The 60,948-nt window shown below is 43.1% G+C and overlaps 1 protein-coding gene across 4 annotated transcripts; it reads right to left on the bottom strand.

The window, feature by feature from the left end:
* Window positions 1-1,948: 1,948 nt before the first annotated feature.
* Window positions 1,949-52,098, bottom strand: acsbg2 (acyl-CoA synthetase bubblegum family member 2). 4 transcript variants are annotated; one of them, XM_070859822.1, is made up of 15 exons: window positions 51,972-52,098; window positions 47,669-47,807; window positions 37,013-37,137; window positions 33,236-33,501; window positions 26,186-26,274; window positions 22,687-22,807; window positions 21,479-21,559; window positions 20,529-20,678; window positions 18,558-18,734; window positions 14,397-14,578; window positions 12,324-12,557; window positions 8,690-8,907; window positions 6,620-6,759; window positions 3,413-3,659; window positions 1,949-2,167 (listed from the first exon to the last, which is right to left on the bottom strand). In XM_070859822.1, the coding sequence occupies exons 1-15, from the start codon at window positions 51,985-51,987 to the stop codon at window positions 2,049-2,051; spliced, it is 2,304 nt and encodes a 767-aa protein (XP_070715923.1). In that variant the 5' UTR covers window positions 51,988-52,098; the 3' UTR covers window positions 1,949-2,048. The 4 variants fall into 4 exon arrangements, with proteins under 4 accessions (XP_070715923.1, XP_070715925.1, XP_070715924.1 ...); XM_070859824.1 differs by lacking the exon at window positions 51,972-52,098 and adding an exon at window positions 50,698-50,743; XM_070859823.1 differs by lacking the exon at window positions 51,972-52,098 and adding an exon at window positions 48,899-49,615.
* Window positions 52,099-60,948: the final 8,850 nt, after the last annotated feature.

Genomic DNA, 60,948 nt, shown 5'->3' with positions numbered 1-60,948 from the left:
TTGAGAAAAAGCGAATATTCACTTAGACACAGGTTAATCAAAGGCAGCCAGCAGTGCTTGTAAAAGGCAGGCATACCTAGCAAATTGAAGAGTTCTTTTCAGAAATAATTGGAGTAATTGATATATATTTCCTTTTATGGATTTTCCAAAAGCATTTCACAAGTTGCTGCTTTGAAAGCTTGCTGTTAAAAATTAAGGCACACGCTATTAAACGTAATGTGGCAGTATGGATAGGAACCTGGCAAATGGACAAGAAAACTAGCGGTGATTAATGGATGCTTTTTCTCCACAGAGCGGACGGGTATGTGTGGTGGCATTTTCAAGGCGGTTCGGATCATTGCTCTTAAAAATATATCAGTGATCTGGACTCTGGTGCAGAGGGTGCAACAATATAAAACTAGGGAATGTGATTAACAATAAAAATTATTGCAGTTTCAGGAGGACAGGGATAAAGTACTGGATTGGGCAGATATATGCCAGATGTAATTTAACGAGACATTATTGTGGTTACACATTTTGGGAGAAAGAATAAAGAGAAGACAGACACACTAAATGGAAGAATAGATTAAGTTGCACAAATCTTTCAAAGTAGAACAAGTTGATAAAGCTGGAAAAACCCTAGGATCTCAGGTTTCATAACATAGGATCAGAGTTCCAAAAGCAGAGGTGATGCAAGAGCTATGCAAATCATTGGTTACACAACAGTTAGAACACTCTGTGCTGTTCTGGGCACCTTGTTTCCAAGCAGTTAATAAAGTGAAATGTTTTAGGTCAGAGCAGAACCTGGTTCTTCAGACTGGAACAGAAAAGGCTAAAGGAAAATCAAGGTTAGATGGGTTCTGATCAGGCAAGTAGGGAAAAATTATCTCCAATGGGTGACGAGAGGGTATACATTTAAACGGGGAGAGATGAGGAGAATCTTTTTTTTATTATTATGCAGAGTTGTAAGGACAGAGAATGCCCAACAGTAGTGAAAGCAGAATGCACAATAGGTTTTAGAAGGGAAGTGGATGATTATTTAAAAAAGAAAAATAGACTGGGGAATAAATCAAAATAGATGGCATTTCCAGAGAGGCGCTTGGCCAAATAGTCCTGTGCTGTGAAAGTTTATGGCCTGGTATCAGACGGGGCCACCCGTTACACACAGTGCCTGCTATTCGGTTCCATTGCAGTCAATAAAATGGGAGTTTCGGGGGCAGAGGGTCAATCCGATACCGCCCGTTATACACTACTGCCCCCGACCATTCTCTACGCCTATGGTTCTATGATTTTACAAACTTTAAAGCACTTTCATGTATAAAATTGAAACACATTGTTGTTTTTCTATTTGGCTTGTCCAAATGGGGATGTACAGAGTTTGTACAAAATGTATATTTAAACAGAAAAATATATTTCATGACAATTTTACTCAAGAACGATAAATAGCCACAAAAACAAAAATAGTTTGATAAGTTTAAATAAATTTTTGGGCTGTACACAAACTAAAAATGCAAATACGAGAATAATTATTCTTTATAGACAAGTGGTTGCTCAATAGGTAAAATATCACATCATACTTCTTTGGAGACTGTAATCATGTAGAACAGAATATCTGCCATTGATCATGGATTTTGTAAACGACATTTTGCTCTGTATTAAAGAGTCATCGCGAAAGACAGAATGTTTGCTGCCCAGCCTTCATATTTACTAGAGTTTAAGACAAAACAGTTTGACATATTGCCACAGTAAGTAAGTTTCCTCACCTGTACATATACATTTAAATATGGTAACAGAACTTTTCAAGCCAGCATGTTTGCAATACTGACAATGCCTGCACCAAGCTGTTACAGCACAAAGTCTTGGTTCCCACTTAGTTTAACAACCCCAATCCCTGAAAAGTACAGATGCAATACAATTAGTTCCTTCATTGTGGTAACATCTGTGACACATGACAATAAGTTCGGCATTTTTCCCCCCCCCCCCCCCAAATTGAACTTTACAACTAATGTCAAACATGGTTAAAAATGCAAAATTAAAATATAAACCGTGTACAAATCCAGCTGTCCAGTCTATTTTGCTGTAAGTGGATTATCTGGCGTGGTCGGGGTTATTGCATCCTTGTAGAAGTCATCAATTTGGTCACTGTACATCTTCAATACAACAGGCCGTTTCAGTTTCATTGTTGGACCTAAGTAACAAAGGAGAATTGAGCTCGTCAAATGTAGCAAATATCACAAAGGTTTCTTTAAAAAAAAAGTTTTTTTAAACCTCATTTTTAATTGTTTTCTACATCCTTGCTCCTAGCAAACAATTCTCCTTTCTCCCAACTTTCAAAAGCAGCAACTTGCTTCTGCTTGCCACGACCCATCCTGAGGATAGGAAACTTACTGTGCATGTAATTACAAGTGGAGAAAAAGCACATGCTACATCAATACCAGAACTTGCTTGGCCACTGCTTCATTTTGTAGGTTTTGACTTGACCAGCTTTGAGACACCACCACTTGTGTTTTATATCTAAATTATTATTATTATTATTATTATTATTATTATTATTATTATTATTATTATTATTAATGACTTAGACTTGGGTGTACAGGGCATAATTTTAAAATTTGCAGATGACAAAACTTGAAAGTATAATGAACAGTGAGGAGGATAGTGATAGATTTCAAGAGGACTGGTGGAAGGGCAGACACGTGGCAGATTACATTTAAACAGAAAAATGCAAAGTGATATATTTTGGTAGGAAGAATGAAGGGAGGAAATATAAAGGGTACAATTCTAAAGTGGGTGCATGAACAGAGAGACTGGGGGTATATGTGCACAAATCATTGAAGGTGGCAGGGCTGGTTGAGAAAGTGCTTAAAAAAAGCAAAATAAAAAAAGGAAGTTATGAAGCACCTTTCTAAAACATTGATTCGGCCTCAACGGGAGTATTGTGGGCACTGCATTTTGGGAAGTATGTGAAGGCCTTAGAGAGGGTGCAGAAAAGATTTACAAGAATGGTTCCAGGGATGAGGGATTTCAGTTATGTGGATAGACTGGAGAAGCTGGGGTTATTCTTCCCAGCAGGAGGTTTAATCGAAGTGTTCAAAATCATGAGGGGTCTAGACAGAGTAGAGAGAGAAAATGTTCTCATTGGCGGAAGGGTTGAGAATCAGAGGACAAAGAATTAAGTTGATTGGCAGAAGCACCAAAGACGACAGGAGGAACAACTTTTTTTATGCAGCGAGTGGTTAGGATCTGGAATGCACTGTCTGAAAGGGTGGTGGAGGCAGATCTAATCGTGGTCCGAAGGAAAGAAATTTGTAGGGCTACAAAGAAAGGGCGGGGGAGTGGGACTAGCTGAAGTGCTCTTGGAGAGCCAGCACGGGCCCGATGGGCTGAATGGCCTCCTTCTGTGCTGTAACCGTTCCATGATTCTATCCCTTACCTAGTTCTCCACCTGGAATGGAGAAATCCTTTTCTAAAAGAAACCACTTCTGAATTCGTTGTGCGTTAGATGGAGCCTTTTCATTCACATGGTTGATGCCTTCCTGTATGGCACCAAACACGTCGGTATCTTTGCTGGCAAAGATTTCCGACACCTTTGTGGCTTTGCTACCTTTCTTTTGGCAGAACTGAATTGCTTCTTCGGTTAGGTCATCCTGTGGCTCACCAGTATCGAGGTTTACATTGCACTGGAACAAGAAAAAGCACAAGTTATTCAGCACGTTGTAATATACACAAACGTAATTCTAGAAGAGAAGCTGCTTTGATTCACTGGTAGCATTAAATTGCAACTTAATCCCACTGAAATTGTTCAATATTACAATCTATTATTGCTGCAGAGAGAAGAAACCATGATTATTCCAATAAATTAAAAATAAAACAAACCATTTTAGGTGGAGTTTAAATACTCAATGTTTCTTACCCATACAAGAGTTTCTTCTTCACTGGTTTTAAATATGAAGAAAAACTACCAACTGGAGTCTTCAGGAACATTCACAGCACCAAATGCCCAAAGAAAGACATTACTTAAGGAATGATCTCCCTTCAAGATATGTCAATATCATGACATCAACTAAGTAATCCTCAAGAACCTGAACTATGTGGTCAGTTCATTTGCTCAAACAGTACCAAGGAAGGAGAATCATCGGTGCACTCGTCTCAGGAAGAATTGAAGAGTTTCAGCAGTGTGTCAAGGATGCCTGCATACTTGAAGAATGAAGATAATCTTACAAGGTAGATAATCTTTCTTTTTCATTCCAGGCATCCTTCACACACCACTGATCAAGTAGTTAGGAAGAGAGAAGGGGGGGAGAGGGGGGAAGGTGTTGTTGCAGACATTCTAGATTGTGGGACAAACCTAAAGTTTAAAGAGTATTCTTTGGTGACAGTTGCTCCAGGGTGCTACTTTGTCCATGTAGGCATGCTCACGAAACAGATGTGGAATGGGGAGTACATGTTTTGTGACTGATGGTTTTGTATTGTAGATATGGAGGCTACACTGCATGAGCCATTTAACCAAATTGTGTTACTGAGAACTTTGGAAATAGAAGGTGACAAAAACGTGATGAATCTGAGAAAAAGAATGAGGAACACAGGAAAATAAAGACGCTGCAGAGGAGATTTTTTTCCCCTCTGGGGCCCCGGCTCAGGGCCTGACAATGTACAGAATACCCAAAGTGCACTGCGCCTGCGAGAGGGCAGGAACATGCAAATTTCCTGTCCTCGTCTATTAGCACGGCCTGGGCACAATCCTGGCGCAGTCCCAGCTCGTCAGGGTCTTTTTCTGGGATCAGGGGGACAGAAACAATCGCAAGCCTCCGACTCCTGAACACTAGCACCAGGACTCTGACAACTGCTGGAGGAGTGTTGTAGGAGAGGCGTTAAACAAAGTAATGCCCGTTGAAGATGAAGTTGAAACACAAGAGATGCTTTAATGACTTCATTCTGTGTTGTACTGTGTTCCCTGTGGTGATTGCTTTGGCTTGTGCAACTGTTAATGTAATTTGAACAGGATTATGCAAGACAGTCCGAAGACAAGCTAATTTTGGCATGTTATAAAGTGTGAATGGTAAATTCCAACCCAATTCTCTCATTTGTACACACAGAAAAGGGTGAAAGGATTCATCAGATTCCCATTGATTACCTATTGGGATTTCAGATCACATATTCCTGGCATATTTTACAGGATTTACTGTTCAATCAATCTTACAGCTTGAAGGAAATGTCCAACCTTTGATTAGGCAAAAAAGCAGGAGGATTACATAGTACCTGGCACTGGACATTAATATAATAAAATGTCAAAGGAAATTTGTCCTTTTCATGATTTTCTCAAGGTGCTGGCCCACTCCAACATTGTTTAGAGGGGCTGGAGTAAAGAATGACTACAGTTAAAAAGGTATTGAAATCTACTCATGTTTCTCCCAGCTCTATTCTACAATGTTGCACTGAAACAGATATGCAGAGATCGTTGTAATTACATTTAAAACCAAAGAAATAATAGCTGGCAACTGATGTAGGGGTAAATACACACATCATTTGTTGCATTTACCTGTAAACTTTCTTTCAATATTTTGCCAACTGTGAGGCAGTGAATATGAAATATAATGCTGATTGGTACAAGAAAGATGGACTGCATTTTAACAGGGTAGGAATAAGGTGATTAGCTAATAATATAGAGGACTAGATAAAGACTATTTTAAAGAAGATACAGAAAGCAGAGTTTGGGTGGTAGTGGGGGGGGGAAAAGAGAGAGAGAGATAAGATATAGCAGAAAATAAATTCAGGCATAGTAAATAAACTTAAAGGCTAAAAAAAAAGCAAGGACCACAATTTAGTGCCTTTACCTCAATACAAGAAATATTAGAAATTAAAATGCTGGAATTGGAAGCATAGAGAAGAGAAAAAAAAATAATGTCATAGCGAGTGTGAAAACATAGTTCACCCAAAAATGGGAGAATATTCACAGATGCAGGTTGTTCAGGAAAGACAGGAATAATCAGAGGAGATGAAGGGTAGCTTTATAAATATAAGACAAATTGGAACAACGTATGGAGGGGCAGGAAATGGATTTGTGTCCAATGGCAGACGACAACCGCCACACTGAAAGTGATGAGAAAGATGGACCACGCAAAATTGGTCCTCTTGCATCATCAGGACGCGACCGGCTCCACAAGGCAGTGCGCTGATCACGCAGGAGACAAATCGGCCAGTGACGACACTGGTACCGGAGCAACAGTGAGTCTGGGGAGGGGAGATCGGGTGGTAAGGCATGCAGTGATTAGAAGCAGCCCAGTTTTAATGCAATGTAATGAAAAAAAAATGGGTACTGCCAATAAATCAAGACGACATAATTTAAATGTGAAAAGTTAATTTAAATCAGATACTAGAAAAACTGCATTTATTCAAAAGGGAGATTAATAGTTAAAACAAACTGCCAGGTAAGGTTAGGGCAGTTTAAAGTGAAACTGGATGGTGGGCTGGGAACTGAAGAGATACAAGTGATGGGCTTTCCTCACTCGTCTTAAAAAAAAATTAAACTTAGTGCAATTATTTTAACCCCTGTAAGTTGCCCTTCCTCACATTGGAATACCTTGCGTTAAATAACTTCAAACATATCTATCCAGCCACTATGAATCAAAAAATCAAATACCTTCAGTGTTAACAACATAGCCAGGAATTTGCGTTTGTCTCCTATCAGCATGGCATTACTGATGATTGGTACACATTCCTTTACAGCATCTTCGATGGGAACAGGTGGTATGTTTTCCCCACCGGCAGTAATAATCAACTCTGCACAGAAAACATAGCGAATTAACAATGAAACCTGAATTCCACAATGAAGATGAATTTATATAGTGCCTTTCATGACCCCAGGATGCCCCAAAGCACTTTACTGCCAAATAAGTACTTTTTTGACATGGTCACTGTTGTAATGTGGCATCACTAAAGTACTATAAGCTAGTTAATATCATCTAGTTAATCCCCCAGGAATTAGAAGGGATGTTTTCCTGGGTCTGGGTTACCCGAGCACTTTGCAAGCATCAGAAAACAGGGTAGGTCACAGTGCACATCTGTAAAGGAAGCCGCCTGGCTTTTCTTTCATTTAAATTCAGTGCAGCTGGATCGCCTGGTTGTAGATCCAGGAAAATCTCCCACAGCATTACTAGAGGTTAGCTGTTGTACGAGGTCAACTGATGGAAAGGATGAGAATGGTCCTGTACAATCCTGTTCAGGAAAGTATCATTACATTGCAGATTGTCAGCAGGTCTCCTCCTGTATAAAGTCCCAGGACCTGCACCATTGCTTCAGTTTATTTGGAAGCAGATTATTAATTGACTTACAACCTTCTCACTCACAAACAACTATAGGGATAGATTCCACCATTTAGTCAATTGCATAGATAATCTAGTCCTATGCTAGAGGTTGCAGGGATGAATGGACCAGTGTGAAAAACCTGCAAATGGACCAGATGGCAATAGTTTGCACTGGGAGTAGTTTTCACCCTTGAATCATAACCTGCGGGACTTCCAATGACATTCCTGTCTGTCAGTCCCTTGGGCATACCAGCCGAGGTGATATGTAGTACTGTGACCATCCTGAGGTATTGAATGAACTACCTTTTTAGGGGATGTCTTGAAACTTATTTAGGGTGAATTCTCTGTTGCCCTAATGCCAGTACGTCTGATAAAAAAACCCCCACATACATTCAAGGCAGATCTCAAATTATCCAATCTAATTGCCCTGCAGAATCTTCGAGGTGTATTTCTGAAACGAAGGGAAGCTCCCACAATAGTCTGAAATCGTAAACATCGGCAGTGATTCCCCCACAAATTTCTGCATGCAGCTATCTATCTGGGACCCAAACGAGATGAAAGTACCTTCTGTGCACATCCCCAATCACTCCACCATTGGTTGTCGTGCCTTCAAGCTCTGCAATTCCCTCCCTAAACTTCTCCCCCTCTCTACCTCAATCTCCTCCAAGACACTCCTTAAAACCTGCCTCGTGACCCATCTGTCCTAATATTTCCTTATGTGGCTCGGTCAAATTTTGTTTAAGAACGCTGCTGTGAAGGACCCTGGGACGTTTTACTACATTAAAAGGCGCTATATAAATACAAGTTGTTATTGTTGGGTCATTCAAACATGATCTGGATCCCAGAGCATCAGGATATAGATACTGCTCTCACCCTAAGTTGATGGGACGGTCATGGGTCTGCTGGCCAGAAAACGAGTGGTATGACAAAAGGGCTGCTAATTTGGGTACTGTCACGGTATGCTGGTTGAGCACGGAGAGTTTTCAAAAGCAGATCACACCAAGTTCTGCCAGTGTTTTTAAAAGGATTCAAAAAAGGCAAACATTTTATGTTGGAGAAAAGACAATTCAGTGGCTAAAGTTGATCACGTTAGTGAAATATGTAAATTCCTTTTGTTTAAACCTTTATTTTAAAACATTGGAAATTTCAGTTACTCAGAAAAATTGGTGAATGAAAACATTTCCAAAAGCATTCCGAGCGATTTGTTGTGAAAAAATACAATGCTGCCAGATTTTGCAAATAGAGTGACGAGTTTACAGAGGCAGTCACCATTATAAATGCGGGCATAGAAAAATGGCACAAAAACATGACAAAAACAGAACTGGATGCAAGCTTTTGTAGACAGAAACTGCATACGACGCAAGATTTTCTTTTAATAAGCTGTAGACAGATATGAAAGTAGTTACCTTTAATTCTTCCTGTGATATACAGGAATCCATTCTTATCGTGTTTTCCCAGATCTCCTGAGTGTAACCAACCATCCTCATCAATTGCTTCTTCAGTCTTATCCTCCATGTTCAGATACCCCATGAACAGATGCCTGCCCCAAAAGCAGATCTCGCCACAACCATCCATGTCAGGATTGAAGATTTTTGTTTTACAGCCTGGCATCACCTTCCCACAGCTAGATGAAATAAATCAGAGAACAACGTAAAGCAAGAGCGTACATAAACTTGGGGGCTGAAATTCCGCTATGGGCGAACAAGTGGCGCTGGTGCGGCTGTGCACAGAGGACACTTCTCTGGGGCTTTTGCAGTCTCAATGGTAGCATCGTGGTTATGTTACTGGACTACTTATTCACAGGCCTGGACTTATAATCTGGAGAGGCAAGTTCTAATCCCACCATAGCAGCTGCGGGAATTTAAATTCTGGAAATTAAATAAATCTGGAACTAAAAATGTAATGGTGACCATGAAACTACTGGATTGTCGTAAAAGCTCATCTGGTTCACTAATGTCCTTTAGGGAAGGAAATATGCCGTCCTTACCCAGTCTGGCCTATATAGAAACATAGAAAATAGGTGCAGGAGTTGGCCATTCAGCTCGTCGAGCCTGCACCACCATTCAATATCATGGCTGGTAATTCACCTCAGTACCCCTTTCCTGCTTTCTCTCCATACCCCTTGATCCCTTTAGCCGTAAGGGCCATATGTGACTCCAGACCCACAGCAACGTGGTTGACCCTTAACTGCCCTCTGAAATTGCTAGCAAGCCACTCAGTTGTACCGCTGATGACAAAGTTAGCACTGTGGGAGTACCTTCACCACAAGCACTGCAGCAGTTCAAGGTGGCGGCTCACCACCACCTTCAAGGGCAATAAATGCTGGCCTGGCTGGCTACGCCCACATTCCATGAATGAATAACAAAAACAAAGAAGTTAAATGCTGCTGTTTCCTGCATAATTTGCAACATGCACCAGGAGTGCAGATATCAGGACTTCCTATACAGGAATGACAATGTTAAAGGCTTCGTAAAGTAGCAACATTTGAAATTTGGGCATTTTCTGCTGTTTATTGTGCGAGGAAGAGGTAGGACAACCAATGTCAGAAAGGGTTTTGAATGGCAGGGTCCAGTAAAACAGAATAAAATTCAATGCAAAAGGAACAAGGAAAGTTCCAGCTGAACAACAACGATTTCTGATTGCTGTACTCCTGCAGGAGTGAGTTATGCTGCAACTCTATAAAGGCACAGCAGTGGCCTTCCACCATGGAGTAACACATCAGAATTCCTGGGGCTGCCTTCAACAATGCTTTAATGAGGCTTGCATTATGAAGCAGCACGAACCCCCAGCGAGCCGAAATGGAATTTCAGCCCCTATGAGATTCCTTTTCCAAATGCAATATCTTTTGGGTTTTAGGAAATTTGCCCACTTTTCATCTCCAGCTTTGTTGCCACCACTTTTGAAGACTGACTCACTTTGAGGTACAATTTCACAGTTCAAGTATCTCGGCCACTAGATCATTCTTCATGTCGAAGTCTGGGCTGTGTCGGGGGCTAGCCATACTTCACAGTAATACTGAAGCAAGAACACCGATTATATTTATTTCTCAGCTCGAAGACACTACCCTGGCTGAATCAACGAACTAGCTTAGACCAAGGATTTAACCCAATAGGTTTCCAGTTCATATGGCTCGGTGGGATGATGAATCATCATCATAGGCGGTCCCTCGAAACGAGGATTGACTTGCTTCCACGCCAAAAAAGGATGAGTTCACAGGTGTTTCGAATGAACGACCTGAACTACATTATAAAAGGGCGGAAGATGCCTGTGTGCGGATTTTTTTTAAACGTGTGGTGACCATTGCACACCAGCCACCACTCGGGCTTGACAGAGCTAGGTCTTGGTCCAGTGGCAAGGGTTAACCAAGACGACTGGAGACCAGCTCTGCTGCACGGACCTAGTGCGCAGACTACAGTGCAACTGACACACCTACTGAGACAACAGAGGAGCATATTTCTGGAATCGCCCTCATGAGAAGGCGCTCCCTCACTGATTCGGTAGATATGTGCATGCAGACCAGAATGTCACAGCTACCACGGTCAGTCTGTGAATGAGTTGGTCTGAGCCGGGGTCTCGACCCCCTGCTCCCACCGCTCGGGAGGTGTGACTGAAGACAATCCAGGACTGCCCAGCCACTGTCCAGTGACCATGCTGGAAAGTGAGTGTCCAGCAAGTCTAAGGGAGTCGAGGGTTATGGGGAGCATGCAGGGAAGGGGAGTTTAGGCCATGATCAGATCAGCCATGATCTTAACAAGGGGCCAAATGGCCTACTCCCGCTTTTATTTCTTATGATATAAAAGCGGGATTTTTGGATATTAAGGAAACCAAGGGGATAGTGCAGGGAGATTAACTCATTGAGACTAGTTAAATGTTGTAACATCTGAAATAGTTCAGTCTCCAAGGATTTCCCCCTTCCCCCTCTTTGTGAAGTCCTGCTAAGACACGGGTTGTCGTGGCACTGCTCGGTCTGCAGGAATGAACCGAGACGGTGAGTGTCGGCAGAGTATTCGACCATGGAGTGTATCACAGCTGAGCCCATGCTACACAGCAGCCAGTCCCACAACGGTTTTCCTTCCCCTGCCAACCCGAGGCAGCTGACCTCACAATACAGTCAGGAGCCAGCCATGAAAACTTAAATGGGACAAACACCAGAATATCCACCAGGATCAGCACACAGGGGAACAGGGGGCAGCAAAGCCTCACGGCACCACTCATCTGGCGAGATTCCTGTCAGATCAGAAAATCTGGACCATGCAGTCCAACACCCCAAATCTGAATGGCTTTACTCTCAACCCCCTCCCTCCTACTGACTTTATGTAAGCATTGCACAAATAGCAGATTAGTTAGAAATTTTACAATGGTTATAGAAAAGAGCACACCAGCTTCCTCCAAATTAGTTCCTTCAATACATAATGGAAATGCCGTACATATTTTTGAGCATACTAAATAGATACTTATCTACACAAGATTGTTAATCTTAACAAATCACTGATGGTCTCGATTCCAACCATTTCTGATTTGCAACCTTGTCTAAAAAGATTGCTATAGTTTTTGTTCTTCACAGGTCTGGCTGAGACACACAACTGTTTACATTATTTCTGCACATGATTTTTTAAAAAACTGCCCAATTTAGTTAACCCCTGTATCATCAAACCAAGTTATACTTGATGTTTCAGGGTAAATATCACCACTCTTCCTATGCTTTAAGCTCTGTACTGTAGGAGTTTCAGACGTTGAAAGGTAACCTAGAAGCTTTGAGATCAGTGTCTTCTTGCTATCAGACAAATGCTTCCAAGGTTTCCTGTTTGGTTTTCTAAGTTCTTCCACAAAGACTGCAGCAAGAGCATTGATGCCCGAAGAGGTTGTACTCAGAATGCAGAATTAATTTATCTATCACATCAGGGGCGTGCAGACCAAACACCTTTAATGGATTACATCCTACTAAAATCTATGGCATTTGGAGCAGAAGAAAATGGCTGTTAAACATGCATATTGCTTGATCTGGTGACTCAAGTACAGAATTGAAGAAAGTGATACTACCTTGAAAGTCTGAAGGAATTAGGCACAGAAATGGTGTGCGGTCCCGAGCTTTCACTCATTCCATATAACTCGTATACTGGGATATTGAGACTAAGGAAAAACTCCAGCGTGTCTTTGGTTATTGGAGCTGCTCCAGTGTAACATTTTGCGCAACGATTCAATCCTAATGCATTCCGAACCTTTTTAAACACCAACTTGTTGGCCACGCAGAAGTTTAAGGAGACCTCTGGGTTTCTGAAAAAAAAAAGAGCACTAATATTAATTGCAAGTTTTTAAAAAATGAAAGCTTTTCATTACTGTAAACATGTTGGTGGTTTATCATTTAACATGTATTCGGTTTATTTTTTGGTGGTTGGAGGTGGAACAATGTTTAAATGAATTGTTGGAGACTTCAGGAGCCAACATGATGTTCAGAGATATGCATTAGATATCATCACTGAGCCCCTACTCTGCACCGCACTTGCCCCAACGTGGCCAGCCAGCACAAAGCATGCTGGAAGCCTGCCTGCAAACTGTGAAGGCGGCTGGTTAGGAGCCTGAAATTTATTGAAATGAGGCCTCACGAAATGAGTGCAACTGGAGTGCCTGAACAGTGCTGTAGGCGCTCATTATAATTGGGCACCACAAAGGAGGACCGCAGAACTTTAAAAAAAAAAAGTTTTTTCCTGGATGGCCATGACCGGCTGCTGGAGCCACCCAGCTTATCCACACAGCAGGGCCTTTGGGCCAGATTTCACTTGGCACTCCCTATTTTCTCCCCACACATTTCCTTTGGCGGTGCCAAGCTGTGGCGCAGAGAATCGCACCCCAGTGTGTCAGGAGCAATATATTTGGAGCAACATTTAAATATTGAAGTGAGTGGACCTCAAATTATTGTGGCTGTGTGCAGGGACTACATTAAATTGGTCCTACAGTGCAAGAGTACAGCTCCTTACACCGAGTGATGGATACTTGGCATCAGCTCACTAGGTAGAACCTTGTAAAGAACTCGATACTTTGATTAAAACATTTCTGGGCTGGAAAATATTTGTACGTGGTACACTGTTCTATTATCCGATGTTATAAAAGGTACGGAAGCAGCCTGAGGCAACGTCCTCATTATATTCCTTTCCTCCCACTGGAAAATTGCAATGCCTACTCTTGGTTAACCCCTTAGCTAACAGATCGCGGGGTCAGGCCAGCGATTGCAGGAGTCGGCAGGAAGGAAGGACTTCAATTTGTTCACGTCAGAGTTCTGCGCATGTGCCACCTGGTGGCCGGGGTTAGTTCCGGACGAGAGGTGGTGCCGAATTAAGGAGGTTCAACCAGTATTTGCTGAAGCAGCAAAAATAACAATGCATTGCATGGAACTTATTTAGGCAGCCTTACTTGTGAAGTTATGATAAAAAAGGGAAACAACTGGGTTAAACTGAGCTGGATTATAGAGATAACGAGGGCCTGTAATTTGCGGCACCTAGCACGTACACGCCCGTCAGGGCCGCGCAATTTCCGGGATTTCCCCGCGCGAAGTGCATGCGCGAAGAACCGGAACTTGCAATCTGTCTAGAATTTTCTGGACAGATCCAATGCATCCCCGGGAAAAGGGCATCCGTGAGCAGAGAGTTGGGCTGTTTGCCCAGCGAATGCTCATGAAATTCTTCAACGTATTTACATTTATTTTTCAAAAATTACATGTGTTTTAAATATTTCATTAATTGCCATTTTAATTATGTAATGTTTATTTATTTGATCTGTTCATGTATTTTTTTTGGAGTATTTCCATTCATGATTATGGCGTTTCCAAACATACGGAACTCTCATAAGCATGAATGGGGATCCCCTTCTTTCATTGGCTGGGCCGGCCCACCGGATCTCAGGGTAGCTTGCAAACTGCCTGCGACGGATACGTAGATCTTTATCCTGCGGGTAACCTGGAGAGGCCCAGGACCGCGAATCTCCGTACCTCCCGGACTAAGAGGTACACGGGCATTTTATTTGCGGATCGGAGGCATTTCCCTGTGGCAAGGCTCAGGCCACAAATTCAGGGCATAGAATTCACAAAATGAGACTAGAATACTCTACTTCTACACGTACCCATTCATGCGATTCAGATTGGTTTTTAAACCAACATCTTTTGCCCAGGAAGCCACTTTTCTCCTCACAGTTGAGGATTTTGCACCAACAGTCTTTATTTTCTCTTGCATCTTCTCCCAGACACGAGGTACTCCCATAAATGCTGTGGGACGCACCTCTTTCATTGTGTTCACCAAAGAGCCCTGAAGTAAATCAGAATTATAACCCCAAAAAGTTAATTTATTGTGCAACCCAGGTCACTCTCAGTAAGGCGTACAGGTACAACGTCCGAAATCCGGAATCCTCGGGACTGAATCCATTCTGGTTTTTGTTTTTCCTGGATTTCAGACAAGAAAATCAATAGTCTAAAATCCAGAATCCTCAACTGAATCAGTGCCGGGTTTTGCCTCAAAACTGTCCAGTTTTCGGACAACATTTCTGAATTCCGGACGGCTCAATCAGCTATGTGCAACACGTCCGGTTTTCGGAGTTCCAGATTCAGGACATTGCACCTGTACCAAGAAACATACAATCCATCAAGAAGTTAGTTATAAAGGGTCTCTGAATCACAGCATCCCCATCACAGGCTTACTTTTTAAACTGTTGCTTAATTTTTTAAAAAGCAGGACACACATTTTATACAATTACATTAAACAGAGTACATAGTAAGCTAATTCTGATCCACTCAGTATTCTGCACTCCATAATTAGATTTATAACATCAAAAGATTTTACAGCACAGAGGGAGGCCATTTAGTTTACCTTTTCTGTATTTGGTCTCTGAAACAGGTCTCCATTTTATTCCATTCCCCTGTCTTTTCCTTACATCCTTTTATATCTCAAAAATGTATCTATTTGCATCTTAAATGATCCACTTGCATTGCTATTATATAGATTCTTCTGCTTCCACCAGTTACTGGCAGGCCACTTCATGCCCCAACAGTACACTGTGCAACAAACAAAACAAGTAAATTCTCCTAACCTCTCCTTTAGTTCATTTGATGGTCCAGAAACACTCCAGTTATTGCTTAACTTTAAAAAAAAAAGTTCATTCACAGGACATGGGCATCGCTGGCAAGGCCGGAATTCATTGCCCATCCCCAATAGCCCTCGAGAAGGTGGTGGTGAGTCACCTTCACTAACCACCGCAGTCCGTGTGGTGAAGGTACTCCCAGTGCTGTTGGGGAGGGAGTTCCAGGATTTTGACGCAGCAACGATGAAGGAACGGCGATATATTTCCAAGTCAGGGTGGTACGTTGACTTGGATGTGGTCCCATGCGCCTGCTGCCCTTGTCCTTCTAGGACAAAGGTTGAAAGGTGCTGTTGAAGAAGCCTTGGCGAGTTGCTGCAGTGTATCTTGTAGATGGTACGCACTGCAACCACGGTGCGCCGGTGGTGGAGGGAGTGAATGTTTAAGGTGATGGATGGGGTGCCAATCAAGCGGGCTGCTTTGTCTGTTGAACTTCTTGAGTGTTGTTGGAGCTACCACTCATCCAGGCAAGTGGAGAGTATGCCATCACACTCCTGACTTGTGCATTGTAGATGGTGGAAAGGTGTTGGAGTCAGGAGGCGAGTCACTCACCACAGAATACCCAGCCTTTGACCTGCTCCTGTAGTCATTATTTATGTGGCTGCTCCAGTTAAAGTGTCTGGTCCATGGTGACCCACAGGATATTAATGGTAATGCCACTGAATGTCAAGGAGAGGTGGTTAGACTCTCTTTTTGGAGATGGTCATTGCCTGGCACTTGTGTGGTGCAAATGTTACTTGCCACTTATCAGCCCAAGCCTGGATGTTGTCTAGATCTTGCTGCATGCAGGCACAGACTGCTTTATTATCGGAGGAGTTACAAATGAACTGAACGTAATGCAATCATCCCCACTTTTGAACTTATAATGGAGGGATGGTCATTGATGAAGCAGCTGAAGATGGTTGGGCCTAGGACACTGCTGCAGAAATGTCCTGGGGTAAAGATAATTGGCCTCCAACAACCACATTCTTTTGTGCTGGGTATGACTCCAGCCCGTACAGTATTTCACCCGCCCCCTCTGATTTCCATTGACTACTATTTTAATAGGACTCCTTGATACCACTCAGTCAAGGACAGTCACACTCCTCTGACCTCTGGAATTTATCTCTTGTCCATGTCAGAACCAAGGCTGTAATAAGGTCTGGAGCAACCCAAAGTGAGCATCGGTGAGCAGTTTATTGGTGAGTAAGTGCTGCTTGTTAGCACTGTCGATGATAGTGACAAGGTAGAGAAAAACTATTTCCACTTATCAGAACTGCTCATAATTTTGAACACCTCCATCAACCTGCCTCTTAATATCTGAAATCCTACTTCAAGATCCCTTTATTATGATCAATGATGACCAGGTTAGCTGCACTTTGTATCTGCACTCAGCTGCTGCTTGCAGCTGGCACCAAAGGGTCGTTAATTATGCTAGCTCCCTGAGGAGCCATCCTTGCAGTCTGCAGTTGCCTGCAAATGATTACAGTAGAATGGAGATTGTTGCCTTAGAAGCAAGCACTGACCTGCACAACCTAGTGTTAAAGTCATCAATAAACCAGTTACAGAATGATGGAGTGGATTCTCTTCCAGGTTATGTAGAGACAAGGCACTGGTCTGGAAATTCCTGGGCCTGGGACAGCATTGTAGTAACGCAAGCTGGGAGGGGACTAGAATTTGTGGAGACCCCCAGTTTCATTGGGGCTCTGCTCCTTTTATGTAACATTACAAAGTTCTGATATTGGGGGGGGGGGGGGGGTGGAAAGAGGTGCTTCCTGCGCCCCCTTGCACCATTAGAAAAGGAAGCAGGACTTACTGATCAACATCACCTGCCAGAAATTTCAACAGTACTAGGTCCTTTGCTCCAATGAACAATTTTCATTTATATAGTACCTTTAACACAAACCAATTCCAAGCCATAGACATACCTGTGTTGTCCAGACATCACCCTGGTGCAAGTGAGGCCTATTTTCTAATAACAATTGATCACATCTGAAAGTGGCGACTGTGAAATGGCTCTTTTTTCACCACCCCTCCCCCCCCCCGCAGAAAATAACCTATCTTCAGCTGAAATGCACCAAAAATCACTCCCTCCATCAGAGTGGCGAGGTGCCACTCCAACATTCCTCTTCCCACAGGATGAGTGCTGAAGTAGTGCAATAAATGGTGCAGGTACCTGCTCCCTTTATGCAAACAACTACATTCGCTGGGATTTGGAACAGGTTTAGTTCGGGGGCAGATTGGGAGCTGAAAGATCCCCCACAGTTCCAGCAACAGTGGGCCACCAGGAATTGGAAGCCCACTGTGTCCTGAGGTTTGGATAGACATGCGGTTACCATCACTGACCCCTACACAGGAAATGCTTTGAATTTCATAGAAACAACACAGGAACAGGTCATATGGCCCAATCAGTCCACGTTGGGGTTTATCCTTCATATGAGCGGTAGTGCTAATCTCTTTTATCCGCTTGGTTCCTATATCTCATTATTACCCATTCCTTGCACCGCCTATCTAACCAATTCTTAAATGTTTACACCATTTTCGCTTCAATCTGGAACTCCGGGTTTAAAAAAAAAGATTCCCCATCTCGGTAAATGCATTCAGCCCTACAACCCACCAAGAATTCTGCGTTCTGCCAACTCTGGCTTCTTATGCATCCCCCACTTCTTTTGCTCCACCATTGGTGGCTGTGCCTTCAGTTGTGTAAGCCCCGTGCTCGGACACTGCCTCCCTAACCTGCTCTGCCTCTCTTCCCTCCTTTAAAGACCCTCCTGAAAATCGAACACTCACGTTTTTACTCACCCCTTCCAATATTCCCTTCTTTGGCTTGGTGTCAATTTTTGTCTAATTATGCTCCTGTTAAACACCTTCGGATGTTTTCCTATGTTAAAGGCATTATATAAATGCAAGTTGTTGTTGATATGCCTGTTTAAATTGAGAGCGCTGCACTAGTTCACAACCTAGGCACGAGAGGCCTACAGAAAGTCCCATCCCACAAAGAGAAAACCATTTGCACTCTTCCTCCTGCTAAAAGAACTGCATTGCTTCCAATCACGGAGAAGTGAACTAATGCACACCTATCCATCCTCTTAGTGGTATGCAGCCTACAAAGTATAAAATGTAAAAAAACAGAATTAAAATAAACATTTCAAGTTGCATTTTGTTTTTTTTTACCTTCAGTGCATCAGGTTGTGCAAAATAAGTGGTTCCTCCAAACTTTATGGACAGCCAGATGTCGATCATTTGTGCAGCAATATGACTAAGTGGCAGGTAACTGATAATCGATTCCTGGCTCTCAGTAGCTGGTTGAAGTTTCACCATATTTCCTGCTGCATAAGCTGTCCACGTTAACTGTAGTTAAAAAAGAATTTTAAAGGTCTCATAACCAGAACTGTACTAAACATAATACACAGCTTTCATTTTACTCCCCCCACAAGATGTCCACAACGCTAGCATGGTTGCATTTAATAGCCATCCCGATTTGGTCGGAGGTGATGTGTGCCTCTTTTTTGAACGACTGCAGTCCTGGTATCCCCATGGTGGGAAGGAATAGATAACTAGCACTTTAAACAAGATTTTGATCCAGCTTTAAAAACTAATATGGACTTTCCCTTCATATTTGCAGAATCTGCTCAACCTGCACCCATGAAGGCAGTTCTTCTGATACGTAACTGTACCTGGGCCTGTAGAGATGGGTACGTTGGGAATGGTGTGTACAGGCAGCAACTTCTGGGGCATATTGCTACAAATGTACATTTACAAATAGGATAGAAAAATATTTTATTTAGCTCCTTCTCCAAAGTTATCAACTTTGTTTTGTATGTGTGTTAAAATATAATTCTTGGAAAAAAAGGGTATGTTTTTTATTTTTGTACTTGACCAAGAAGCTAAATGCTCAAATGGTTCACATTTTAATATAACTCTGGCCAAAGAATACAACACATCCTTCATCTCAAGGAGACAGGCTATGGCAGTACTGAAGGTAGAACAGAACCATACTAATGAGTGACATCAATTATAAGATAGACTGGGGTAAAAATAATGCAAGTGGTAAAGGGGGGAGGGACTGCTTCCGAGATCAGTATGTTTTTAGCCAAAGAAAGGAGACAATGCTGGATCTAATTCCATGAAATTAAGTGGGGTAAGTAGGCAATGCAAGAGTAGGGAACATCCAAGGAACAGTGACCATAACAGGATTAGATCTGATTTCATATAGCAAATACAGCAGATTCAGTACGGTGATACCAGGGATAAGAAACAAGAGCTTTTTATTCGAGCAAAGGTTAAAAGCAGGTCTGATAGAAGTGTTTTGCTAAAAATAAATAAGGACAAACTATTTCCACTGGTGGGTGAATGAGTAATTAGAGGGCATAAATACATTGATCAACAAAGGGTCAAGGGGAGAGGTTAAGGGAATGTTTCTTTCTAAACAGAGGGGGGGGGTTAGGTCACGGAGGGGAAATAATTTTCAACTGCTGCTCACACATTTTACGCCGGGCCGGGGAGGAACTTCGACCAACGCCAGCGGTGCCCAAGGCCCACCTGATGCAATTTTTGGGCAGGCAGTCTGCCTGCCTGTGTCCAGTGGAGGGCTATGTTTGCAATTTTTTGATACAAATGAATGGAATGTGTGCCACGCTGAGGGGCCTGACCCACGATCCTTAAAGTGACCGCTCAAGAAAAGGCCCCAAAAATTTATTTGGGAGGAAGAAAGAATTTGGTTCTTAAAGGGATGACTGCAGGCTGCTCAAAAACAGGCAAGTTGAGGAAAAGCATGAATTTTTGACCCAGCACCGATGAAGGAACAGCAATTATGTGTCTGTGTCAGGACAGTGTGTGACTTGGAGGTGATGGTGTTCCCATGCACCTGCTGCCCTAGTAGTGGCACAGCAACATCCAGTTAGGTGCCCTGAATCAGAATGAGATGCAGAAACTGGTAACTCACTCAGCCAAACAGACGAGGTTGAATGACAGGCAACCCTGGATTCAAACATCTGATCTTTTAGCCCAGAGTCAAGAACACAAGAGTTTAAAAAAATATATACTGGAACCCAACATTTTTTTTAAAAAAAGATACAAAACTGTGACATTAAGTCAAGTAAGTAGCATCAATAAGATGCAGTGTGTTAATAGGGTAACTCTTACATTATCATGGCTCAGCATGACTCCTTTTGGCTTTCCAGTAGTCCCCGAAGTATAGATGAGTGTACAACATTGATTTGGTTTCTGGGAGGCAATGATCTCGTCAAGTTGTGAATCTGAAGCATTCTTCCCAAGCTGCATGAACTCTGCCCACTTTGAGATAAAAAGAAATGACATATCAGAAACATCTCCAGAAGTCAAATTCAATTATGTTTGAGAATATTCTACCTCAAAAATGAACTCCAATGCATTGGTTAGGCAAAATGCATCCTACATAAATCCCAACTCCCTCTTACTATACCATACTTATCTAGGCACTTCATTCAGGATGTCTGCTAATACTTTACCCACAGCAGATCACAGACTCGGTGAAATTTCCTGGGCCACTCTTGTGCCCCTTTGTGAAGATTGGGGATATATTACCTACTTTCCAGCCCTCAGGCATAATTCTTTTTCTGATGATTCCTTAAAGATAGCGGCAAGAATGTGACCAATTTCATTGCCATTCCTTTAAGCCTGGTACCTTGGCATCCTTAAGCTTCCTCAGCCCATCAGTAACCACCTTATCGGAACTTTCTATTATCAATTCCTCCGATCCCACTACCCAAAGAAATTCAACTTCCACGCTGGGATTACTGCCCATAATCTCCTCTGTAAACACAGAAAATAATTACTTTATTCATCCCTCAATATTGGATATTGTATCATGTTTCCTTTGGAACCTTCCAATGGTCAGTTTGCGTTTTTACCTGCCTGTTGTGAATACATTTATAGAAATTCTTAATTAAAAAAATACATACACATTAGCTGCTATCCTAACCTTAAAATGTTTTTGCTTCATCAGGCCTGCTACGTAATGAGAACAAATTGCTTTGGTCAATTGGAATTCTACATTGCCAAATGTTTATCCAAATCCAAAAAGGTTTTGTAACCTGGCTCTCAGTTATACGTACAGTGTAAAGATTTGGTCTCTTCTCCTTCAGTTCATCCTTGTACTGTACAATTGCTTTTAGGTGCGGGAGCTGATCCTGAATCTGAAAATAACAGTTATGTATTACACACACATAAAAATGCAAATATAAACATATACACAGATTAATTGTGCAAGTGATGATATTCTATTAATATATTAAAGCTTAGAAATTACAGTGTGTAATATTAGAATGCAAAGCTTAATTGACATTTTAATAAATACAGGTTGAACCTCCCTTATCCGGAACACCTGAGACCTGGCCTGTTCTGGATAAGGGATTTTTCCAGATGAGGGCTGGTCACGTTAAATTGAATGGTACAGGTACTGAGCAAGGGGATGTCGGGGCTGGGAATGCAGCAGAGAGATCATTGGGGGCGGTGGATCACGGGGTCAGGCTGGCGATTGCGGGAGTCGGCAGCGAGGAAGGACTTCAACTTGTTCAGGTCGGAGTTCTGCACATGCGCCACCCGGTGGCCGGGAATGGTTCTGGACGAGGGGTGGTTCTGGATAAGGGAGTTCCAACTTGTAATTAAGACTGGAAGGTTTTAATAAGTTAAATCGTGATCATTCTCACGGTGAACAAGATGATAATGGGAGGGCACAAATGCAAAATAATAATAATAAATAATAATTAATTATTATAAGTTAAAAAGGAAGAAAATTCTTTACACAGATGGTGGTTAGAACATAGAATATTCTGCCACAAACTGTTGTTGAAGCAGATTCCTAAAATACTTTATAAAAAAAAAGATAATTTCTTAAAAAAGAGGAATAGTAAAGGATGTAATGAGCAAGCAGAAAAATGGGGTTGGACAAGTGGGGAAAATGCTGGCTTAGACCTGACTGTCCTATTCCTGTGTCATAATGTTCTATGAATGTAGGAAAACTCCATGAGCATACAGCAAGAACAGAAAATAAAGACACCAACTAAACACAACGAAGGAGCAACACAGTAGACAGTAGAGAGGGTACCCAAGAATGGTAGAGCACAAGTCTTCAAAACTTTCATTGCTTTCTCAAAGTACACAATGCATTGATCAGAATAAAATGTAATATCACTACCCCGATTTAAATACTGCACAATGCTATAGCCCTTACCTACGTATGAAACCATTGCTGACACAGAATTGTGTTTTTCTAAAACTGGACTCTGGATCCACGGAATGATTTGAAGAATAGCCAACAAACCTGCAAGATCTTCTGTAGTTGCTTGTTGTTCTCCACAACCAAGATATTCGCTTCACTATTATGGGCTACATGGTGACAGGCTTCAGGTGAGTTTGTAGTATAGATTCCGACAGCCAATCCACTATATGAAAAAAAACACAGTACTTGTAAAAAAAGTGTATAGACAACAGAGAGAGATTTTTGAAGGATAAGGGAGTAAAGAGTTATCGGGAGCAGGCAGGGAAGTGGAGCTGAGCCCATGATTTTTGACCCTGAAATGAGTTTCCAGCCACATATCCACGGCATAACTAAAACTGCCTTTTTCCACCTCCGTAACATTGCCCGCCTCCAGCCCTGCCTCAGCTCTTCTGCTGCTGAAACCCTCATTCATGACTTTGTTACCTCTAAACTTGACTACTCCAACTCACTGCTGGCCAGCCTTCCACATTCTACACTATGTAAACTTGTAGTCTTCCAAACACCAAGGCAAGATCACCCTGTGCTTTCTGACCTACATTGGCTCTCAGTTAAACAACGCCTCGATTCTTGTTTACAAATCACTCCATGGACTTGCCCCTCCCCATCTCTGCAATCTTTTTCAGCCTCACAATCCCACAAGATGTCTGCACTCCTCAAATTCTGGCCTCTTGAACATCCCTCCTTAAAACTGCTCAACCATCGGTGGACATGCCTTCAGCTGCCTGGGCCCCAAGCTCTGGAAATCTCTCCCTAAACTTCTCCGCCTCTCTATCCTCCTTTAAGATGCTTGTTAAAACCTTCTTCTAAACAAGCTTTTGATCATCTGTCTTAATTTCTACTGTGGCTCGGTGTCAAATGTATCTGTTTGTCTGTAACACTGTTGTGAAGCGTCTTGGGACGTTTTACTACGTTAAAGGCGCTATATAAATAAGTTATGATGATGATCAGATCAGCCATGATCTTATTGAATGGCGGAGCAGGCTCAAGGGGCCAATTGATCTATTCCTGCTCCTAGTTCTTATGTTCTTATGTATGGCTCCGAAAATCTGCAGCCGTTGCAGCGGACTACCGCCATAGGTCTGACAAGTTCACCGGAACAGCCATGGCAACGTTTACAGAATAGTCTGGTGGGGGCGGGGCTTCCCCTGCCAGGATGAGGTCATCAACATAAGGGGGGAGCAGAGTCGAGGAATAACTGGTTAGGGCGCTCCTGCACTTGGGGCCCCAGTTGGGACCTGGTGTACAAATGGAGCAGATATGTCTGGTCGCACCGCGCGTGACTGCGCTGCTGTAAAACTCCTGCTCTAAATTCAGAAGTCACTTTATCCAAAATATGCAGCACAGCAACCGGCCATTCAGCCCAACTAGCCAGAGCTGGTGTTTGTACGCCACACGAGTCGCCTCCCATTCCATTTACCTCATCTCAATTATCTTTCTATTTTAGTTTCTCTCATGTACTCATCTAGTTTCCTCTTGAAAGCATCCAAGCAATTTGCCTCAGCCACTTACTGCTGTAGCACGTTCCACATTCTAATCATTCTGAGTAAAGACATCTCATTTTCCTATTGGATTGATTAGTAATTATCTTTTATTTATGGCCCTTAGTTTTGAATTCTCCCACAAGTGGAAACATTCTCTCCACATCTACCCTATTCAACCCATTCATAATTTTAAAAGAGCTTTATCAGGCCACCTCTTTCCTAAAGAAAAAAATCCCCAACCTGTTCAATCTTTCCCAGCACCTGTAAAATCTCAATTTTGGTACCAACCTTCTAAATCGTTTTTGTACTTTCTCCAGTGCTTCAATGTCCTTTTATAGTAATGTGACCAGAACTGTGCCCAGTACTGCAATTGGGTCCCAACAGGGTCCTATACATAACTTCACTACTTTTGAATTCTACACCCCTAGAAATAAATTCCAGTGCTTCATTAGCATTTTATATTGTTTTGCTGACCTGCGGTGCTGTTTCTAATGATTTTTTCATCTGTATCCCTAAATCTCATTGCTCTTCTACCCCAGTTTTTTATTTTCTAAGGTGTAGGTGCTGTTTGTATTTTTCCTACCAAAGTGCATCATTTCATATTTATCTATGTTAAAGTTTCTTTTCCACTTCACTGTCCAGTCTGCAAATGTTCTAATGTCTTCTTGTATTATGTTGCCTTCTTCCTCAGTGTTAACTATATCTCCAGTTTGGTATCATTTGCAAATTTTGTGTGTTACTTATTCCCAAGTCCAGATGATGTAAATTTTGAACAACAATGGTCCCTGCACTGATCCTTGTGGATCATCACTTTCCCAATCTGAATAATCATCCTTTATTTCTACTCTCAGCTTTCTATTTTTTAGCCAATTTGCTATCCATTCAGCTATTTGTCCCGACTCCATATGCCCTAACCATCGTCGTGAGTCTATTGTGCAGTATCTTATCAAAGGCCTTTTGTAAATCCAAGTATATAGCATCTACTGCATTACCCTTGTCTAATCTTTGTTACCTCTTCAAAGAATTCTATATCAGGTTAGTTAAGCATGACATAGCCTTTCAGAATCCATGCAAATACGAGAGAGAGAGAGAGAGAGAGAGAGAGAGAGAGAGAGAGAGAGAGAGAGGTACCTTCCAGAATGAGATAATGACAAACTGGAATGAAAGGATTTCAATTCAAATCCAATTTTTGTATGCAAGTACCTGTACTGGTTCGAATATTGTTGTGCTTCATTATCCCCAGAGCTGTGGGAGTTTTGGCAACAACATACTTCACCAGCAACAAGTTGTGTTGGTTTAGGGCTTGTATATGATACACATCAGCAGACAGTGACTCACAGATGTATTGGGCTCATAATTGATAAGTACCTTGCCCTACCCAACATCTTGCGGTTTATTTTCTTAGATAAAAAGATCTTACTATTTTTAGGCTGTGTTGCAGTTATTGTTCTGTGTATCCACCATTTTCCTTTTAAATTTGGACTTTTGGCTATGATGCCTCAAAGGTTTCGTGTATCTCTTTACCACAATAAACAGTTCAATTTATGAGTTTTTCTATATAATTGCATGTTAAAAATATATGCAGCTATAAAGAGGGACCAAACATATGAGTCCAGAAATAGGAAGAGGGGTTTATATGTTGGGTTTTTCTTTGGATGATGAGAGCATAATAAAAACAAAAGTTGAAGATGAATGCGGTAACTGCATCAAATGAAATATGCAACTAAAGCCAAGATTCAAATTGGATTGCAACATTTACATTTTTTTTTTTTTTTAAAGTCACTTGACAGTCCTACTATCTGGAACGCGTGTTTGTATTAACTGCGAGGACAGACAGAATTGGGCTCAAAATGTCTGCCAACATTCACCATCAAGGGTCGCACATAAAGTATGGAGACTTGGACACAGTACCAGAGGGCTGCCAGTACCCCAACCCAACATGGCCTGGTGCCCTTAGGATAAAGCAGGAGCAAACTGGAGAAAAAATGCTCAATTTTCCACAATAACCAGCCTACTGCAATTTCTGCAATCACAATCTTAATCAATATTTTGAATCGTACCCTGCCAGGATTGCTCCGATATCTGCGATGAACCACTCTGCAGAATTGAAGCCAAGGATTCCAACACCATGGAAACGCTGGAGTCCAAGCTGCACATAAAAAAAGTTAAAGATAGTCTTTACAATGGTGTCCCAATACATTATAGCAAATGAAGTTGCTATCATCAAGTGAACAATTACAGCCCATAGAACACACAATGACAAGTTATTTTAGTTTTAAAGCAGCTACACTAACCAACACCTTTAATAATTGCAGCAGGTTGGAGTTGCTGTTATACTCAAAGAACAGGTATAATCAAACTGCTGACTTGGGCAGGAATGAGCTCTTGGTGTGGCTGATGGAATAGAAACATAGAAAATAGGTGCAGGAGCAGGCCATTCAGCCCTTCTAGCCTGCACCGCCATTCAATGAGTTCATGGCTGAACATGAAACTTCAGTACCCCATTCCTGCTTTCTCGCCATAACCCTTGATCCCCCGAGTAGTAAGGACTTCATCTAACTCCCTTTTGAATATATTTAGTGAATTGGCCTCAACTACTTTCTGTGGTAGAGAATTCCACAGGTTCACCACTCTCTGGGTGAAGAAGTTTCTCCTCATCTCGGTCCTAAATGGCTTACCCCTTATCCTTAGACTGTGACCTCTGGTTCTGGACTTCCCCAACATTGGGAACATTCTTCCTGCATCTAACCTGTCTAAACCCGTCAGAATTTTAAACGTTTCTATGAGGTCCACTCTCATTCTTCTGAACTCCAGTGAATACAAGCCCAGTTGATCCAGTCTTTCTTGATAGGTCAGTCCCGCATTCCGGGAATCGGTCTGGTGAATCTTCGCTGCACTCCCTCAATAGCAAGAATGTCCTTCCTCAAGTTAGGAGACCAAAACTGTACACAATACTCCAGGTGTGGCCTCACCAAGGCCCTGTACAACTGTAGCAACACCTCCCTGCCCCTGTATTCAAATCCCCTCGCTATGAAGGCCAACATGCCATTTGCTTTCTTAACCGCCTGCTGTACCTGCATGCTAACCTTCAATGACTGATGTACCATGACACCCAGGTCTCGTTGCACCTTCCCTTTTCCTAATCTGTCACCATTCAGATAATAGTCTGTCTCTCTGTTTTTACCACCAAAGTGGATAACCTCACATTTATCCACATTATACTTCATCTGCCATGCATTTGCCCACTCACCTAACCTATCCAAGTCACTCTGCAGCCTAATAGCATCCTCCTCGCAGCTCACACTGCCACCCAACTTAGTGTCATCCGCAAATTTGGAGATACTGCATTTAATCCCCTCGTCTAAATCATTAATGTACAATGTAAACAGCTGGGGCCCCAGCACAGAACCTTGCGGCACCTCACTAGTCACTGCCTGCCATTCTGAAAAGTACCCGTTTACTCCTACTCTTTGCTTCCTGTCTGACAACCAGTTCTCAATCCACGTCAGCACACTACCCCCAATCCCATGTGCTTTAACTTTGCACATTAATCTCTTGTGTGGGACCTTGTCGAAAGCCTTCTGAAAGTCCAAATATACCACATCAACTGGTTCTCCTTTGTCCACTTTATTGGAAACATCCTCAAAAAATTCCAGAAGATTTGTCAAGCATGATTTCCCTTTCACAAATCCATGCTGACTTGGACCCATCATGTCACCATTTTCCAGATGCACTGCTATGACATCCTTAATAATTGATTCCATCATTTTACCCACTACTGAGGTCAGACTGACCGGTCTATAATTCCCTGTTTTCTCTCTCCCTCCTTTTTTAAAAAGTGGGGTTACATTGGCTACCCTCCACTCCATAGGAACTGATCCAGAGTCAATGGAATGTTGGAAAATGACTGTCAATGCATCCGCTATTTCCAAGGCCACCTCCTTAAGTACTCTAGGATGCAGTCCATCAGGCCCTGGGGATTTATCGGCCTTCAATCCCATCAATTTCCCCAACACAATTTCCCGACTAATAAAGATTTCCCTCAGTTCCCCCTCCTTACTAGACCCTCTGACCCCTTTTATATCCGGAAGGTTGTTTGTATCCTCCTTAGTGAATACCGAACCAAAGTACTTGTTCAATTGGTCTGCCATTTCTTTGTTCCCCGTTATGACTTCCCCTGATTCTGACTGCAGGGGACCTACGTTTGTCTTTACTAACCTTTTTCTCTTTACATACCTATAGAAACTTTTGCAATCCACCTTAATGTTCCCTGCAAGCTTCTTCTCGTACTCCATTTTCCCTGCCCTAATCAAACCCTTTGTCCTCCTCTGCTGAGTTCTAAATTTCTCCCAGTCCCCAGGTTCGCTGCTATTTCTGGCCAATTTGTATGCCACTTCCTTGGCTTTAATACTATCCCTGATTTCCCTAGATAGCCACGGTTGAGCCACCTTCCCTTTTTTATTTTTACGCCAGACAGGAATGTACAATTGTTGTAATTCATCCATGCGGTCTCTAAATGTCTGCCATTGCCCATCCACAGTCAACCCCCTAAGTATAATTCGCCAATCTATCCTAGCCAATTCACGCCTCATACCTTCAAAGTTACCCTTCTTTAAGTTCTGGACCATGGTCTCTGAATTTACTGTTTCATTCTCCATCCTAATGCAGAAATCCACCATATTATGGTCACTCTTCCCCAAAGGGCCTCGCACAATGAGATTGCTAATTAATCCTCTCTCATTACACAACACCCAGTCTAAGATGGCCTCCCCCCTAGTTGGTTCCTCAACATATTGGTCTAGAAAACCATCCCTTATGCACTCCAGGAAATCCTCCTCCACCGTATTGCTTCCAGTTTGGCTAGCCCAATCTATGTGCATATTAAAGTCACCCATTATAACTGCTACACCTTTATTGCATGCACCCCTAATTTCCTGTTTGATGTCCTCCCCAACATCCCTATTACTGTTTGGAGGTCTGTACACAACTCCTACTAACGTTTTTTGCCCTTTGGTGTTCTGCAGCTCTACCCATATAGATTCCACATCATCCAAGCTAATGTCTTTCCTAACTATTGCATTAATCTCCTCTTTAACCAGCAATGCTACCCCACCTCCTTTTCCTTTTATTCTATCCTTCCTGAATGTTGAATACCCCTGAATGTTGAGTTCCCAGCCCTGATCATCCTGGAGCCACGTCTCCGTAATCCCAATCACATCATATTTATTAACATCTATTTGCACAATTAATTCATCCACCTTATTGCGGATACTCCTTGCATTAAGACACAAAGCCTTCAGGCTTGTTTTTTTAACACCCTTTGTCCTTTTAGAATTTTGCTGTACAGTGGCCCTTTTTGTTCTTTGCCTTGGGTTTCTCCGCCCTCCACTTTTCCTCATCTCCTTTCTGTCTTTTGCTTTTGCCTCCTTTTTGTTTCCCTCTGTCTCCCTGCATTGGTTCCCATCCCCCTGCCATATTAGTTTAAATCCTCCCCAACAGCACTAGCAAACACTCCCCCTAGGACATTGGTTCCGGTCCTGCCCAGGTGCAGACCGTCCGGTTTGTACTGGTCCCACCTCCCCCAGAACCGGTCCCAATGCCCCAGGAATTTGAATCCCTCCCTGCTGCACCACTGCTCAAGCCACGTATTCATCTGCGCTATCCTGCGATTCCTACTCTGACTATCACGTGGCACTGGTAGCAATCCCGAGATTACTACTTTTGAGGTCCTACTTTTTAATTTAGCTCCTAAAATTCGTTTCGTAGGACCTCATCCCTTCTTTTTACCTATGTCGTTGGTACCAATGTGCACCACGACAACTGGCTGTTCTCCCTCCCATTTCAGAATGTCCTGCACCCGCTCCGAGACATCCTTGACCCTTGCACCAGGGAGGCAACATACCATCCTGAAGCAGGTAGGAGCTTAATTAGTAAATTAGAATGGGAATGAGGTGGTGGGGGGGGGGGTCCGACACACTATTTCCTGGCAGTGGTGTGCAGAAAACCAATCACAACCTACATCCAGAAATCCTGCCTGCCAGAGACAGGCCATTCAGGCAGAGTTATGCTAAAGGGCTGACAATGGTAATGTAAATGTCATCCTCTAACCTGAATGTGACTAAGGTTGAACAGGTTCCCACTGGTTCTAAAGTTTAGTTCCACTCCAGCGGGGAGCTTGTTGAGCACGAGATGGAGCATTGCAGCGAGGAAGATCGAGAAGAGCGTTGGCAGTTTGATGCAGCCCTGCTTGACCACAGTCCGGACATGGATTGGGTCTGTGGTGGATCCATTGGTCAGGATCACTGCTTTTGGGCAGGCCACATCATCCACTAACCCAACACGAGACTCCCAAATCAAGCGCTCTATTTTGAACTCCTACACGGCAAGTGAGCCCCAGAGGAAACGTTTCAAGGACACCCTCAAAGCCTCCTTGATAAAGTGCAACATCCCCACAGGCACCTGGGAATCCTTGGCTCAAGACCACCCCAAGTGGAGGAAGAGCATCCGGGAGGGCGCTGAGCACCTCGAGTCTCGTCGCCGAGAGCATGCAGAAAACAAGTGCAGGAAGCGGAAGAAGTGTGCGACAAACCAGTCCCATCCATCCTTTCCTTCAACCACTGTCTATCCCACCTGTGACAGAGACTAATTCCTGTATTGGACTGTTGAGTCACCAGAGAACTTTTGAGTCTTCTTCAATTTCAAGGGACTGCCTATGATGATAAAATGTCATTCGGGAAAATCTCTAAAGGCACATATAAATTACAGGCATAAAATGGGAGCAATGATAACCAAATCAGAAGAGCAGAGACCTGTGCCTGATCTGCTAGGGTGTTCGGGCCAATGCCAAGAGAGTCGGGGTCTTTTATTAGGCAGCCCTGGCATCTGCCTAAAATGAGCACAGGTCTCATTTCAATACTGAAATGAGGCTCCTGCCTCTATTTCAGACCCTGACCTGTAAATTCAATTAGATGAGTATTGCGATGTGCAAGCTCTGACCTCTTGACCTTGATCTGCCCAATCTGCGGTCCTCAGAAGGCCCAATATAAGCCTCTCAAAACAAGGCCCCAAATCCTCAGGATGTGTTTTTATATGGAGTCAGAAAGAGCAAGAGTGCCCCTGACTCCACAAAACCATTGTGGTCTGCTGCTGGCCCGTCGTCACTCCCCTCAATATCACCCTTCCACCATCCCACCCACAGACCTACCCGTGCGCCTCAGTGCTGGCCAGAATTGGTTACGCCCCAACAAGCGAGCTGTGTCGAGTGCCTGACTGGCACCCACAACTCCCGACTGACGATGAGGAGGCGCGAAGACAAATTTACATGGCACTATTAGGTAGAATCATTTAACAGCTGTGTTCAAAAGTCTGGTTAAATTTAACACTTAATTTTTTGCACAAATGACAAAGCAGTGTAAATTAGCTGACAGGCAGTATAACAAACTGCAGAACAGCCAGTGTTTTGTACATAGAAACATAGAAAATAGGGGCAGGAGTAGGCCATTCGGCCCTTCGAGCCTGCACCGCCATTCAATGAGTTCATGGCTGAACATGCAACTTCAGTACCCCATTCCTGCTTTCTCGCAATACCCCTTGATCCCCCTAGTAGTAAGGACTACATCTAACTCCTTTTTGAATATATTTAGTGAATTGGCCTCAACAACTTTCTGTGGTAGAGAATTCCACAGGTTCACCACTCTCTGGGCGAAGAAGTTTCTCCTCATCTCGGTCCTAAATGGCTTACCCCTTATCCTTAGACTGTGACCCCTGGTTCTGGACTTCCCCAACATTGGGAACATTCTTCTTGCATCTAACCTGTCTAAACCTGTCAGAATTTTAAACATTTCTATGAGATCCCTTCTCATTCTTCTGAACTGCAGTGAATAAAAGCCCAGTTGATCCAGTCTTTCTTGATATGTCAGTCCGGTGAACTGACGGGAATCAGTCTGGTGAACCTTCGCTGCACTCCCTCAATAGCAAGAATGTCCTTCCTCAAGTTAGGAGACCAAAACTGTACACAATACTCCAGGTGTGGCCTCACCAAGGCCCTGTACAACTGTAGCAACATCTCCCTGCCCCTGTACTCAAATCCCCTCACTATGAAGGCCAACATGCCATGTGCTTTCTTAACCGCCTGCTGTACCTGCATGCCAACCTTCAATGACTGATGTACCATGACACCCAGGTCTCGTTGCACCTCCCCTTTTCCTAATCTGTCACCATTCAGATAATAGTCTGTCTCTCTGTTTTTACCACCAAAGTGGATAACCTCACACTTATCCACATTATACTTAATTTGCCCACTCACCTAACCTATCCAAGTCACTCTGCAGCCTCATAGCATCCTCCTCGCAGCTCACACTGCCACCCAACTTAGTGTCATCCGCAAATTTGGAGATACTACATTTAATCCCCTCGTCTAAATCATTAATGTACAATGTAAACAGCTGGGGCCCCAGCACAGAACCTTGCGGTACCCCACTAGTCACTGCCTGCCATTCTGAAACGTACCCATTTACTCCTATTCTTTGCTTCCTGTCTGCCAACCAGTTCTCAATCCACGTCAGCACACTACCCCCAATCCCATGTGCTTTAACTTTGCACATTAATCTCTTGTGTGGGACCTTGTTGAAAGCCTTCTGAAAGTCCAAATACACTACATCAACTGGTTCTCCCTTGTCCACTCTACTGGAAACATCCTCAAAAAATTCCAGAAGATTTGTCAAGCATGATTTCCCTTTCACAAATCCATGCTGACTTGGACCCATCATGTCACCTCTTTACAAATGCGCTGCTATAACATCCTTAATAATTGATTCCATCATTTTACCCACTACCAATGTCAGGCTGACCGGTCTATAATTCCCTGTTTTCTCTCTCCCTCTTTTTTAAAAAGTGGGGTTACATTGGCTACCCTCCACTCCATAGGAACTGATCCAGAGTCTATGGAATGTTGTAAAATGACTGTCAATGCATCCGCTATTTCCAAGGCCACCTCCTTAAGTACTCTGGGATGCATTCCATCAGGCCCTGGGGATTTATCGGCCTTCAATCCCATCAATTTCCCCAACACAATTTCCCGACTACATGCAGAAACAAGTATTTCCATTTACCTTCAGGAAGCTTTTGGCGGCGTTTCTGCATTCATTGTAGTACTGCGTATATGTGATCTTCTTCCACTGCTCACCTTGCTTTGATGCAAGTGCCATATAGTCAGCATACTGCCCAACAGTTTCCATGAGCATCTGATGCACAGTAATTGGTGGCCGCTCTGAAGACCCTGCATCATCCATTCTCAGTTTGGTCTCACCGTCTTTACTCGTGGTGCAGAGTTTTGAGTCAGTAGGTCCTAAACTCTGTAAAACTAGCTGAAGCACATCTAAAGATTAGAGAAAAGACATTTTAGTGATACTATTTTGTTCCCATCAGCCATAAATCACCAAATTCCATCTGTACCAGTTATTCAATTATGCTGGAGTATTTACACTGGGGAATCTCTGGTCTTCACAATGTTCAGAAAATGAATTTACATTGATGCGTGAATGGATTTCAACATTACATCACACCAAGTTTCAATCAAATACAATGACAAAATTAAAATTGAACATACATGGGAGGCAGCACTTTGCAAGTAGCAGCACACAGCACAATAGAATGGTCAATTGTGGATTCGCTCCCGTGATTTCCTTACCAGTCATATGTTAAATCAGGAGCACTATTTCAAGTTAGGCCAAGACTGCAGCACAAGGAACCATTGGTTAAAAACAATATTAAAGGCCAGTTTGAGACTGGTAGCAGGAAGTACTTGTTCACACAAGGTGTATTTAATAGCTGGAATGAACTTTTGGTTTGGGTAGTGGAAGCAAAATCTCTGGAATCAGAGGCGGCAGTTCGACACTCTGATGGTGGGAACATAGCGTTCTATGGAAGGATGAGCTCGACTGGCCGACCTCATCTTTGTATGACCACTAAATTCCCAATCTTAGATGATTGCTGTGGTAAGGCACTGAGCAAAGACCTAGCACCTCACCAACAGAAAGTTTGCCGCAGCAATTAGGATAAATCTCATACTCAAACTAATGCATCAAAATTACATTTTCTATTTCCGCAAAATTTATCCTGTAGCTTCTATGGTTGAAATTTCCAAGCTAATGCCAATTTAGGAGCAGTTTGTGCTTTGGGCCCATACGCTCTTGGAATTGCATTAAGACGACCCAATTTCATTTCATGTGGAATCAGAGAACAAGCCTCTGTCCAAGCACGATTCAAGGCCAGGTCAAACAGGTTAAAAGGTCATTGAGCTCATCAAGTGACCCATCCCCTTTTTCCAACAAATGAGAGCAGGCAGGCAGATGGCAATCAAAACCAACATCTCTTCCAAAACTGTAAAATTGTCCATCCTCCTCAAGCAAAAATCGTTAAGTGATTTGCATCTCCATTAAACACAATTCTTTTCTAATCTTCCCTGATCTCAAGTCGAGGGTAAAATGAATTCTTGTTTGTGTACCCGACAATTCATTTCTAGAAAATCAATATGGGCTAACTCATAACTTAACAGTTCTCCAAACTGATCAGTGTTGACTCAAACTGAAGATGTAGGGGTAGATTTTCCCAATATGGGCACTGTGAGGAAGCGGCTCCCTGCATTTCTCCTGCCCAGAGAGATGAGTCAGTGCACTCTGGGAACAATGTCAGTCCCTGGCTTCACCTTATGCCTGAACATCGCGCAGCAAGCAGCCTGCAGCTGTATTCCTGGCTGCTGCCTGCGAGGTGGAGTGTGGAACTAAAACTAGAACCTTGCAATACAAATGCAAGCCCTCGGAAACCCCGGACAATAGGGATGGAGGCATTCACATCCTTTTCCCTCAATTCCCCGAGCACAGTGAAGAGAAAAACCTACTCTTATGGTCTATACTGCACGCATTGTGAACAGGTCCCAGTTTTTTGTTGTGAACTGATACAGATTGTGACAATCACATTTCTGATCTTAAAAAAAAAGGCCCAATTTCTTCTACTTAAAGCAAACATTCTCCATGCTTGTGGAAAGAATGGAATCTTTTGGTTGATGTATATTGGAATGGAAAATGTCATTTTACTGCATTAGCCTGCTCTTCAGAGCTTTAGTTACAGTCCATTTTGGGGGCAAAGTGGAAGGAACTTTATTGTGAATTTAATTAGCTTTTCCTGTTCTGGGAATACTTGCTGCCAACACAGAGTCCAAAAGCACTACTTCAATGCAGACGTCCCCTGCCTTGCTGAACACAAACATTTGTCATGGTTATAGAAACAATGTAACCTTTTGGCATGGACAACAAAAGAAACAAAGCAAGCATCTGCATTTATAAAGCACTTTCATGTACTCTTGTTCCAAACCACTTCACGGTCAATTAATTACTTTTGAAGTGCAGGGACTTAATGTTGGCAAATATTAGAGCCAATTTACATACAATCACGGTCCCATAGACAATAATGAGGTGAATATACAGATTCTGGCGTGCAGTTTAGGCTATATCGCAATCGGCAAAATGCACACAGAAAGGGCTGGACACTGCGTCGGTTTTGCAGAGGCAAAATTGCGCTCAAATTCCCGTGCAAACGCATTAGCACAAGTCCGAACGTAAAATCTCCCACGAACCAGCGCAATCAAACAGCGGAACGGACGACTCGAACAGAGCAGCCCGCAGCATCACAAAGAGGAGTGGGATTGGCCAGGAAGTGTGCCAGTCCTCCACTGGCCGATTTCATACGCTGGGTCTTACTTTAATTGGCTTCAATCGACTGCCTTGATCTGGTGTACAAGACCTGCGACCAGCAGTCTATTGAAGCCACACAGGAGTCCTGCTCTGCTGCACGTGACTACGATTAGACTAATCAAACTGCATTTAAGGTTATTTAAATAACTGCAGCAGCGGCAGGGGAAGCAGATCTGGGTCAGGCCTGAATTGACTGCTGATCATTGCAGGTACAAGTGTTCAACACTGGTACAATGTGACCAGGGGTGTCTGTGCACCACAGATCCAGGCTGTAATGTGAAGAACACCCCCAAACGGGCGCAATCGGTGGAAACCCGCCATTCCGACCTGGAAGCATGGCCAGTTTTGTGGGCAGGGAATACTTCAAGTAAATGGAATCTGTTTATGAATCAGTGTAAAAGAATATGGATACTCCAGCTTAAAGGAGTTGTGGGCGCAACTCGCGTTTAAAATTCCGCGATCTTTATCGTAAACTCCACGCCAATCTGTTTTGTTGATGCTGGTTAGGGTGGGGGCAGGAATGTTGACTAGGGCACCAGGAGAACACCCAGCTCTTCAAAAAAATGCAACAGGATCTTGTGTGTCAAAATGAGATCAGAGTTTAGCATCTCATCTGAAAGATGACTAATAAAGCAGCACTGCCTCATACCTTACTACTAAGTGCAGCCCAGGCAACGTGCTCAAGTCCTGCTGTGCAGCTTACACCCACAATTTCCTGACTCAGAGACAAGACTGTCACCACTGAGCCGTGCACGACATTTTCCACAATAGTCAATCGAGTAGCTGCTCTGAATTAAATTGACAGGTTGAAGGGGAGGAAGTAACAGACAAGCCTAGGCGGACCGAGAGGGAGGTCACACGATAGCATAATTCAACAAACTGAAATAAATAGGTGGCATAAGTTCCCCTCGGAGTAGTTCGTTTAGGAAATGTCATTGTTATGTGGACAAAAACTAGAAATGATACTCCAAGACACTAGGATAAAATCAAAGTATTGTAGTTGAATATTGTGATCACCTGGTGATCTGTTTCTCTGGTAAACTCAGGAATACAGTGCAGTTAATGACACTACACTAAATATACATTAAACAAGATATAAAATGCACAGCAGCTCCCCAAGCTAGGGCCACACCTTACCGTTTCTTTTCTCAGGTACTTCTTCCTTTTTTAATAATGTTGTCACTCCAGAATCCAAGTCATCCACATGTGCTTCTGACACAGTATTATTATTCAGCCTTAATGCATCACTAGAGGCACGTGTGCTGCAAATGATGACGGAAGAAATAAGTACATATCATGTTGAAACACATGAAATTAAAGTACGTTCACATCCTTTCAAATTATTGTGAAATAACATTGACAGTTTCAATCTATAGTTCTAAAAACTTAACTGGTCAATTGGTTTTACTAGTCAGAGCTCTCTAATCCGATCATTTGTTTCCAATCCTATCTAGGAACATAGGTGCAGGAGTAGGCCATTCAGCCCCTCGAGCCTGTTCCACCATTCAATTAGATCAAGGCTGATCTGCATCTTAATTCCATCTACCCGCCTTAGTTCAGTGACCCTTTATACTCTTGCCTAACAAAAAAAATCAATCTCAGTTAAGAAATTTTCAATTGACTTCCAACCACAACAGTTTTTGGAGGAAGAGTTCCAGATTTCCATTACCCATTGTGTGAAGAAGTATTTTCTGACTTCACTCCTGAATGGCCTCCTCCAATTTTAAAGGTTCTGGACTTTCCCACCAGAGGAAATAGTTTCTCCATCTACCCAATCAAATCCTTCAATCATCTAAAACACCTCAATATTCTATAATCAAGGGAATACAAGCCTAGACTACGCAACCAGTCTTTATAATTTAACCCTTTTAGTCCCGGTATCATTCTGGTGAATCTGCACGGCACCCCCTCCAAGGTCAATTTATCCTTCCGGAGATGCAGTGTCCAGAGCTGAATGCAGTACTCCAGATTCTCAGAATGGTCATCCTTAATAAGTTTGTGTATGTGTGTGCGCAAACACACACTAACTCGTGCGCACACCATGACTGCCCTAATTTCCAGCCAAAAAAAATCTGAATAAAATCTATGATCCATAAATAAGATACCAGAGAATGGAAAATATGTGATTTTAATGGGCTGCAGGCTGATGGGAGAGAAATTAAATTGGGAAGTAGGGAGAAGCACAGAGCTCGGTCTCCTGGTCTCAGAGACTGTTGGCTTGAAGGAGCCAATGAATACAATTCAAACAGAAGCAACTATATGATTTGTTCAATAATCTGTATAATTGACAGCTACTTTTGACAGTTATTCAAATGAAGTCCTGACAACTGTTGAGGTATTTAATTAACTTGAAACATTCAAGTAGGAGAGAGTCAATCTGCAGTTTAAGAAAAACATATAAAAAATGTTTTTATAAAATTAGTTTAGATTGCAAGCCAGTAGTTATTTCCCATGTTTTGAGGAGCCAACATCTACTGTGAAGGTATGCATTATAGTGCTGCTATTTATTCACTTGTTCATTAAATTTGTTGGGCAGTCAAATCTTAAAATGGAGGTCGGGTGCGGTGATATTCTGCCAATTGTCAGAAGACATGAAGAATCCTGTGGATGCACACGATGTATCCAATAAATAAAATAAATCTAGTGAAAGGTTTTTTGATCATTATCCTGACCTACTTTCAAAACATACTCAGTTTAGATCAGAGGCAGTGAAGATACTCTCAATGCCCTCAGGAGCTAGAATTCAACAGCGCGAGTAGTCTCAAATATATAAACCATAATATCTAGAGTAAGGAGGGCAGAAAAGACCACAAAACACAACCGAGGTAGTATCAGATGGCAAGATAGATCAACAAGCTGAAGAACATTAGCTTTAATAAAGAATAAAATGCTACAAGAGCTCCAAAAGATAAAGACAAAGCTTTGAATATCTGGAGCCTTGTTGCCATCAGCTGAAGTGCCGACGAGCAGGACTCCCACACGCCCATGGACAAGGATACAGAACCCATTCCGAATCACGGGGATTGGGTCATTAAGACAGTTGGGGTTGGCCACCCACATCTGTACGGACGCAACAGTTGATGTAGAAGCTCAACCATGATCTTACTGAATGGCGGAGCAGGCTCGAGGGGCCGTATGGCCTACTCCTGCTCCTATTTGTCATGTTCTCACCAGAGACACCCACCCCAATCTGCCAGCAAAAGTCAGTGACCCACAATTGCTCTACTAGAGAGATCTCCAAGGTCCTTCCTGGGCTGAGCAAAAATAAAGGTAAATTTCTCTTCAGCTTCTAAAGGAAAGGGGTGTCAGAATGAATCACCTTTGCATTACTGACTTTGAGTCATTACCAGGCCCTGAACAGAACTCACACCAATTCTACTGTAAGTAGAGGAATACTCAAGACACCGGGAACTCCTATGGACACCCACTTGGCATGGGAGGGAAGATTTGTCTCCTCCCACTGGACTTTTGCGCCTTGCTGAATACGGTTAATCAACTACATAAAGACTTGGATCCGAGAGGAACCAGGAAGGAAGAGTCTGAAAGTTGTCTCAGTACGGCGTAAATACTCCTGCAGCTGAAATTAAGTACAGAAAGGGTAGGATGGAATTGTAGGAGTAAGTGACAGTACAGCAGCCAAGAACACGTGGAAGGAAGTAACACAGGTAGCGAGTGGCAACTCCCTAACTCTCACAACCCCTTTCCAATGAATGAGGTTTAATGACCCACAGCAAGCTGCCCTTAAATGTACATTTCAGACAGTGGGGGATTGCCCAATCTCCCATCATATTGTTGACGAAAACTCTAAAGAAACTACAAGAAGGAGCATGTACACTCTTTCTCCAGGATTTCTGCCAAAGTTATGGCAGGAGATCAGGAAAACCCTCAGGAAAATTACTGGTATGGACCCTTTATCCTAAATGTGCATTCACAAACATAATGGTATCACTCTGGATTAAATGATCTGGCAATACCTGTACATGGGAGACTTCAATTAAATGGATAGAGCATCCTGCAAAGCATGCATGCCAGTTGGAAGACTCACTATTTCTGTAGGGAGTCCACAAACGAAGTGATGAGAATTCTGTGAATGACAAGCAGCAGCACACAATTCCCAAGAAGGACAGGCTGCAGGCAAAGGGACAGTAGGAGGAGGTAATGCAATCCTGGGAACTGACTCCGCTAATGCCACCTATATGGTGGTTTGAACTGACTAAATATTCATGGTCAAAGATCTGAAATGCTTTCTCGGAGACCCATGCTCTGAAGAGATCCTTACAAAAGGGGGAAAAAGCAAATGGCAATGAAACGCATTACATTTATCTCCACAGATGCAAGATAGATGTTGCCGAACGAACCAGTGGCAATACAGATAGTGTAGATGAGGAATTGACATAGGGGGAATCTTAACTCACAAAGAAGCCAGAGGATGAAGTATTGGAGGTGGAGCATGATATATCAGAGTGAAGGTTTACAAGATGTCTGACCCTAGTTGTTTTCAGCATTCAGACGATGATCTCAGGAGTCCTGCTGAGAAAAGACAAATTCTTGCAGAGCTTCTGAACCATATGAAGACTCTCTGAAGATGAAGATATTCGCCAGATGGCAGGTGTGGCGGCAGTCTAATGCTATTCTTTGTGGCATCATCAGAGAGGGCTTCTCTACAATTCAGTGTATCCTGGAGAGTGAGTTCCAGCAACTTCTGCACACATCCCACAGAACAGAAGTCTCCTGACATAACTTCAATTGAAAAATGATCTTCTGGGACTATAAACCTTGGTGGTTGGTTATGTGTAGGAGGATCTAGATATCATTCGATGCTACCTTATGAGCCTAGCTACAGGTGTGGTCGCCTCCTCCTCCGCTGAATAAATGTTAGCGGGGAAACCCCATGGGGAAAGACATTTTACAACTTTCCTCTGCAATTTAGGGAAATTTCCCTACCACGAAACAATCTCAAAGATGACTTCTAAATATAGCACAAAAATAAAAAGTGCCAAAGAAAATCTGACAAAAGACCAAGCAAAAGTTATGAGCCTCCTTCTAACAGCACAGTGAAACACAGCAATTCAGCTTTAAGATCCCAGCATCAGACTACTTAGCGGTTGTTTTAAATTAACCCAGTTTTATAAATGACATCAGTTAGATAGTCAGATCCTGGGTCATAAATAATGACATTTAGAATTGCTTATGTCATCTTGGCCGAAACCCACCTTTAGCAAAGTTACACTTCAGCTAAGGAGAGTGCATCTCTACACCCCCTCTTCACTTTCAGCCAAAGCTAAGACAGAAAATGATACGGCATAAAACTGATGAATTCCAATACCCCCTCCACCAATAGGTTCACTGGATTTATGCCCCAACAGTTGGAACTTTGGGGTTTGTTTTATGTCTGAAGTCACTCAATTAATTCAACAGTGCCAAATAAACCCTGTACCATCCACAGATAAACACGCTGGTAGAGAGCTTTAATGGCATGCTAACTCATACATTGTGCAGAACCCCCAAGAATAAAATATAAATTTTTTTTTTGTCTGCTTAAAAAGGGAGGTACCTCAAGAATCTGTAGGTGCACCGTTGAATTGCTTTAGGGACGCTAAGTATATGGTCCATAAATGCTGATCAGAGGCAGGATCAGGAAGATCATTGAAGACGACAGAAACTTCATAGAATATTTACTCAGATTGAATGACGGCTAACTGGGTTAGCCTAACTTGAATAGGATGGCAGAAAATCTGGTATGACCGCAATGCTTGGCAACAGGATTGTCAGGTAGGTCAGAGCGTGTGGTTCTGGTGCCAGTTAAGAACAGGATCACTGGGTGGGTCCATACTGGGTGGTAGAAAGACACAGCCACAGAGATAATGTACTTGCGATATCCAATTGACCACTTAGCCGGTCTACTACATGAATGTAGTAAAAACCTACGTCACCCATGCCCTGGGAAGGAGAGCACTGCAAGGTTTTAGATCTCTTGTCTACTGAAGAACTTGTTTTGTGCTCTGACAAGATCAGATCAGTTATAGTCCACACTGAAATAGCAGCTAGGAAACTGATGCTATGTTTTTGCTCATTTCCCGGGCTATGCAAAGCAGTTTGTACTTGCAGTAAATAGTACAGGGCCTGGCGAATGGGAAAGATACAAAGAACGGCAATGGATCACAAATCAATTAGTAAGAGCTACAAAAAGGGAGTATGAAAAGAAAATTGCAAGGGATATCAAAATCAACAAAGAATTTTTTTTCTACTACAATTGTAAAGAGGGTAGTCAGGAGCAATGTTGGCCCCTTAAAAACTGACAGCGGTGATAGTCAATAATAAGGAAATGGTGATAATGTTGAATAATTACTTTGCGTCAGTATTTACAGTAGAAGAGAAATCTCAAGGAAACCAATATTAGAAATCAGGGACTGGGGCACAATAAAATTAACAGTAATGAAGAAAATAATGGCACTGAAGAGTGACAAATACCCAGGACCAGATCATTTCAGTAAGTGAGCACAACTATAATCTTCCAAAGTTCTTTCGATTCACGAACCGTTCCTTTAACCAAACAGGTAAAAATTGTGCATGTCCGCTATTTAAGAATGGCGAGAGGGGGAAAACCAGGGAATTGTAGACCAGATAGCCCAACATCTGTTGTCGGGACATTACTAGAGTCTATAATTAAGACTACAGTGACTGAACACCTCAAAAATGTTCAGTTGATCAGGAAGAGCCAGCATGGATTTGTGAAAGGTAGGTTAGGCCTGACAAATGTTATTGAGCTAGTGTTATTTATATGGACTGCCAGAAGGCATTTGATAAAGTTCCACATAAGAGACTATTAACAGAGATAAAAGCCCACGGAATTGAGGGCAAATTATTGACCTGGTTAGGAAATTGGCTGAGTGGCAGGAGACAGGGAGTAGGGATAATGGGCAGTTACTTAAATTGGCAGGACGTGACTAGTGGTGATCCACATGGATCGGTGTTGGGGCCCCAATTATTTATTTATGAACTACTTAGATGATGGCATAGAAAGTCATATATCCAAATTTGCCAATGACACAAAGATAGGCCGCATTCTAGGCAGTGTAGATGAAAGCATAAAATTACAAAGGGATAGACAGGTTAAGTGAATGAGCAAAACTGTGGAAATTGGTTTCCAATGTAGGCGAATGGGAGGTCATCCACTTTGGACCCAAGAAAAAAAAACGGCTACTTTCTAAATGGTAAAATGTTAAAAACAGTTGGGTCCAAAGAGACATGGGGGGTCCATTAACATAGATTAAAATGTCATGAACAAGTACAGAAAATAATCAAAAAGGCTAATGGAATGCTGGCCTTTATATCTAGTGGACTAGAATACAAGGGGATTGAAGTTATGCTGCAACTGTACAAAACCCTGGTTAGACCACAATGGGATGCTGTGAGGAGTTATGTGCACTACACCTTCAGAAGGATATAATGGCATTAGAGGGAGTGCAGTGTAGGTTTACCAGACTTCAAGGGTTAAATTAAGAGGGATTACACAAATTAGGGTTGTATTGCCTAGAATTTAGAGGGTTAAGAAGTGATCTGATCGAAGTTTTTAAAAAGGTATTAAGGGGAACAGATAGAGAGAAACTATTTCTGCTGGTTAGGGATTCTAGGACCGGGGGCATAGTTTAAAAATTAGAGCCAGACCTTTCAGGAGCGAAATTAGGAAACACTTCTACTTTGTTCCTCAAACGGCTAGATCAATTGTTAATTTTAAATCGAGATGGATAGCTTTTGGTTAGCCAAAGATATTAAAGGGATATGGGCCAAGGGCGGGTATAGGAAGTTAGGTCGCGATCAGCCATGATCTCATTGAATTATATATAGGATATATGGCACAGAAACAGGCCATTCGGCCAACCAGTCCATGCTCCACTCGAGCCTTCTCTAGTTTTCCTCATCTAAATCTATCAGCATAACCCTCCATTCCCTTCCCCCTCATATGCTTGTCTAGCCTCCCCTTAAACGCATCTATACTATTCGCTTCATGTGGTAGCGAGTTCCACATTTTCACCACTCTTTGGATAAAGAAGTTTCTTCTGAATTCCCTAGTGGATTTTTTGGTGATTACTTTATATTGATGGCCTCTAGTTCTGCTCTTCCCCACAAGTGGAAACGGTATCCACGCTATAAAAACCTTGCAAATTTAAAGACCTCTATTATTAGGTAACCCCTCAGCCTCCTTTTTTTCAAGAGAAAAAAGAACCAGCCTGTTCATCCTTTCCTGATATGTATACCCTTGCATTTCTGATAAATCTTCTCTGCACCCTATCCTTTTTATAATATGGCGACTGGAATTGTACGCAGTAGTGTAGTCTGACCAAGGTTCGATACAGGTTTATCAGAACTTCCCTACTTTTTAATTCTAAGGTGACAAAATTGCCCCCCCTCTTTAAGGCCCATTACTGCCTCCAAGAGGCGATAATGGAGTGGATAGGTCTCATTGACCAGGGGCAGATGGATGGGCCGACCCATCCTAAATTGTCCGCTGGCCAGGAATGGATTTTCGCGCCGCCCGTACTGCCGCTGGACAGGCACGCACCGACCCCCTTTCCAACCTGCGAGGGAAATTGCCCGGTGGGAGCGGCACTGCCGCCGCCGGTTGGTGCTACTGGGCTTTCCCCCTGCGGCAAGCCATGTGTGGCTGGGCAGCACATCCGCCCTTAAAGGGCAAGGCACGCTGTCAGCCGTTTCCAAGGTTGGCCCAACAATGGCGCCCACGGGTTCGACCGGGCCTCCAACAGGCAGCCTGGCACACCCTCTTGGATACCAGGCCAGCGGCCCGGCCGAAACCCTCCCTGGTGGCCCAGCGGGCCTAACTAAACTAAATGCAGAGCTCGCAGCAGCCCTCCCCTTTAACTGAAGGAGAGAGGATGCTGATGCATCAGCGCAGCGCTGATGACTCGTGCATGGGCCACCTCGCGCTCCAACGGCACTCCAGCCCCTCAGCATCGTCCCAAACGGAGATAGAAGGTGAATAGAAAACCTAACGAATTGGTGAGTGCGCCTACTTTTTGGTCGGGGCGGGGGGGGGGGGGGGGGGGGAGGGGGTAATTTCAGTCACTATACCGCTAGAAAGAAACCCTAGTGCTTGGTTTAGTGCTTTTTAAAAAAAAAAAATGGCCTTGCTAACCGGTGTCACAGCTTTTAGTGATTTGTACTCCACCAAAATGTAATACCTCACATTTATCGGTGTTAAACTTCATCTGCCAATTAGATGCCCATTCTGCAAGTTTATTAATGTCCTCCTGTAATTTGTTGCAGTCCTCCTCAGTATTGACTATCCCCCCTCACACCCACAATTTGGTGTCATCCGCAAATTTAGAAATTGTATTTTTGATTCCAAAGTCTAAATCGTTAATATAAATTATGAACAAGTGGTCCCAGCACTGATCCTTGTGGAACACGACCCACCTTCTGCCACTGTGAATAGCTACCTTTTACCCCTACCCTCTGCTTTGTCTTGAAGCCAGCGAGCAATCCATTCTGCTACTTGTCCCCTGACTGCATTCTCCGACCTTGTTCAGTCTATTGTGGGGTACCTAATCGAAGGCCTTTTGAAAATCTAAATAAATTACATCTACTGCATTACCATTGTCTACTCTCTCTGTTCCTTCAAAAAAGTCAATGAGGTTGGTCAAGCAAGACTTTCCATTTTGAAATCCATGCTGACTATTCATTACATTTTAGGTTTCTAGATGCTCTTCTATTTTCTCGTTTAATAGGGATTCCATTATTTTTCCTACCACCGGAATGACGAAACAGGCTCGGGGAGCTCAATGGCCTACTCTTGTTACTATGAATGGGGAATTCAAATCCAGTCTACCAATAATATCCCACATCACAAAATGAGAGAGAACACATAGCTTACGAAGTACAGGAGATGCTGGAACTTGGAGTAACACAGCTGTAACACTGTCTGTGGGCACTGCAGATGCTGTTGATCCACAAGGAGGACAGTATCACATGGTTCTATGTAAAATTACCAAAAGCTAAATGAGCAGGCAGATGCTGATAGTTTTGCATGGAAGAGACGCTTGAGAAGCTAGACAGTAGCAAGTATCTGACTACTCTAGATCGAACAGAAGATTTTTGGCAAAGATCACTAATCTTAGGGAAACATTCAGCAGTTTCTAGACCATCAGCATTATACAAGATTACAAATCAGGCCTTTGAGAATCAAGAATGCATCAGTCGTGCTTCAGCGATTGGTAGGTTCCATTTTGGCGAGCAGTGACTCATTACACTCAGGCACACACTGACAATAGCACCATTTTCAATTAAACATGGGAGAAACACATCAAGCACATCAACATATTAACCCAGTTGAGCAGGACCGGTTTGGCAGTTAAGGTTAAAAAATGTAACACCGATAAGAGAGTGAGAGGAACAGAGATGTGATCAGACAAAGATGGATTGCAATGGTTGTTTGTTCTACCCCCTGACTAAAACATGTATGGGCATTTTTCAGGTTGGCTGGCTATTTTTGCAGGTTCATTCCCAATTACAGTTCTATAGCCGCAACATTAATTGACTTAACCTGAAGATGAAGCCCAACCAAGTGATCTGATCCTTTGAAGTAGAAAATGTTCATGAAAAATGAAAATATGCCTGTAATAGCTTGTCCTATGAGCTTTCACAGCAACACTTCAGAGTCATTGGTGCAGTATTTAGCCAAATAAATTATCTTGGATAGGAGCACCTAGTCATTTACCCATGTTATAAGCTACCAGCATAAGAGATTCTTTATTGAAAAAGAATGTTTAAGCGTTGTTTAGGCATTGCAAAGGCTACAGCCACTTATACAGGACCGCATTTACTGTACATTCTCAACAATCCCCTTGCGTGGCTACAGTAAACTCAAAAAAAATGAGCAACCTTTGTGATGGACCAAAGCTCTTGCAAGAATACAAATAACGTTATTCAACATCATGTGGTCTCCCAAAATGGGAATGCCGACACCCCATCACACCAGGAATAAATGCAGATTTGACCATCACCAGCAACACAAGTATTTCATTCAAAAAGGTTGGGGGTGGGGGAGGAAGTGATGTGGTCAAAATTACATATTTTGTCTACTTTTAGCTCAGTGGTGGTTCTTTTAATGTAGTCACAATTCACAAGGAGTTAAAAATCAGAGCCCCCAAGTTCCAGTTGGGCCACTGTGCCTTCTGCCCTGCTACACCTCTGAACAGCTGCCTGGCAACTGAACCCACGCTTAACTGGTCAGAAATCCAGGGGATGGGGGTTTAGTGAATTTACACATTTTGGGGCACCCACAACTGGGGTGTTTTGCCCTGTGGAGGGTGCAGTAATTTTGGATCAGCACCTTGCTGCTTCGTTAGGGGGTTGTTCCAGCTGAAGTACAAAGAAAGAATATAGAAAGATGACCAATTTGCCAATAGCTATTCTGGCATTTTCTGATGGTCACGGAGCTTGGAATAAGCTTAGTAATCCTACTGATGTTTTGTGGGCCCCACTTCTGCCAGGATTTAGTCCCAGCACATATTCCTTAATACAATATAATGCATACTAAAATAACATGCATACTCTTGGAGTCTTATATCTAACTCTTGGAGGTAAATGGATAGCTGAAAATAGAGCAGTAGGATATTCACAGAAGGGCGGTTAGCGGATTTGCAACATTACAACAAGAGTATGAAGGCCGAATCTGCAATTAATTGCAGGCCAATTCTATTCAGGGTGTATTTGAACATTATTTGGCGGGATTGTGAAGCATTGCAACGGTTATATGAAATTGCTGATCCATACCTTATTGAGAATTCATCGGGTTTATCGCAGAGGGGCAGGTCAGCGAGAAGCGGGCTGTGTGACTGCTGATAATCTGTGACTCCGACTGCTGGCTCAGTATTGTCCAACGACATGTTGAATTCGCACAAGACTGCTACTGCTGCGAGAGGGGGTAAAGTGCCAAATGTTAACTCGCAAGCAGTCAGCAAACGAGCTGCTAGGTCAATAGCAGGAAGTAGTTTGAAGAGAGCGGATTCAGGAAGTGATTTCAAATGTTCCAGCGAGAACAAAACTACGGGAGTGGTTATTACTGGAACTCGGCAGTACAAATTGTGACCCACACCTCGCCTGTTCATCACCCCCAGCCACCCACCCAGTCCCAGACACACAACCTCATCTGTCTCCCGGTGCAAAATCCTCCTTCACTGCACACTCAGCACCCTCGCCCAGCCCCTGGTCACACCGCGTCCTCTGGCTGTACTCCCCCCATTCTCTAACCCCCCATTCGCTCCCCCCTTCCCAAACTCTCCTCTCCCCCCAACCTTCCTCCCCCCCCAATTCGCTCCCCCCTTCCCAAACTCTCCTCTCCCCCCAACCTTCCTCCCCCCCCAATTCGCTCCCCCCTTCCCAAACTCTCCTCTCCCCCCAACCGCTCTCTCTCCCCACTCCCCCAAACCCTCCTCTCTCCAATTCTCTCCTCCCCAACCCTTCCTCCATCTCTCTCTCTCTCCCTCCCTCCACAAACCCTCCTCTCCCCCTCCCTCCACAAACCCTCCTCTCCCCATTAAACACTCACCAACCCTCTGAACCCTGCACTCACTCCGCGCCTCCAACTCTTGATCTTCCGCCCTTTCAGGGCCAGCCCACTTTGCGAGGCAGTTTGGGGCATGCTCAGAGCATGAATGTCAATGCACTCATGTGTGGAGTGCAATCACAAGGGCTCCTCGGTACAGGGACATTTTAAATTGGGGTTCTCAAAATAGCAACTGGGTGAATCACAAACGCCTTCTGTGCAATGAGAAAAAAAAACACTATTGATGCAGTCCATCTATAAATGATTAATAAGCACCCACTTGCATTTCCCCCAATAGCCCCTGGAACCTCCCAGATCAGTCATGCAAATTATTTTAGCTAGCTATTTTTAAACTGCCAGCCACACACACGACTGAACAAAATTAACACATCATTTGTTTGACTGAATGTGGCTGGGTAACTCCATCAATCGTTGGAGACAACCGGCAAAATACTTGCAATATTTGTATCACACAAGGCTACAGGCACAGTTCTGACTCCACCGCTGCCTTCGGTAATGTAGCAGGAGGGCGAGGCTGTCTGTCGGTCATCCTCGGTCACAAGCTCCATGCATTTTCCGGGGTCGGGTTAATTAGGATAATTCCTGCAGTCTCCCAGCCGGATTTCCACCAGGAAACGTGCCAAGGAAATAGCTGCTGCAGCAGGAATCCAACAGCGACTTCAAGCTGCTTGACTGAAGGATGCCAGACACAGCCAGTAAGGGAGCTGTAGGAAGTGTGCGTGAAAAGTCCCTGTATCTACTGATGTAAAATTAACAGCCATTCCAAACGACCAGCGTTACGGAAGCAGTCATGATGGAAAATGTGCCTTCATACTATACCATCACTGCTGCTTCATTTAAATACACCCACTCATGACATCTGGCAGCCCAGGTTATGCTGGAAAATACACGGGTGGTGATTCACCCTCACCCAACTTTGCGCCCACCACCCTAAAAAACAATTATGAACAATAAATCCTGCCGCACCACCCCCATACTTGTGACCGAGTTAAAGGGATCTCTACCAAGCTAAAACTAGGCAGAAATTCCTTATTTTTTCCTTACAGCAGCCAATTTGGTTATTTGATCCCATGTAATTATAAATCAAACTGAAATTAAATCAGCCAATTTGGTCCATTTGTAGAAAGAGAGAAAAAGCGGATGATTCAAATAAACCAGCTGGTCTGTCGGCATCTGCAGGTTAACTTATATTTTCCCTCCGAGCGGTTATGGGAAGATCTAACAGGCAGTCAAAAGGTTTTGAGAGCATAAACAATGAAAGATTGTTTTCACTGGTTGACAAATCGGTAACAAGGCAGCATAAACGGAGTATTATCACTAAAAACAGAGGGTTATAAGAACATGGAATGCTTTATCACCAGCACCTATTGAGGCAGAGACTAACATTTAAAAGGGAATTGAATCAGTATTTAAAAAGTGAATATAAAAAGGATGAGGAATGAGCAGTGAAATGGGATTGGAGTAGTTAGCTCCAGTTGAAAAGCTCGCACTGATACAAGAACAATGGGATGAATGACCTCCTTCAATGCAGTAATTTTTGTGATTCTACAAGAATTGCCAGTAATGAAGGAGCTGGAATAGTTATATTAGAGAACAAACCCAGATCAGAAACATTTCAGTAAATAAATCAAGTGTCAAATGTTGACCTTGTAGCAGCTTCAATAATATGACCGGCACATTATTGAATATATTCTTGGTTAAAAACATAAACTGAAAGATTTCCACTTTGTTTATACAGGCTGTCTTACTGCACTTGTTTGATATATGGTGATGCTCAAAGCGCCATCATAAGCTCCATACAGCATTATAAAAGTAAAAAAGAGCGAGCCAATATGAATTTCTATAAAGATAGCAAAACACTTTGCAAGGCAGTGCAGAGACGTAACCTCCTCCTCCTCCCTCTTTCTCGCCCCCCCACCAAATTCCTGATCTACCACCAGTAAAAGTTAAAAGCTTTCCCACAGGAAAATTGGTGAAAATTGAAACGGCTCATCACCCCGGTTCACTCTCGTGCACTATTTAGCAGCTAGGTAAAGAAGAACTAGCAATGACTGTAAAGCAATTTTCCAACTTCACCCTCTAGACAAATTGCCTGGGAGAGTGGAAAAGATAGGGATGGAAAGAGAAAATACAAAACATGGTATTTTTGAATTGTGTGGCTCTGTATCCTGGAATCACAAACCCCATCCTGTACTGTTGCACAATTACAATTTTTAAAAATCATATCATTTCAAACCTGAGCTGCGAGCCTTGAATGGAAGTCCCAAGCCCTAGACTTTAATGCTTCCAAGTGCCAGATAACAGGAAGCTCCCTAGCCCTGTGCAACAATCTATTCCTGGTTATTCTATTCCTTTCCTCTTAATCAGTTCCTCAAACAGCTCCAACAATACCTCACTTGTACCTAGTACTACCCAGAGGAATCTCAGCAGAGCTAACAATTCTGTTTCTCGCACTGCCAGATGAACCTGGCTGAATGTCTTTGTCAGTCAGCAAAAACCATATGCAGGATCCTGACTGATCACTCAGAAAAGGACCGTCACTAAGAATGTTGATTCTGCCTGGCAAGAAGATTGGGATAGTGTTACAAAATTAGCATTGTTGAACACTCAGTGTTTGAAGGGAAAGGCTGGTTATAATAGGTTATCAAATTGTAGACTTGCAGGCATGGATACAATTGGTAAAACATAGCAATTTGCAAAGCAAACATTTACTTACTGCAGTTTAATTTTAAATAGTATAGCAAAACATGCAATTATTCAGATTGACTTCCAAGTTTTATTAACATTAAAGTAGAACATGATCTGCCATTTTCAAAATTATACAGCAGTTTTGATCTAACTATTAGTAGAATTTCAATTCTTGAATGGCACAATTTTCTGTTTATAACAGCAATGACAGTCTCGACTACAACAAGCATTTGGAGTTGGCACCCATCTCAACATTTAGCAGTGTATTACATCAATTCCAAGGCATTACTTTGATAACCTTTGAAAGTCTCATCATATTTGGCTGTGAACAGATATTAAATTAAAAATACAATATATAATAAAAAGCTATCAACTGAGGACATTTTAATAACCACAGAATACAGCACTAATAACATTTTCCAGTTAATCTATATTTGTCATTGTACAATTGACATTAAAATAATTCTCAATTTCAAAACTGCACAATCTTCAGTCGATAGGATATTAAAGGCACTGCAGACATTAGGCCTTAGACCACTAGAGAAATCCCACAATTTGGTGCCATTTCATTCAAAGATGACTGAATTACAAGACTTCAATCCCTTTTCTATATTTCCCATTCAAGTTTAAAGTTTTACAAAAACCTGCTCCGTGAGCAACAGCAGCATTTCTGAACAGACATGAAACAATCAATATTTAAGCAGCTGCATGCAGTATTCTTTTGGGCTCTTATAAAAGCCCATTTCTGTGTTGCATTACTTTAATAGATTCAATTATTGCAGAATTTTAGCTCTTTTAAAACAAAATCAACATATTCCTTACATTCTATCCTTGGCATAGTATGGCAGGGTTTAAAAATTTGACACCAAAGCCTACAGTTTCTGTAATATAACTGCAATCTAGTCCATGACAACAACTGGGGTCCTTCCTTATAGAAGTATAATCTCTGCCTGCATTGTTCAATCAGCTCCCTCCAGAGTAATCAGCATTCAGTGATGCAACACTTCCTGCTCTCTGATTGGATACAACTGTCTACAGGTACCCCATCACCCCATGTAACCACAGCCCATATATGGCAAGATCCTCAGATTACATGGTAGTAGTTCATTGGTGAATGGTAGTCACTGCTGATTTTCTCAAATCTCACTGGAATACAACGTCCTGTTTCTTATTAGATGCTTTCTTCCGTGCTGCAAGTCAGACTCACCCCACACGCATATACACACGTCCCAACAGTTGCGTAAAAAGCTCTTCTGTTGCTTTCGTTATTGATTTCCCCAAGGTTATTGCAGTTCATTGCAAAAATGCACAACTCAAATGCTACATATGAATAAGACAAATGCAGGATTTCTAATACAGTGGGTCACATCTTCACAAATTATCGACACTAAACAAGTGTACTGACAAAAATATCAATAGTTATATTTTTTTGTAATACAGTAGAATTCACATGCCAGAGTGAAGCAGCCAGACTTTACTCAGTTGTTGCACTTTCACCTCAGAAGGCTGTGGTTTCAGTGCCTCGCCAGGAGCTTGAGCATGTAATCTGGGCTGACAATTCATTACATAGGATATGCGACACAAAAACAGGCCATTCATAGAATCATAGAATCATAAAATTTACAGCACTGAAGGAGGTCACTCGGCTCATCGTGTCCATGCCGGCCGAAAAAGAGCTATCCAGCCTAATCCCACTTTCCAGCTCTTGGTCCATAGCCTTGCAGTTTACAGTACTTGAAGTGCACATTCAAGTACTTTTTAAAATGTGGTGAGGGGTTCTGCCTCTACAACCCTTTCAGACCCCCACCATCCTCTGGGTGAAAAAAATTCCCCTCAAATCCCCTCTAAACCTCCAACCAATTACTTTAAATCTATGGCCCCTGGTTGTTGATCCCTCTGCTAAGGGAAATAGGTCTTTCCTATCCACTCTATCTAGGCCCCTCATAATTTTATACGCCTCAATAAGGTCTCCCCTCAGCCTAAAAAAACAAACACCAGCCTATCTAATCTTTCCCCATAGCTAAAATTTTCCAGTCCAGGCAACAATCTCGTAAATCTCCTCTGTACCCTCTCTAGTGCAATCACATCTTTCCTGTAATGCGGTGACCAGAACTGCACACAGTACTCCAGTTGTGGCCTAACTATTGTTTTATACAGTTCAAGCATAACCTCCCTGCTCTTGTATTCTATGCCTCGGCTAATAAAGGCAAGTATTCCGTATGCCTTCTTAACCACCTTATCTACCTGGCCTGCTACCTTCAGGGATCTGTGGACATGCACTCCCAGGTCCCTTTGTTCCTCTACACTTTTCAATGTCCTACCATTTAATGTGTATTTCCAACACCGCCTCCAGTGCGCCAGTGCAGCCTTTGGTCGCCTGAGGAAAAGAGTGTTTGAAGACCAGGCCCTCCAAACTGCCACCAAGCTCATGGTCTACAGGGCTGTAGTAATACCTGCCCTCCTGTATGGCTCAGAGACATGGACTATGTACAGTAGACACCTCAAGTTGCTGTAGAAATATCACCAACAATTTCTCCGCAAGATCCTACAAATCCCCTGGGAGGACAGACGCACCAATATCAATGTCCTCACTTAGGCTAACATCCCCAGCATTGAAGCACTGGCCACACTCGATCAGCTCCGCTGGGCAGGCCACATAGTCCGCATGCCAGACACGAGACTCCCAAAGCAAGTGCTCTACTCGGAGCTCCTTCATTGCAAACGAGCCAAAGGTGGGCAGCGGAAACGCTACAAAGACACCCTCAAAGCCTCCCTGATAAAGTGCAACATCCCCACTGACACCTGGGAGTCCCTGGCCCAAGACCGCCCTAAGCGGAGGTAGAGCATCCGAGAGGGCGCTGAGCACCTCGAGTCTCAACGCCGAGAGCATGCAGAAATCAAGCGCAGACAGCGGAAAGAGTGTGCGGCAAACCAGTCCCACCCACCCCTTCCTTCAATGACTATCTGTCCCACCTGTGACAGAGTCTGTGGCTCGCGCATTGGACTGTTCAGCCACCAAAGAGCTCACTTCAGGAGTGGAAGCAAATCTTCCTCGATTCCGAGGGACTGCCTATGATGATGATTTCCTTGCCTTGTTAGCCCTCCCCAAATGCATTACCTCATGCTTCTCTGGATTGAATTCCATTTGCCACTGTTCTGCCCACCTGACCAGTTTATTGGTATCTTCCTGCAGTCTACAGCTTTCTTCTTCATTATCAACCACACAGCCAATTTTTGTATCAGCTGCAAACTTCTTAATCATACCGCCTACATTCAGGTCTAAATCATTGATGTATACCACAAGAAGCAAGGGACCTAGTACTGAACCCTGCGGAACCCCACTGGAAACAGCCTTCCAGTCGCAAAAACACCCATCAACCACTACCCTTTGATTTCTGCCTCTGAGCCAATTTTGGATTCAACTTGCCACTTTGCCTTTTACTTTTGTGACCAGTCTGCCATGTGGGACTTTATCAAAAGCCTTGCTAAAATCCATATACATTACATCAAACGGACTACCCTCATCAACAACCCTCCTTGTTACCTCCTCAAAAAATTCAATCAAATTAGTCAGACACGACCTTCCCTTGACACATCCATGTGACTGTCTTTGATTAATCCGTGGCTTTCTAAATGAAGATTTATACTGTCCCTCAGAATTCTTTCCAATAAATTTCCCATCACCGAGGTTAGGCTGACTGGCCTGTAATTATTTGATCTATTCGTTTCTCCCTTTTTAAACAACGGTACAACGTTAGCAGTCCTCCAGTCCTCTGGCCACACCTGTAGCCAGAGAGGATTGGAAAATGATGGTCGGAGCCTCTGCTATTTCTTCTTTTGCTTCTCTTAACAGCCTGGGATACAGTTCATCTGGGCCTAGGGATTTATCCACTTTCAAAGCTACTAAACCCCTTAATACTTCCTCTCTCACTGTTTATTTCATCTAATATTTCATATGCTTCCTCCCTGATTGCAATGTCTGCATCAGCCCTCTCTTTTGTGAAAACAGATGCTAAGTATTCATTAAGAACCATTTTTTGCCTCCACATACCTTTATGGTCTCTAATCGGCCCTACTCTTTCTTTAGTTATCCTCTTGTTCTTAATTTATTTATAAAACATCTTTGGGTTTGCCTTGATTTTACTTGTCAAATGTTTTTCATGCACTCTCTTTGCTTTACTAATTTTCTTTTTAATTGCCCCCCTGCACTTTCTATACTCCTCTAGGGTTTCTACAGTATTGAGCCCTCGATATCTGTCATAAGGTTCCCTTTTTTTCTTTATCCTATCCTGTATGCCCCTTGATATCCAGGGGTCTCTAGATTTGTTAGTCACACCCTTTTTCTTTAAGGGAACATACTTGCTCTGAACCCTCAGTATCTCCTCCTTGAATGCCTCCCACTGCTCTGACACTGATTTACCTTCAAATAGCTGTTTCCAGTCCACTTTGGCTAAATCACATCTCAGCTTAGTAAAATTGGCTTTCCCTCAATAGAGAACTTTTATTCCTGGTCCTTTTCCAGAACTACCCTAAATCTAACTGAATTATGATCACTAGCACCAAAATTAGGCCCAACCAGTCCATGCCAGCGTTTATGCTCCACTCGAGCCTCCTCCCATCTTTCCTCATCTAACTCTATCAGCATAACCCTCTATTTCCTTCTCCCTCATATGCTTGTCTAGCTTCCCCTTAAATGCATCTATGCTATTCGCTTCAACCACTCCCTGTGGTTGCGAGTTCCACATTCTCACCATTCTTTGGGTAAAATATTTCCTTCTCAATTCCCTATTGGATTTCTTGGTGACTATCTTATATCAATGGCCTCTAGTTATGCTCTTCCCCACAAGTGGAAACATTCTCTCTCTATCCACTCTATCTGGACAGGGTAGATGCAGAGAGGATTCCCTCATGGGGGAATCTAGAATTAGGAGGCATTGTTTCAGAATAAGGGGTCCCACATTTAAAACGGAGGAATTTCTTCTCTCAAAGGGTCGTGAATCTTTGGAATTCTCTAGCCCAGAGAACTGTTGAGGCTGGGTCATTGCATATATTTAAGGTAGAGATAGACAGATTTTTGAATGATAGGGTTGTCAAGGCTAATGGGGAACGGGCAGGAAAGTGGAGGTGAGGCCAAGATCAGATCAGCCGTGATCTTATTGAATGGCGGAGCAGGTTCGAAGAAGCTAAACGGCTTATGCCTGCTCCTATTTCATATGTTCTTATGTTCTTATCAAAACCTTTCATAATTTTAAAGATTTCTATTAGATAACCCCTCAGCCTTCTTTTATCAAGAGAAAAGAGACCCAGCCTATCCATCCTTTCCTGATACGTATACCCTCGCATTTCTGGTACTGTCCTTGTAAATCTTCTCTGCACCCTCTCCAGTGCCTCTATATCCTTTTTACAATATGGCAACCAGAACTGTACGCTGCACTCCAAGTGTGGTTTAACCAAGGTTCGATGCAGGTTTAGCATAACCTCCGTACTTTTCAATTCGATACCTCTAGAAAGGAACCCTAGTGCTTGGTTTGCTTTTTTAATGGCCTTGCTAACCTGTGTCGCAGCTTTTAGTGATTTGTGTATCCTGTGATTGAGATCCCTTTGTTCCTCTACCCCACTTAGACTCTCATCCTCCAAGTAATAAGTGCCCTCTGTATTCTTCCTACCAAAATGTTATATCTCACATTTATCTGCGTTGAACTTCATTTGCCAATTATATGCCCATTCTGCAAGTTTATTAATGTCCTCCTGTAATTTGTTGCAGTCCTCCTCAGTATTGACTATTCCCCCCACCCCCCACCACCCCCGCGCAAAATTTCCGCAAATTTTGAAATTGTGTTTTTGATTCCAAAGTCTAAATTGTTAATATAAATTGTGAACAACAGTGGTCCCTGCACTGATCCTTGTGGAACACCACTACCCACCATCTGCCACAGTCAATAGCTACATTTTACCCCTACTCTTTGCTTTCTGTCTTGAAACCAGCGAGCTATCCATTCTACTACTTGTCCCCTGACTCCGCATTCTCTGACCTTGTTCATCAGTCAATTATGGGATACCTTATCGAAGAAGGCCTTTTGAAAATCTAGATAAATTATATCTACTGCATTACCATTGTCTACTCTCTCTGTTACCTCTTCAAAAAATTCATTGAGGTTGGTCAAGCAAGATTTTCCATTTTGAAATCCACGCTGACTATTCATTATTATATTTTTTGTTTCTAAATGTTCTTCTATTTTCTCCTTTAGTAGGCATTCCATTATTTTTCCTGTCACCAATGTTAAGATGACTGGTCTATAATTCCCTGGACATGTTCTATCCCCCTTCTTAAATATAGGTATTATGTTAGCTATCCACCAGCCCTCTGGCATTACACCTTTTTCTAATGAATTATTAAATATGTGTAGTAATGCCTCTGCTATCTCTTCCCTAGATTATTTTAGAATGCGTGGATGCAATCCATCCAGACCAGAGGTTTTATCCTCTTTGAGTTTGATTAGTTTATTTAATATATCCCCCTTTTTATTTTAAATGTACTTATCTCATTGCTAATTTCATCATCCTGTTCTATCTCCCTGGTAAACACTGAAGCAAAATAATTATTTAATATTTCTGCCATCTCTCTATTGTTATCTGTGGTATTATCCTGATCCTCCTTGATGACTTCAAAGCCAGGGTCAGCAAGGACACAGCTAACTCCAACAGTACCCTACTCATGACAAAATGCCTAGAACATAAACTTGTCATCACCAACACCGTTGTTATGTATGTAAACATTGTAACTGTGTAAGACTTGCCACCAGAGGGCGCAACTGTTGGAGGGCCAAGGGTCACCTGCATACCTCGTGCAAGGGAGTATAAAAGTTTGTCTGCCATGCTGCTTAGCCACCCTGGGTTGTATTAAAGAGACGAAGGTCACATCAGTTTTAGCTCACAGTACTCAGTCTTGTGGAGTTCTTCCATACTTAACAATTGGTGCCGAATAACAGATTACGAACTTTCACGCGGTCATGGCTGCCATTGGTATTTTAGAGAGATTTGTAGAGGGTGATGATTGGGAAGCCTTCGATGAGCATCTTGACCAGTACTTCGTGGCCAACGAGCTGGATGGGGACGATAAAGTGATCAAGCACAGGGCGATTCTCCTCACCATGTGTGGGTCCACAATATACGGCCTCATCAAGAATCTGCTAGCACCGGAGAAACCAGCGGAAAAGACATATACAGAGTTGTGTACGCTGGTTCAGAACCACCTCAAGCCGAAGGAGAGCGTCCCAATGGCCAGGTATCGCTTTTACCCGCACCACCGCTCTGAGGGCCAGGACATGGCAAGTTATGTCAACGACCTGAGAAGCCTTGTGGGAACTTGCGAATTTGCTGGATTTTTGGGGGAAATGCTGCGGGACTTTTTTGTGCTTGGCATCGGCCACGAGATCAGTCTTTGCAAGCTGCTGTCCACCGAATCCCTAGACCTGAGCAAGGCCATCACGATAGCCCAGGCGTTCATATCCACGAGCGATAATACCAGACAGATATCTTCCCAGCATTGAAGCTCACCGGCAAGTACTGGGCATAAAATAACGTCGCTAGCAGAACTGTATATGGCAGGGCTTACACGTCTGCAGCTGCAAGACCTAGGATGACTCAGAGTCCGCCATCGGGCGTGAATGCAAATCCATTAGCACTATGTTGGTGCTGCGGGGATAATCATTGAGCCCATCAATGTCGATTCAAGCACTACGGGTGCAAAAGCTGCGAAACAATGGGGCACCTCCAGCGAATGTGCAAGAGTGCTGCGACTCACCACATGGCAGAGTTGGCAGAGGATGGTCGATCCGGCGCGGATCACGCAGAACAAACAAGAGAGGCAACTCAACCTGAGGAAGAAGTGTATGGGGTACACACTTTCACCACCAAGAGCCCTCCTATAATGCTGGAAGTCAAATTGAATGGTATTCCGGTATCAATGGAGTTGGACATGGGGGCGAGTCATTCAATTATGAGCCAGAAGGCTTTTGAGAAACTGTGGGGCAACAAGGCACAAAGGTCTAAACTGAGCCTGATTCAGACAAAGCTGCGCACCTACACCTAAGAGCGCATACCAGTCATTGGCAGTGCAACAGTTAAGGTATCGTATGATGGAGCTGTGCATGATTTATCACTATGGATTGTACCAGGTTATGGATTGTACCAACGCTATTTGGCAGAAGCTGGCTGGGAAAGATTCGATGGAACTGGGATGACATCAAAGCACTATCTTCAGTGGATGATGTATCATGCGCCCAAGTGTGAGCAAGTTTCCGTCGCTATTTGAACCAGGCATCGGCAACTTCACAGGCGCCAAGGTGCAGATCCATCTAGTCCCCGATGCAAGACCCATTCATCACAAGGCTCGAGCGGTTCCATATATGATGAGGGAGAAAGTCGGGATCGAACTGGACAGACTTCAACGAGAGGGAATCATATCGCCAGTTGAGTTCAACGAGTGGGCCAGTCCGATTGTTCCGGTGTTGAAAAGCGATGGCATGGTCATAATCTGCGGAGACTACAAGGTAACGATCAACAGAGTCTCGTTACAGGACCAGTACCCGCTATCCAAAGTGGATGACCTGTTCGCAACGTTAGCAGGGGGGAAGTCATTCACCAAGTTGGACCTAACTTCCGCCTACATGACACAGGAGCTGACTGAATCTTCGAAAAGATTAAAATGCATCAACACGCACAAAGGACTGTTTAAATACCACAGGTGCTCTTTTGGGATTCGCTTGGCTGCTGCCATCTTCCAGAGGAACATGGAGAGTCTGCTGAAATTGGTTCTGTGCACCGTCGTGTTTCAAGACGACATCCTGATCAATGGTCGTGACACCACCTGCACAATCTGGAAGAGGTTCTAAGTCAACTAGACAGAATGGGACTCAGGCTGAAATGCCCCAAGTGTGTTTTCCTGGCACCAGAGGTTGAATTTTTCGGGAGAAAGATTGCGGCAGATGGCATCAGACCCATGGACTCAAAGACAGAGGCTATCAAGAATGCACCCAGACCACAGAATGTGACGGAGCTGCGTTCGTTCCTGGGACTCCTCAACTATTTTGGTAACTTTCTACCCGGGTTGAGCACTTTGCTGGAACCGTTGCACATGTTGCTACGTAAGGGTGATGACTGAGTTTGGGGTAAATCTCAAGAGACAGCCTTTGAAAAGGCCAGAAACCTACTTTGTTCTAATAAGTTACTTGTACTGTATGACCCGTGTAAACGATTAGTGCTAGCTTGTGGTGCATCTTCGTACGGAGTCGGCTGTGTGTTACAGCAAACCAATGTATCGGGCAAACTTCAACTGGTTGCATATGCATCTAGAAGTCTGTCTAAAGCTGAAAGAGCCGACAGTATGGTCGAGAAAGAGACATTAGCATGTGTATATGCGGATAAGAAAATGCACCAACACCTATTTGGACTTCGGTTTGAGCTTGAAACTGACCACAAACTGCGCATTTCGCTGTTTTCAGAAAGCAAAGGTATAAACACTAATGCTTCGTCCCGCATCCAAAGATGGGGACTAACATTGTCCCACTATGACTATGTTATCCACCACAGACCAAGCACGAAGAACTGTGCTGATGCCCTCAGTCGGCTACCATTGCCCACTACCGGGGTGGAAATGGTGCAGCCCGCAGACTTGCTTTTGGTCATGGATGCTTTTGAGAGTGAGGGGTCACCCGTCACTGCTCGCTAGATCAGGACCTGGACCAGCCAGGATCCTATGCTAGCACTTGTAAAAAGTTGCGTCCTCAATGGGAGCTGG

This window comes from Pristiophorus japonicus, chromosome 18, assembly GCF_044704955.1.
Source record: "Pristiophorus japonicus isolate sPriJap1 chromosome 18, sPriJap1.hap1, whole genome shotgun sequence".
Lineage (NCBI taxonomy): Eukaryota > Metazoa > Chordata > Chondrichthyes > Pristiophoridae > Pristiophorus > Pristiophorus japonicus.
Note: the sequence above shows the minus strand (reverse complement) of the source record. Positions and strands in the feature narration are given on the sequence as shown.

Excerpts from the sequence above, each read along its gene's own strand:
- acsbg2 (XM_070859822.1), bottom strand. Across the intron at positions 8,908-12,323 it reads AATTCCTTCAGACTTTCAAG|CTGTGGGAAGGTGATGCCAG; the intron begins GTAGTATCACTT and ends TATTTCATCTAG. Across the intron at positions 3,660-6,619 it reads CTATGTTGTTAACACTGAAG|TGCAATGTAAACCTCGATAC; the intron begins GTATTTGATTTT and ends TTCTTGTTCCAG.